Genomic DNA, 70,139 nt, shown 5'->3' on the forward strand with positions numbered 1-70,139 from the left:
TGTTCTGGCAGACTGGCCCCTGAGTAGAACACATTCACTCACACCCAGTCTTCATACTGTTTTCTGCTAGAATTCTCTTTCCTCAGACATTATGTTGATTTAGATTTCAACACTACCACCACCTTAATAAGTGTTTCCTTCCTTCTTTCCTTCCTTCCTTCCTTCCTTCCTTCCTTCCTTCCTTCCTTCCTTCCAGATTTGTTATTTTATTAACACAAGTACACTGTGGCTGTCTTCAAACACACCAGAAGAGGGCATCAGATCCCATTACAGATGGTGTGAGCCACCATGTGGTTGCTGGGATTTGAACTCAGGATCTCTGGAAGAGCAGCCAGTGCTCTTAACCTCTGAGCCATCTCTCCAGCCCTCATAAGGGCTTTTTTTTTTTTTTTTTTTTTTTTTTATTCTTTTTTTCGGAGCTGGGGATCGAACCCAGGGCCTTGCGCTTCCTAGGCAAGCGCTCTACCACTGAGCTAAATCCCCAACCCCCTCATAAGGGCTTTTTTGATCCATGTAATCCCTAGAGGCCCTGTCCCTCAAGCTGGTGTGTATCATGATTTCCTATGTCTGAGCTCTTATGGGTCAACTCACTTGTTAGTGTTTATTGAATATCCATCTTCTACCACTAGAATGAGCTCTGTGGGAGAGACCGGGTACGTGTGTGTGTGTGTGTGTGTGTGTGTGTGTGTGTGTGTGTGATGCCAATCGTGAGAGCAGAGACCGGGGGTGTGATGCCAACCGCTTTTCTGCCAGTGCCCAAAATAATCTTCAGCATGTGGAAGGTTCTTAATAAATGGTTGTTGAGTTAATCCATGGATTTCTGATCTCTCTCTCCATCTATCACTAATCTCCATCTGTCGTTAATCCAGTCAATGGTTCCTGCTTTCGGGAAAGTAAAAACCACTCGTTCAAAAGGGAATTTGATACAAGGTTCGTTGAAATTGGTGATGGGAAACTGAAAAGGCAGAAAGGGAATTGAGGTAACAAAGTCATGTCAGGGGTTCCCTCTGGGCTACAGCCCATAATAGACATGGCTTTCCAGAGTGACCTCGACCCTGCACACCACCCATGGCCCTGACCACACTAAAGTGTGTCCCCTTCTCCGTTATCCTTTTTAGCACCATTTCATCTTCCAGGCCTCAGGTCACTGTACCTTTAATTGTTTTTTTGTTTTTTTTTAAAGTACCGTCACATTAACTTTTTTTTTTTTTTTTTTTTGGTTCTTTTTTTCGGAGCTGGGGACCGAACCCAGGGCCTTGCGCTTCCTAGGTAAGCGCTCTACCACTGAGCTAAATCCTCAGCCCCACATTAACTTTTTTTTTTAAGATTTATTTATTATATATAAGTACACTGTATCTGTCTTCAGACACACCAGATCTCTTTACAGATGGTTGTGAGCCACCATGTGGTTGCTGGGAATTGAACTCATGACCTCTGGAAGAGCAGTCGGGTGCTCTTAACCGCTGAGCCATCTCTCCAGCCCCCTTTAATTGTTTTAAACCTTATTTTTTTTTTTCGGAGCCGGGGATCGAACCCAGGGCCTTGCGCTTCCTAGGCAAGCGCTCTACCACTGAGCTAAATCCCCAACCCCGCTTAAACCTTATTTTTTTTTTATTTTTTTAAAGATTTATTTTATTTATTATATATAAGTACACTGTAGCTGTCTTCAGATACAGAGGGCATCGGATCTCTTTACAGATGGTTGTGAGCCACCATGTGGTTGCTGGGAATTGAACTCATGACCTCTGGAAGAGCAGTCGGGTGCTCTTAACCGCTGAGCCATCTCTCCAGCCCTTAAACCTTATTTTTAATGATGGTTCTAAAACACTTTAACGTCCCATGTAGCTTGCCACGTACCAGAGGTAGCAGTAAAGAAAAGATACGGGTGAGGTGGGGCATGGCGGGTGGAGAGTGGACCTGTTTAGAAAGGTTCTTTGGAGCAACTCCTGTCCATGTTGCCTGGAAATCGGCAGTTCAGTTCACAGGTCAGCAACAACACCTTGATCCACTCGCAAACATTTCATGGATACACCAGCAGTCCAGTTCGGTAGAGTCGGGTTAGCAAACAGGAATGAGCTGCAGTGGCACTACCTAGCAGATACAGCCAGGCTTTAGCCTCAGCTCCAGTCAGCAGGAGGGACCCAGAGGGACACCAGGAGAAGTTCTCAGCTGTGCCTCTCTCCAGGAAGCAAGGATCAGCCAAGACTTGGGACCCACAAGCATTGCACAGCTAGCTTGTACCAGCAGGCCCAGCTCTGTCTCTGTCATCACTCCGTGGAGTCCTATTTATACCCTCCAAGCATCACGTGTCCTCCACGTGCCTTGCCTCAGCACGTGCATCCAATCAGCTCGCGTCCTTGGAAGTGGCAACGAACTGCAGCACACCACCAGAATTTTGGGGGCATTTCTCTCTGTGGAGAGAAACAGAGCTCAACAACAAACGGTCTCTGCTCTCACGATTGGCATCACACACACACACACACACACACACACACACACACACACACACACACACACACGTACCTGACAAACAGAGCTCAACAACCCATGTAAGGCGGACCAACACGTGAATGTTGTTAGCAAGGAGTCCTTCATCACATGTCCTTTCACGTGCTTGCTTTAGCAGAACGTCCTCTCGTCCTCTCTCCTGCATCTGTTCCAGCGAAATGTTCCTTCACGAGTCTGCCTTAGCCTTTCACCTGTGTCCACTTTTTTTTTTTTTTTTTTTTTTTTGTGGTTCTTTTTTTCAGAGCTGGGGACCGAACCCAGGGCCTTGTGCTTCCTAGGCAAGCGCTCTACCACTGAGCTAAATCCCCAGCCCCACCTGTGTCCACTTTAACAAAGCATTCCTTCACGTGTCTGCCACAGCAAAACGCCGTCCAACCGACTTTCCAAAGAACCCTCAAGTTTCCACTTCAGGTAACAGCCACTTTCTTGTAGTGTCTGCCCCTGCAAAGGATTCCCTAGGCAGGAACTACTCACATCTACGGTTCTCGGCTCCATCAGTACACAGACCTTATCTGGTGTGTGCACTGAGGGATAGCCAGTGTCTGCTGCAGACTTGTGCAAAGTCAACTAACACTCATTAACCTTTCTGCTCATCCATCCATCCTCATATCCACCAACCATCTAACGAGATTTTTATCTGCTCAGTGGTTCACCCATTCCCCTCATCCACCCACCCACTATCCACCCTTAAAGAGATTTACTATTTGCCTGCTCTGTCCGGCTGCCTACTTACCTGCCTCCTGCCCAGTCATATACTATTTCTCGAGTCCTTTGCACATGCCCATCAAATTGTCTATTTCTCTGTTTACCCACCTCTTGGTCAACTCATTCACTAACCCCCACACCCACTTATCTATCCCAGTATCTACCCATCTATCTCTCAACTCACCCATCCACGTAGCCATCCATCTACCTACCATCCATTCACCCATCCAGTTCCTCCACCGATCTACCTAACTGCCCACCATCCACCCATCCTTTCATTTATGTACCCATTCATCCATCCACAGACTCATAAGTAGTCCTCAGGAGACAAGCTGTACAAAACCAAAGACGAGGCCAGGTGTAGCGGTGTATGGGTGTAGCGGTGTATGGGTGTAGCGGTGTATGGGTGTAGCGGTGTATGGGTGTAGCGGTGTATGGGTGTATGGGTGTAGCGGTGTATGGGTGTAGCGGTGTATGGGTGTAGCGGTGTATGGGTGTAGCGGTGTATGGGTGTAGCGGTGTATGGGTGTAGCGGTGTATGGGTGTAGCGGTGTATGGGTGTAGCGGTGTAGGGGTGTAGCGGTGTATGGGTGTATGGGTGTATGGGTGTATGGGTGTAGCGGTGTAGGGGTGTAGCGGTGTATGGGTGTAGCGGTGTATGGGTGTAGTGGTGTATGGGTGTAGCGGTGTATGGGTGTAGCGGTGTATGGGTGTAGCGGTGTATGGGTGTAGCGGTGTATGGGTGTAGCGGTGTATGGGTGTAGCGGTGTATGGGTGTATGGGTGTAGCGGTGTATGGGTGTAGTGGTGTATGGGTGTAGCGGTGTATGGGTGTAGCGGTGTATGGGTGTAGCGGTGTATGGGTGTAGCGGTGTATGGGTGTAGTGGTGTATGGGTGTAGCGGTGTATGGGTGTAGTGGTGTATGGGTGTAGCGGTGTATGGGTGTAGCGGTGTATGGGTGTAGCGGTGTATGGGTGTAGCGGTGTATGGGTGTAGCGGTGTATGGGTGTATGGGTGTAGCGGTGTAGGGGTGTAGCGGTATATGGGTGTAGCAGTGTATGGGTGTAGCGGTGTAGGGGTGTAGCGGTGTATGGGTGTAGCGGTGTATGGGTGTAGTGGTGTATGGGTATAGTGGTGTATGGGTGTAGTGGTGTATGGCATTAGTGCTAGCATGAAGGAGGCAGACACAGGCAGATCTGTAGGAATTTGAAGCCAGCTCGGTTTACATAGCAAGGGTCAGGCTAGCCAGGGCTGCATAGTGAGACCCATCTAAAAACAACACCCAAACCTGAAACAAAGATGGCTCTGATCAGGCTGGAGAGATGGCTCAATGGTTAAGAGCACTGACTGTGCTTCCAGAGGCCCTGAGTTCAAATCCCAGCAACCACATGGTGGCTCACAACCACCTGTAATGGGATCCGATGCCCTCTTCTGGTGTGTCTGAAGACAGCTACAGTGTACTCATATATAATAAATAAATAAATCTTAAAAAAAAAAAAAAAGACTGAGGCATTGGTCTCTCTACCGGGGGTGTTTGGTGTTGCTTTCTGCTGCTCTTCCTGCAGGAGTGCCCACTGCTCTGACTACACTGACGGCCTAGGACTCTGAACAGGCCTGAAGGAACCCTATTACCCACAACGCAGTCACCCTGCCCCCATACACACCCGCTTTGCTGCAATACTCTTCATAGACTGAAGGTTTGGGTCCTTCACTCCTCTTGGTGTCAGGACCCTAATATCCCACCCTCCTCTACAAAAGCCCTCCCAGATGCTACAAATCTTCCCACAGATGACTTTTCTGGTGTGTACCATTTTACTATGGTCTTCTCAGCATCACTGAATCCCGTGCTGGAAATTCTATGTACCTGGGGCAATGGGGCCAGGAATACTCGTCTGGGCTCTAGGTGGGCATCCTCTAGCTCCTCCCAGTCTTCCAGTGGATAGGTCCACGTAACAGCCCAGCCCTCCACATAGGCTGGGAGTTTGCCACCAGCTGCATCACACTTAAGCTTGGACCAGCCAGGTCCACACCACCGTGACTGCATAGTTCTCCAGATAAGAATGTGTGAGTATCTAGTGTGGTGGAGCACGCCTTTAATCCCAGCACTTGGGAGGTAGAGACAGGCGGATCCCTTAGGCTACAGAGTGAGTGCCGGGACAGTCAGACGGTCGGACAGTCGGACAGTCGGGGTTACAGAGAAATCCCGTTTCAAACAAAACAAAAGAAAAAGGAGTTTGTGAAGCTGTGAGTGCCAGAGCTGTCTTCTTGCCCAATGGGAACGGGGAGCACCGGGGCAGGACAACCCGCGGCTCCTGCTTTGGCTGGCCTTAGGGGATGGTGTTCTCCCTGCGCGTATGTCTGTGTGAGGGTGTTGGAGCTCCTGGGACCTACAGGCAGTTATGAGCGGCCATGCAGGTGCTGGGAATTGAAACCAGGCCCTCTTCATCACCAAGCCATCTCTCCAGCTCCAATTTTGTGGCATTTTTCAAAGTTGGGGTGAGGATAGTCCTTACCCTCAAAGATGCAGTCTGAGAGTTTCCTGCACTGTAACATGGCAGCCCATTGCTAGGAAGTTGTGGTCCCCACCTCTCCATTTCCTCCTTTTTCCCTGAGGGTAGGGACAGAAACACTCACACACAGATACACTCACCACACACACACACACACCACACACACACCACACACACACACCACACACACATACACCACACACACACACATACACCACACACACACACATACACCACACACACACACACCACACACACACACACACATATACCACACATATACACACACCACACGCACACACCACACACACACCACACACACACTACACACACCCACACACACACACCACATACACACACATACACACCATACACACACCATACACACACATATAAATACACACCACACATACACACACACATACATACACACCACACACACATACACTTCACATATATACACACAACACACACATAAACACCACACACACATACACACACACCACACACATACACACCACACATACACATACACCACACACATACACACACACCACACACACTACACACCACACACACATACACATGCACCACACACACACATACCACACACACCACACACACTACACACATTACACACCACACACATACACACACACACCACACATACATACATACACCACACACACACACCACACATACATACACATACCACACACATACACACACACACACACACACACACACCACACACTCAGAGCTGTTTGAGTTCATCACTCTCTTCTGAGGGAGCCAGCCTGCAGTACATCCTGGACTTTTCATACTGAGCTATCCAGAAAGGGCCTCCAGAAGTGACTCAGAAACGGTTCTTTCCTTACAGGAACCTCTGGTGTTTAATGGGGACTGGTCAGGAGCCATAGCTGGTGGAAATCCCAGGAGATACTGTTGCAATGCAATTGCCACTGTGATTGGCAGGGTGGAAGGAAAGTCCCCTAAAGGGCCAGACTGCATCATCTGGCACCACAAATGTGCCTTCGGTCACAGGCTGGAGTAGATACAGGCCACCTTCTCTGCAGATCTGTGTAGGGAAGGGCCTCCTGGGTATTGGAGTGCTTGGGAGTCCTCCACTCAGCCCTGTCAACAGGGCTAACTCTTTCTTCCCCTCCCTCCCCAAGGCTCACTCAGTAGCCAGATGACAGCGCCAGCAAGGAGAGTCAGCTATGCAGTCCTAAGCCGATGTGTCTACCAGGAAGGGTGTCCCTGAGAGCATCACAGGAGAAAGAAGTATTGACTAAAAGCCTAGGGACAGGGCCACAAGTTTCAGCCCTGACTGGCAGGCAGTGTGGCTTTACCTCTCTTTGAGCCGGTTTCCTCACAGTGGGAGGAGTAGGAGCAGCAACACCTCTGTACCTCCTAAACAGGGAGGAATTTTTTTAAAGATTTATTTATTTATTTATTTATTTATTTATTTATTTATTTATTTATTTATTGTGTTAAGTACACTGTCGCTGTCCTCAGACACACCAGAAGAGAGCATCAGATTCCATTACAGATGGTTGTGAGCCACCATGTGGTTGCTGGGATTTGAACTCAGGAAGAGCAGCCAGTGCTCTAACCGCTGAGCCATCTCTCCAGCCTAGGGAGGAGTTGATAGCTTCCAGTCTTCTATTACTCTTTTGGGAAGAGGTTGAGTTACAGAGATGAAAATGCACTGGGTCCTGGGGCATTATGCAAAGAGCCCAACTGCAGAGACCCAGGGGCTGCATTTGAGTCCTGGCTTCAGCACTCTCAATTTCTGGGGACTTAGGCAGGACTGCTAGGCCTCAGGTGCCTCCTCTGTAATGGGGGACTAATTGTGGTGCCTACTTTGAAGGGACTTAGGGGAATCACAGTGGCAATTCCTGGCACAGGCTACTGTGACACCATTATCTGGCTTCTCTACGCTGGGAGCTGTCACAGCTTTGGGTCTCTCAGGTGGCTCACAAGCAGCGACTGTGGGACAACTATGACGTCACTGAGTATGAGGGCTTTTTGATGGAAGCCTAGAGATGGCTGAGCAGTGGCCTGGTCATGTGACATATGCTGGTCATGTGACATATGTGTGTGCCTCTCTGTGTGTGTTCATGTGTGTATGTATGTGTTTGTGTGCCTCTGTGTGTGCATGTCTGCCTGTATGTATGTATATATGTATGTATGTATGTATGTATGTATGTATGTATGTAATGTGTATGCACACGTGCCTCTATGTGTGTGTGTGTCAAGTGCACATGTGTGCAAGCCAGACACTTTCCTCCTCTCACACCTATTCTAGGGCAGCCGTCCTGACTCTGCCCATGCAGCAGCTGGGTGGAAATCTAACTGGAGGCCAACAGCCTAGAGGGCACAGGGCATCCAGATTAGGCCGATCCAGATGGAGACCTTGACCTACCTACCCTTTGGTCTTGGTGAACTGATGGAGGAAGGGAAATAGACAGTGGAGGAGGCGGAGGCTGAGATTGGGGGAGGGGCTATAGACTAGGGAACTGGTAGTGGGGTGTGGTCACATACAATTTTTTTTTTCTTGGTTCTTTTTTTTCGGAGCTGGGGACCGAACCCAGGGCCTCGCGCTTGCTAGGCAAGCGCTCTACCACTGAGCTAAATCCCCAACCCCGGTCACATACAATTTTAATCCCAGCACTCGGGTGGCAGAGGCAGGTGGATTTATGAGTTGGAGGCCAACCTGGGCATTCCAGGTCAGCCAGGGTCACATAGTGAGATCCTCTTAAAAAAAAAAAAAAAAGAAAGAAAAGAAAAAAAGAAAAGAAAGAAAGAAAAGAAAAGGAAAGGAAAGACAGGAATGGAAAATTGGGGGCTGAAGAGAAGGCTCTGAGGTTAAGAGCACTGGCTGCTCTTCCAGAGGACTCAGGTTGGATTCCCAACATCCACATGGCTGTCAGTAACCCACCGCAAACAAGCACAGCTTTTCTGTTTTTCCTTTAAAATATGGTTCATTTATTCAATATTTTCAATTTTGCTTGTGTGCTTCTTAGTAATTAAGGCATCCCACATGATGGGTAAGCATTTATACCACAACCCCGGCTATTTTTTTAAATGTATTCTTTGAGAATTTTACACAATATATTTTGATTATATTCTTTCCCCTCCCTCATTCCTCCCAGAACCTTTCCTCTCTTCCTCCCTACCCACCAAAATTCACATTCTTTCTCTCTCTTAAAAAACAGAACTAGTGGGCTGGGGATTTAGCTCAGTGGTAGAGCGCTTACCTAAGAAGCGCAAGGCCCTGGGTTCGGTTCCCAGCTCCGGAAAAAAAAGAACCAAAAAAAAAAAAAAAAAAAAAAAACCAGAACTAGTGGGTTGGGGATTAAGCTCAGTGGTAGAGCTCTTGCCTAGCAACCGCAAGGCCCTGGGTTTGGTCCCCAGCTCCAAAAAAAAGAAACAAACAAACAAACAAACAAACAAAAAACAGAACTAGCAGGCTGGAGAGATGGCTCAGTGGTAAAGAACACTGACTGTTCTACCTAGAAGTCCTGAGTTCAAATCCTGGCAACCACATGGTGGCTCACAACCATCTGCAATGGGCTCTGATGCCCTCTTCTGGTGTGTCTGAAGACAGCTACAGTATATTTATATATAATAAATAAAATAATATAAAAATTTAAGAACAAAAATGAAAATAGAACAAGCAGTTGGCCAGTTAGCTCAGCTGGTTAGAGCGTGGTGTTAATAACTCCAAGGTCGTGGGTTCTATCCCCATACGGTCCAAAGCCTGAGATTTTGAGGGCTGGAGCGATGGCTCAGCAGTTAAGAGCACTGACTGCTCTTCCAGAGGTCCTGAGTTCAATTCCCAGTAACCACATGGTGGCTCACAACCGTCGTTAATGGGATCTGATGCCCCCTCTTCTGGTGTGTCTGAAGACAGCTACAGTGTTCTCTCTCTCTCTCTCTCTCTCTCTCTCTCTCTCACACACACACACACACACACACACACACACACACACACACACATAGACACACACAACAGAGCAAGCTGAGGTAGTGGTGGAAGCGGAGGTGGCGGTGCACGCTTTTAATCCCAGCACTCAGGAGGCAGGCAGCGGCTCTGTGAGTTCCAGGCCAGCCTGGTCTACAGAGTTCCAGGCAAGCCAGCGCTACAGCTACACAGAGTCATCCTGTTTCAAAACGAACAAGACCTTGGAGTTAGATTTGTGTTGGCCAACTCTTTCTGAGCTCTTGAGTGTGGTTGACCCACCCGATGTCACTCCAATGATGAAAACCGATTTCCCCTCTCCCTCCAGTACCAGTTGCCAGTCACCTCTTGGTGAGGAGTGGGGATGTGTGCCCACTTTACCCTCTGCACGATGGGGTTTTGATCTGGCTTGAGCTTGTGCAGGTGTTATGCGTGTTGTCACAGTCATAGGTGCGTCTCCTTGTCGAGTCTGGAAACTTCAGTTTCCTTCGGATTCCTCTACCGTCTCTGGCTCTTACAGCCTCTCTACCCCACTCTCCTGGAGGGTATGAGAAACATCTCCCATTTAGGGCTGAGTGCCCCTAAGTCTCTCAGAGAGCTGTGGGGCTCCGTTAATTCCCCCCCTCCCCCGTCTACTTCTAGAAGCTTCTCTGATGAGGGTTGAACGATGCGCTGATCTATGGGGACAGCAGTATGTCGTTAGGAGTCGATGTATTGCTACGAGGAGCATATATTTACACCGGGATAGGGAATGAGATGTGTAGGATTGGTCCCTGAAGGCCGTCCCTCCAGCTGCTGGCCACGCCCCCGGTACCAGTAAGAACTCACACAGCCAGCTGAGTGGATTTGCCAGCCTCCCGCTGGTGCCTGTGCCCTTCACCTGGCTCTGATCCAGAGCAACTACACACACACACACCCTGCAGGTGGAAGACCCACTAGGCACGGAGGAGGGTGGGGAGCGACTGTAGGGACACTGTGCTAAACCTGGGTGAGACCAGACCTGCCTGGGAGAGGGCAGTGTGCTAAGTCCGGGAGGGGTGAAGCATGCCCCGGGGTGCAGAGCGTGCCTGGGAGGGCCAAGTGCTAAAGCCTAGGTAGGGCGGGGCCTGCCTTGGAAGGGTGCTGAGCCTAGAAGGCGGGGTCTGAAGGGGGCGGGGATGCTGAGTCTGGAATAGGGGGTAGGGGCTGGGTGATGAGCCTGAGAGGGGAGGAGGTGCTGAGCGTGGAAGAGGAGGAGCGTGAGCCTGGATGGGGTGAGGCTCTGTCTACAGTGGAAGAACCTAGCTGGAACCGCAGGAAGCTGAGTCTGTTTAGTACACAGCTGATCAGAGTCGGCTGGGTTGAAGCCGCAGGACCAACTTCTAAGGGAGGGAAGGGCAGGAGTGCAGAGCCCGGAGTCCACATCCGAGACCCCTAAGTCAAAGACATTTCAACTACCCTCCACTCACCCTCAACTACTGGAAAAATGCTGGCCACGCATCTGGCTTCGTCATCCCCTTGGAGGTAGGCTGAGCGTCTGTGTGGGATTTGCAAACGTCGTTGAGTTCAGACTCCGACCCGGGCCAGCCTGCGGTAGAAGGAGATTTAGAAGGTCAATGTGAATGTTCATTGTCAAGGATCCAGAGAGGCGGCTCAGCAGTTGAGAGAGCTGGCTGCTCTTGTGAGGATCTGGGTTAGGTTCCCAACACCCACATGGTGATTCACGACTCTCTCTGTCTCCAGTTTTCCACGGGACCCGAAGCCCTTCTCTGACTTTTGTAGGTACCAAGCATGCACGTGGTGACAGTAATGCATACAAGCAAACATTCGTACGATGTAAAAGAAATCGTATTTAAGTTTTTATTTTATTAATTTTTATGTGCATGAGTGTTTTGCTGCATGTTCACCACATGTGTGCCTAGTACCCACAGGGACCAAAAAAGGGGCGTCAGATTCCCTAGAACTGGAGTTATAGACAGTTGTAAGGCACCATCTGGGTGCTAGGAACATAACCCGGGTCCGCTGCACGAGTTCTCTTAACCACCGAACCATCTCTCCAAAGCCAAATAAATATTTTTCAAAAAATTTATTGCCAAGCTGCGAGCTTGTTAGCAAGCCCTCAGAAGGTAGAAACAAAGCAGTCACGGGTTCAAAGTCATCCTTGGCTATAAAACGAGCTCAAGGTCAGCCTGGACTGCACAGTAAGTTTGAAGCCAGCCTAAGCTACATATGAGACTCTGTCTGGACAAAACCAAACAAAAAGATTAATCGTTCTCTGGTCCCCTTTCCCCAGTTCCTTCTGATCTCCCTGCCTTTGGCAGCCTGGCTCCAGTGGAATGTGCCCGCTGTGGTACCTACCAAGTTCAAGGAGAGGTCCTGGCGGTCCACCAAGACGCGCTGCTTTAGGTCAGTAAGACTTCGGACTCTGGCCCCACCCACATCTGGATGACCACGCCTCCTAACCTGTCCCCACGCCCTTACTCCTCCCTTTCAAGCCTTGTCCACTGGGGTGGAGCGGGGATTGGTCAGGTTCCCTACAATAGTCCAGCCCTCGGCATTCTCCATTTTACCTCTAACTCTCAGGGGGCCAGGGAAGCATCTCTGCTCAGGAGAGCCTGCTCCACCTGACTCGGTGCGACAGAGGCAAAATCTCCTGAGCTTTTTTCTAGGGCTCCCACCTTGCTCCCGACTCCTCTGGTTTCCAGCGAGGGGTCAGGGCAGTGGCTCTTGGGAGGAATAAAACGGTTGGTGTGTTTTCCTCCACATCATCTTCTTCTTCCTGCTCTCTGTGTCATGTTGACACAACTCTGTCTCCTCCACTCACTCTGAGCAGTGTGTCTTCTCACAGCGTAATGGTCCTTAGGCGGAGTAGAGGACACCGCTTTGAACTAAAGTCATCAGTGAGAAGCTAAAGAACCCGCTCTGAGGGAGGGTTCACTGGGGTCTGGGTATGAAGCTTAGCAGGGCCTATGATATAGGAAAAGTAGGGGAGGGGTTTAGCTAGGGGCCTGGAGATTGACACTGGGATGGTAGAGTGCTCACCCACCAAACAAGAGGTTCTGAGTTCAAGCCCCAACACTGTAAACTGGGTGTGGCGGTGCTCACTGTAATCCCAGCATTCAAAAGGCAGAGACAGAGAATCCGCTCTCCAATGATTGTCCTCGCCCACAGATCAAATTTGGGGGTGTGCTGGGGGCAAAGGATGTTGACGGTACTTAGGTCAGCTGAGCATCTCCCAGCAAGACAAGCCTGGGTTTCAATACGTTTCTTTTTTTATTTTTTTCTCTCTTTTTTGCTGACTTATTCACTTTTATTTATTTATTTTTAAAGATTTATTTATTTATTATATATGAGTACACTGTAGCTGTCTTCAGACACACCAGAAGAGGGCATCAGATCTCATTACAGATGGTTGTGAGCCACCATGTGGTTGCCGGGATTTGAACTCAGGACCTCTGGAAGAGCAGTCAGTGCTCTTAACCACTGAGCCATCTCTCCAGCCCCGACTTATTCACTTTTATTTATTTTTTGTGTATGTGTATTTTGCCTGCACATCTATAAGCATATGTACCACATACCAGGAGAAGGTGTCAGATCCCCCTGACACTGGATTTACACATGGTTGTGAGCTGCCGTTTGGGTACCGGGGGACCGAGTCTGGCTCTTCTGCAAAAGCAGCAAGTGTTTCCTAACCACTGAGCCATCTCTCCAGCCCCCTGGTCATCGTTCTTGTTAATGTAAAAATGCCCCTAGAACCTTGGCTTCACCATCTGGAGGAGGTGAGGGGACCTCGCAGATGGGAGAGCGCTCGTGTCTAGGGGCACAAGCCTCATGTACTCATCTGCTAAATGGTAGACCGCACAGTGTGAGCTTCAGAGGGTGGTGATGCACAGTAGGTGGACACATGCACTCGAAGTGCTTTGCACATAGGAAATGTACGGGCTTTTAACACTGTGAGCTTCATCCTTGCACCCACCCTCCATATTCCTGGGAGCTGCATCTGCTTGCCAATTGCGAGGTGCTCCCGCGCATGGCAGGTGGCACTGGGAGGAAGCAGCTTTTCCCGACGGGCTCTGCAAAGTCGTCTGCTACCCTGATGCCCCTACAGAGGCTTCCTTGACCTCAGCTGTGCTGTTGACCTTGCTAAAACTCCCTGTGGGCTGCTCTCTACGTGAAGGTTTCCCCGGGGACCCAGCTGCTGGAGACCTAAGCGCTGGTCATTCCAGCAGGAAAGGGACATTGGTGGGGAGTGGCCACGCTGTCGCCGAGACAGATCGATAACTTTCAAGACTGACCTCTGTCCCCCCCAGAGCCATGCAGCTGAGTGCTCCTACTTTACGGATGTGGTTCACGGGGTGGTGGGGTGGGGGAGGGGAGGTCTCAAGAGCCCTGAGAAGGGGTTCTAGATTTGGAAATTCCTCTGCAAAGCTTCCAGGATGTCCTCCACTCCCACAAAGTCCCCGCCCCTACCTAGGCTTTGGGAAGCTCCAGAGAGAGGTGGCCCACCTTCCAGGAGCAGAACCCAGCTAACCCCATCTTTAGGCAGCTGTCTGGGGTCCCTCTGAGCCTCTGCAAGGCATAGGACTCCCATTGTTCCAGCCCCCTCTTGTACCTGACTGGCCAAACCGGTTCTGGGGAAGGGGGGCGGGGAGCAGGCACGTTGAGACAGCCGCCTGCCTCTGCAAGGCTCCCGCACCCTCGCCTCCCCCCTCCCTGCCCCACACAATACCCAAGAGCTTGCATTGCCCAGCATTGGAGCCATGCTGACATAGCCCTCTGAGGACTTGGCCACAACCCCATTGCCCCCAGGGTGGCCTGGAGCCCTGGACTGTACCAGCATCTTGACGGAGGAGCTCCCCGGCTGAGGTAGGGCCCTGGGTCAGCAACCGTCCTCCCTTTCCTGTGTCCCGAGGGAGTCCTTTGTGCTGCCTGCCTGCTGCTTCTGGCTCCGATCCATTCTTGCCTTCCTGGAGTTTGCTTGGCTTGGAACCCCCTTTCTGGCCGTGACCTCCAACTAGGTTTTGTCCCTTAAGAAGCAAGGGATTCTGGCAGGGCGTCTGTTACTCTGAGCAGGCAGCCAAAGGGCACTGAGCAGGGAGGGAGAGCTGGGTACCAGGGCGGAAGGTGCTGTCCCAGACAACAGCAGTGCCAAGGGGATGCTCTACCCAGCTTGCTAGGCAGGCCAATTGCCCTCCCCAACTAGGAGAGACCATTCCTTGGCCTCTGCCAATCCTTCTCACCCTGCAGAGACACCTATGACATGGGTTTCTTAGAGGAGGCTTCTGGGGGGGGGGGCTTAGGGTCACCTGACACATGAGGACACCGAAGCCCCTGGATGGGTTTATAATTCGCTGAAAGCCACATGGCTGGTCAGTGTCAACACAGGACCTCAAACCTGGTTTCCAGAGGGACCCTTGCCTCAAGAGCACTAGTCTGTCCTGGGATCACATCTAGGGTACCCAGCCACCTGAAGTCAGTAGTCCCTGAGGCTTTTCGTTTTTCTATTATCAGAGACGTGCTAACAGTATTAAACCCAGCTCGGAACCCGAAACACCAATACCAGTGCTGGGTGGTCTGCATCCCGAAAAGCTACTGCATCCCAGCTTGACCGGTCACTCCCATGTCCCCTTCCTAGGGCTCTGCTTGGCTTGGAATCCACTTCCCGCCATGACCTTACCCCCGCCTGAGCACAGTGGAGACAGAACCCCCTGATACCCGCTACCCATCCCCTGCCAAATTTCTTTATCCTGTATTCCGTATTCCAGAAAGCCCCTAGCTCCTTCAGCCTTCTCCTCTGAGGTCTTAATTGAGATGCTTCTGCCCTAAGTGCTGGTGTTTTGCTTATTTAGCCTTATAAATCATGGGGGGGGGCTTCTAGGTCAGAGTATGTACTTAGACCTAAAGGAGACCTGTGTGCTGGACTGAAGATAACTGTGCCCTCTTCTACCTGCTCCTACTAATGGCTGCTGCCCCAAGCCATCCTCCACCAAAGACTGAGGAGATAACACTCAGGGGACTACCTAGCAATGCCAAGGCTCACCATGCCCTGCACCAGGGGCATCTCCTGTGCATTGCTGTTAATGCCTGTATTAGCGTTAGGAAGTGGTGCGAGCTCTCCTACTTTATACTGGGTGACTTACCCAGATGAGCATTTATAGACTTCAGGGACAACAGCAAGGAAAGGAGTGAGGTACAGTTGTTGTTTTGGGGAGATCTCCTGAGGAAGAGCCAGCCTTTCCCTACCTCTCCACCTCAAGCTGGGAGAAAAAGCTGAGGTGCAACTGTCCTCTACCGGATCCGCCCTGATGCTGTCTCTGGTTCTGGTTCTGGTTCAGGTCCTTGAGGGCTTGAGACTTGTAACAGTGAGCTGAGACCTCCTCCAGGAAGCCTTCCTGGCATAGTGAGACTGGGCTGGGCCCAGCCCCTTTCTGTGTTAGCGCCTGTGGTTTGCTTCATGCCAACTTAGATTCTAACAGCTTTTGTTTTTCGGCTCTCCCACCAGACTGGCAACCCCACTGAGCTATTTCACCCCTCTCTGCCCCTCCGCATCAGTCTCCCTGTTTTGTTTGTTTTCTGGACTTCCCATCTGCCTGAGTATCTGGACCAGTCTAAGATTCGAGGTGTCTCAGCCTCAGCCTGTCCCCAGGTCTCAAGTGTCTCACCCTCTGTGGTTTCTCTTCTTCAGAGTCGGTTCCTAAGCTGTTGTCTCTAAGGCCGCCATTTCTTTGGGTCTCCCTCTTATTTCTGCCAGACTGGGCACTGCCCCTTTGGCCCCAGGGGCCTCTGCAGGGGTCCTCGCTGCCCAGGCTGTCCACAGCACAGCCAGGCAAGTGTGGGCCCCCGCCCAGCCCCAGCCCGCTGCCTGCTCCCTCCCTCTTGCCTCACCACAGGGTTTGATGAATCAAACTCTTTGTCTGAGTGGGATCTCCCCCAGCCAGCTGGGCAGAGACAGGGCTTCCCCTGCCGGAGCAGGCAGGCTGCAGCAGCAGCAGCTTCAACTGAAGAGGTGAGGGGCAAGAGAGAGACCACAGAGGGCCTGGGGCAGAAGCTTAAGGGTCTTGGACCTCTGGGCTCATCATCCTGCCCTGGGGTGCTGGCACACTGCCTGGGGGTGGCGTCCTGCCCGGAAACGGCCCATTCCGCCTGGCTTGAGCTAGTGTCTGGGAGCTGGAATGGGGAGAAGCCCCTCAGTCATCCCAAACTGGGGATTGGGCATCTCTCTGCTCTTTCCTGGGAGGGACTAATCTGGGTGGTGGCCTGCCTGCCAGTCTGTGACCCTCCCAGCCAGCTTGGCAAGGCTGTAGGCATCACTCAGCATGAAGGCCTCAAGTCTGGGTATGGAAGGGGGTGGATAACTAACCTCAGAACAAGACACTGGGGGCCGTGTGTATCTACATCCTGGTATGTGCCTACATGCCTGGAACCTGTGTATGTGTGTGTGTGTGTGTGTGTGTGTGTGTGTGTGTGTGTGTGTGTGTGTGTGTGACTGAGAGAAAACATCCAAGCCTGTGTAACAAAACAAAACAAAAAGTATGTGACTGTGTATCCGAGTTTGACATGTTTCAAGTTATCTATGCAACTCCGTATGTCAGAAGAAAATGTGTGTCTGTGTGCTGGAACATAAATTTGTGTGACAATGTATGTTATCTGTATGTCTGGTCACATGTCAATGCGTTAGAGAATATACAAGGCAGCTAAAAACACAGATTTGGGAGATGTGATACCTATGGGAGACTCCTGGCTCTGTCATTCAGCGCTCTCCTCACCTACAGCATTAGTTCCTTAGGTCGGTCGATGTAGATTAAATGAGATGCTATGTGGTGGCTTCCTCATGTAATCAGTGCTGATTAATATTGGCATGTACTAAGTAGGCACTCGAGTGTATCTGCGTATTGTGCATGTACAAGTGGGTCTGCGCAGGCCTCCAGGACATGGTGGCTCACTGGCCCTCCCTGTTGTACTGCATTTGGGTCTGACACCTTCTCCCCTGCAGGCCCGGGAGGGTGGCAGAGGAAAGGAGGAATGGACTGTGGACCACCTGCAACCCTCCAGCCTCACCTGGCTGGACCACCTGGCACTGCCCGTCGCCCAGTAGCCGTGTGCCAGCAAGAGAGCCTGTCCTTTGTGGAGCTGCCCACCCTGCACCCTCCAAGCCCAGTGTGTGTGGACCTCTTTCCCATTACTCCAGAGGAGCTACAAGCCCCTGGTAGCCGCTGGTCCCTGGCGACCCCTGCCCCTCTCCAAGGACTGTTATGGCCGACATCCTCAGGAGGCCCAGATACCCATATCTCCACCACTGGAGGAATGAGGCCCAGCAGGGCTGGCAGCTGGCCTCACTGTCCTGGTGCCCAGCCCCCAACTCTGGTGGGACCCTGGAGTTCTCAGCATATGCAGCCCCAACGAAGGGCCAGCCACGGTGGCTCAGAGAAGTCAGCCTGTGAGTCACCCTGGTGGGGGGGGGTGGGCCCTTTAGGGCAGCTAGGGGAGGAACTGGGTGGCTCTTTTTGAACCCTTTAAACTCCAGAATGTCCCAAAAGGCAGGGGACAAGGGCAAGATGGCTCATGGGCCCAAGTGACTTGCCAATATTACATAACTAGTCTGGCAGCCCCGATTTCCCTCAACCCTTGCCCTCTGCAATCAGGCCCTCTCTATGTGAAGCTCTTGTGGTCTCATTGCTCTGGGGACCTTATTTTGATGCCCAGGGTCATGCCGCCACAACGAGGATGGGACAGACTGCAGTGGGTGACAGGTGTTATTTTATCCCCACCCCTAGGGCGCAAGATGCAGGTGTATCATAACGAAGAGGCCACAGGCGGCACAGAGCCCCCCATGGGCCTTCTGGAGACTGGCCAGGCTGTTCAAGGGCAGGCTCTGTGTGCGCAAGAGCCCCGGCCACAGGAACTTTCTGGGAACACCAGAGGGGGCCTTGAGGCACAGGAGAGAAGACGTTTCTCGGCCTCAGAGCTGATGACTAGGCTGCATTCTTCTCTCCGTTTGGGGCGCAGCACGGCCCCTAGAGCTCTGACCTCGGGCTCAGGTGCTGGAGTCATCCGGGAAGGTACCAGCTATCCTCCGGGCTCTGAGGGTGGGCAGGGCACAGTCTACCAACCCATGTTAACATCTTCAGGTGAGCAGCGAGGTGCTCCGTGTTGTTCTCTGGATCGCCCAACCCCAGCTCTTGCTTTCTGTAGGGAAACTGCCCGGGAGGGAACCCCGAAGAGCCGAGACGAGGATGGACAGTGTGTCCCTGCCAGCACCCGTCGATCTAAATGAGGTCCAGGGTGGTCTGGTGGAGCCCAGGTACCTACCTCTCTCCTGGGGCTCGGGTTGGGAAGGGATGCAGGGAGATCCTGACGCCCTTTCCTAGGTTGGACACGAACGACAAGCCGACTCAAGATACCAACAGTGCCACTGAGCGACGCCAGTCCCGTTTCCTCCTTAACTGTACGTACGGAGATGCTAAGAGGGGATCTGGGGAGACAGGGCTGGCGAGGTTGTAAACTGGGAGTATTGGAGGGAAGAACAGTGTGCGAGGGAGAGAATTGCACTTCTAGGGACCAGCAGGTGGGATGGCGTGCAGTTGGTGCCCAATTAGTGTTCCTGGCAAGGGTAAATGAGCTCCCGCTCCCCGCCCCGCCCAGCTGTCCTCTACCAGGAGTACAGCGACGTGGCCAGCGCGCGCGAATTGCGGCGGCAGCAGCGCGAGGAGGAGGGCCCCGGGGACGGGGCGGAGGGCGCGGAGGAGGGGCCCGGGCCACCGCGCGCCAACCTCTCCCCGAGCAGCTCTTTCCGCGCGCAGCGCTCGACGCGAGGCTCCACCTTCTCGCTGTGGCAGGACATCCCCGACGTGCGCGGCAGCGGCGTCCTGGCCACGCTGAGCCTGCGCGACTGCAAACTGCAGGAGGTGAGGGGCGGGGCTAGAGGAAGTAGATGGGGGAATTCAAGAGGAATAAGGGGGCTGTCAAGGCGGAGAAGGGGTTGGAGAAGAAAAAGACTCAGGAGCCTGGAGGGGAAGCCAGTAGACAGGGCGGACGGGCGGAGCCTAGAATAGGGCGAGGCCTGAAGCAGGTGATGGGACCCGCGGGGAGGTGAGGGGCTATCAACTTGCAGGGTGGGTCAGTGGTGGGGGACAGACTTGGGAAGGAAAGGCAAGCCACAAAGCCCGGAGAACTAGACGGGAGGGTCTAAATCGGAGGGAGGAGCCTATGACAGGGGCCTAGCCAGACGTACTTGATCCAGTGGCTCAGACGGACTCAGGGACGGTCAAAGCCCAAAGGGTGGGTAAGATGTGTTGGGAAAATAAGACTCCCCCAAGCTAGTTGTGATGTCAGGTGGGGATCAAAGGAGCAGGGCCAAGCGCAGATGATTAGGGGAGATTAGTAGGAGTGAGGCTATCAAAGTGGAGAACGGGGGTGGGGGGTGGGGGGAGGACCTGGGAAAGTAAGGGTCCTGTAAGCCTTAGGGGGAAGCCAAGGGAGAGGGCGGGATCCAGGACAGGGCCAGCAACACAGGGGCGGGGCTATAGACCACACCCTCGCTGGTTGGTGGTGGGGCTAAAGACAGAGGCGGGGCGTAGCGGAGTGCCTGGATCGGAGCAGGCCCTTAGGGAAAGACCTACCGTAACGGAGTTGTCAGCAGGCAGTTTAGGGTGTGCCCGAGCCCCACCTGGCGCCAGATTATCCGAAGGCGACTTGAAATCCTGGTCCTGGGTGGCCTGACTCTGTTCTGATCACCTGGCCTCCACCCTCCCTCAGGCCAAATTTGAGCTGATTACCTCGGAGGCCTCCTACATCCATAGCCTGTCGGTGGCCGTGGGTCACTTCTTAGGTTCCGTGGAGCTGAGCGAGTGTCTGGGGACTCAGGACAAACAGTGGCTATTTTCCAAACTCCCCGAGGTCAAGAGCACCAGTGAGAGGTGAGGGGAGTGACCTGGGCTGTCTGAGCGGGGACAGAGGTCTGTGGTGGTCCTGTCCTTGACCTCGACTCTTCGGGCAGATTTCTTCACGACCTGGAACAGCGTCTGGAGGCCGACGTGCTGCGCTTCAGCGTCTGTGATGTGGTTCTGCACCACTGCCCCGCCTTCCGCCGGGTCTACCTGCCCTACGTCACCAACCAGGCCTATCAGGAGCGCACCTACCAGCGCCTGCTGTAGGAGGGGCTCTGCGGTGGGGGGGGCTTGGGCAGGTGTAGGAGCGGAGGACTGGGTGAGGCAGGATCAGTCTGCCAGACTAGGGCTTCTGGGAAGAAGTTCTACGTCTGGGATAAGGGAGACCCACCAGTGACAGCGCACCCTGCCCACTGTCCAGCCTAGAGAACCCCAAGTTCCCCGGCATCCTGGCTCGCTTAGAGGAGTCTCCTGTGTGCCAGCGGCTGCCTCTCACCTCATTCCTCATCCTACCGTTCCAGAGGGTCACCCGCCTCAAGATGCTGGTGGAGGTAGGGGTTGGTCTGGAATCTTTGGTCCGTCACGTTTCCAGCGTGTGCTTTTGTTGCTACCTCGTTTTTCTTCCTTTATTAGCATATATTAATTGCGCATAATAGGTCTCATTGTAATATTTCATACATATCCAGGTCATACTCAAACCTTCCTCTTGTCCCCCTCCCACTGGCGCCCTTCCTCTTCCCGGGCGACTCTCCTCCTCTCTTGTCTTTTCTGTGTGTGATCCAATGAGTTTCAATACGACGGCTTACGGGGACTCGAGGGAGGGGTCATTTACTCGTGGACACCCTGCAAGTGACTCCAGCATTCAAGAAAATGTCTCTTTCCTCTCCCACCAGAACATCTTGAAGCGCACGACACCGGGCTCCCAAGATGAGGACATGGCTACCAAGGCCTTCAGTGCACTAAAGGAGGTGAGCCCAGGGGCTAGCGCTGTGGGTTTCTGAGGGTCTCCTCTTCCCTTAGCGGGGACTCAAATAAGGCCCCACCTCTCTCGCAGCTGGTGCAGGAATGCAACGCAAGCGTGCAGTCCATGAAGAGGACCGAGGAGCTCATTCACCTGAGTAAGAAGATCCACTTCGAGGGCAAGGTAAGAGAAGGCAATCCTCCTGCCTCTGGGGTAGGGGGTAGTTAGTGACTGCCCCTGGCCTCCTCTCTCTGCTCTGGACTCCCCCAGCATCCCCTGCTTCATCTGCCCTCCCCATTGTCCACCCCTCTCTCCAGATCTTCCCGCTGATCTCACAGGCCCGCTGGCTGGTACGGCACGGGGAGCTGGTGGAGCTGGCCCCGCTGCCCGCCGCACCACCAGCCAAGCTGAAGCTGTCCAGCAAGGCTGTGTACCTTCACCTCTTCAATGACTGCCTGCTGCTGTCCCGGAGGAAGGAGTGAGTGGGGGCTGGAGGAGAGGACAGGGAGATGGGAGAGTCCAACTTTTGTCTCCTGGGGTGGACTCCACGTTCCTCAGAGCCTCGGCTGTTCTGAGGCTGAGCTGCAGGGTAGCCTGGGCCTTGGAGACTCTGCAACAAAAGCATTGAGAGGGGCCGATCTGTCAGGCAGAGGTGAAGGGTGCACTGTATGCCGGAGTCTCCACACTGCCTGAGTCTGGGGCACTGAGGAGACACACGGCCGGGCCGAGCTCTGCTGCTAGTTCCGTGAAAGTGAACAGCACCCCTGTGCAGACGCACTGCGTGATCTGTTCCTTTCTGTTCAGAAGATGCCCCCCGGGCAGGTAGGTTCCCTTGTCAGTCTCTAAGTCAGGAGATGGACAGACCCCAGACTCATACCCACTGTCCTGCACACCCTGGCCTCCTCAGTATGGAGAGCTCCCCACAGCTGTGATTTTACTAGTAAGCTGGGTGCAGAGCAAGAGTTAGGGAGACCGGGCTGGAGAGATGGCTCAGTGGTTAGAGCACTGACTGCTCTTCCAGAGGTCCTGAGTTCAATTCTCAGCAACCAGATGGCGGCTCACAACCATCTGTAATGGAATCTGATGCCCTCTTCTGGTGTGTCTGAAGACATCGACAGTGTATTCATGTATATAAATAATTAAATCTAAAAAAAAAAAAAAAAAAAAAGTTAAGGAGACCATAAGACTGGAGAAGGGGCAAGAGGGGAGGATATCTTTTGGAAACTGTTTTTAAATTTAGGGTTTTCTTTTTGTCGGTTTTGGTTCTGTGGGGCAGATATTTTGAAACAGGGTTTTTCTATATAGCTCTGACTGTCCTGAAACTCACTCTGGACTGGCTTCAGACTCAGAGATCTGCTTGCCTCTGCCTCTGGCGTGCCAGGATTAAAGACATGCACCATCACTGCCCAGTTCTGGTGGTTTGTTTGTTTGCTTGATTTTCTGTTTCATTCATTGGTTTTTTTCCCTCAAAGATTTATTTATATGTAGCTCTCTTAAGACTCACCAGAAGAGGGCATCGGACCCCATTACAGATGGTTGTGAGCCACCATGTGGTTGCTGGGACTTGAACTCAGGACCTCTGCAAGAGCAGTCAGTGTTCTTAACCACTGAGCCACCTCTCCAGCCCCTCTGGTGTTTTATTTTGTGTGTGTGATGTCACGATGCACATGTAGAGGTTGAAGGGCAAACAGTATGAGCCATTTCTCTTCTTCTACCATGTGGGATCGAACTCAGGTCACCAAGGTTGGTAGGAAGTGCCTTTACCCACTGAGTTTCCCTGCCAGCCAGGGAATCTTGAGCTAAAAGAGAAGTTCATTCCTGAAGGTTCAGTCAGTGAAGTGCCCTTACACTGCTGGGCTGCAGCAGGCTGTGCTGGGTGCTCAGGATGTAAAGCTGTATGAGATTTTTCTATGTCCGTGGGAACCCTAGACCTATGGGACCCTAGATCTATGGAACCCTAGACCTGTGGGACCCTAGACCTGTGGGACCCTAGATCTATGGAACCCTAGACCTGTGGGACCCTAGACCTTTGGAACCCCAGACCTGTGGAACCCTAGACCAGTGGAACCGTAGACCTGTGGGAACCTAGACCTGTGGGACTCTAGACCTGTGGGACCCTAGACCTGTGGGACTCTAGACCTGTGGGACCCTAGACCTGTGGGCATACATCTTGATAACCATGTCACTGGTCACTGGCTTTTTGTTCTTGTTTGTTGTTGAACAGTTTCGTTTTGAGACAGGGTCTTGGCTAGCCTGGAACTCACTATGTAGAACAGGCTAACCTAAGACTCACAGAGATCTGCCTGTCTCTGCCTCCCATGCACTAAGATCAAAGGTGCCCATTGCCAAGCTCCGCCTGCGTTGTTAGTTTTGTTCCTTTGCTGTTTATAAGTCAGGGTCTCGTTCTGGAGTCCACGCTGACCTGAAACTCCCTGCGTAGTCTGGGTTTGTCTCCCACTTAACCACTCTGCCTCGTGGGTGTCTGGATTACAAGCGTGAGCTACCATTTGGTTGGTTTGGGTTGTTTTAATTACACGTCTGTGGGTGGATACGTGCAGGTGCTCTCAGGGGCTAGAGGTACACGGCTGCCCTGGAGCTGAAATTATAGGCGGTTGTTTTAATGGGAAGATATGCTGAGGTAACTCATAGCACGGCCTGAAAATGAGCAAAGTCGCCAGAGGAAAAGACAGGAGCTGGAGTTTTGTTTTGTTTGTTTTGTTTTTTTTTTAAAGATTTATTTATTCATTTATTATATATAAGTACACTGTAGCTGTCTTCAGACACACCAGAAGAGGGCATCGGGTCTCCTTACAGATGGTTGTGAGCCACCATGTGGTTGCTGGGAATTGAACTCAGGACCTCTGGAAGAGCAGTCGGGTGCTCTTAACCGCTGAGCCATCTCTCCAGCCGGTTTGTTTTGTTTTTGAGGCATTGTTTCTCTGTTCTGTTCTGGCTGTACTAAAACTTGCTCTTTAGACCAGGTTGACCTTGAACCCAGATATCCACCTACCTTTGCCTCCTGAGTGCTGGGATCAAAGGCATGCGCCACCACTGCCTGGCTTTTGTTTTTCTTTGGTTAAGATTTATTTTATGTGTATAGCTGTTTTGCCTAAATGTACGTCTGCACACTCCCATGTGGGTGCAATGCCCAAAGAGTCCAAAAGAGGGCACCAAATCCCCTAGATCGAGAGTTACAGACCACTGTGAGTTGCCACATGGGTGTTGGGTTCCGAACCCAGGTCCTCTGGAATAGCGACAAGTGCTCTTAACCACTGAGCCACCTCCCCAGGCCTTGAGCTGGGTTTTGAAGAGTGAGTAAGGAGTTTTGTATAGAGAAGTGATTCGGGAAAGACAGAAGAGTTATGGCAGAACAAGGTGTGCCTGGGGCTGGTGAAGCTGTAGGAGAAAAGACCTCGTGTCAGGGTGGGGCGCATGCCATTAGTCGAGGCACTCTGGAGGCAGAGATAGACAGAGGCCAGCCTGGTCTACATAGCAAGGTCCAGGCAAGGAGGGGCTACATAGTGAGATCCTGTTGGTTGCAGACAGACAGACAGACAAGAGAGGCTGAGCTTATTCTGAGGGTAGGGGTGGGATGTGCAGAGGAACATTCTGCTCCTGGCCAGTTTGCAGGGTAGAGTGGTGGGAGAGAGCAGAAACTCTTGTCCAGGTGAGCAGAACTAGCCCAGAGGCGGCAGGCGCTTCAGGACAGACAGTTGGCAGAACAGGAAGGCAAGGGAAAGAGGGGCCTGCTCCCTTTAGTCCAGCGGTTCTCAACTTGGAGGTCACGATCCATTTCGCATCAAACCGCCCTTTCATAGGGGTCACCTAAGACCATCGGGGGAAAAACACAGATCTTTTCATTATGATTCATAGTGGTAGCAAATTAAGGTTATGAAGTAGCATCAAAATGATGTTACGCTTGTGGGTCACCGCCACACGAGGAACTGTATTAAAGGCCGAAGCATTGGGAAAGTTGAGAACCACTGTTCTAGCGTTATGGATGGGGGAGGTAGACATGACGTCGGACCTCCTGCACAGTGCAGTGTTACAGGAGAGGAGGTGGGCCCTGTTTCTGGGCTAGATTAACAAACCCAGGGCCCAGCCCCACCTCCCTGCGCAGGCCCAGCAGCACCTGGCTCTAACTTGATACAAGCCACATGGGAGTCCAGTTGGAGCCAGGAAAGGGTGTGAGAAGACATCGAGAGTGTCCTAGGCGTGGGGGTGTGGTTTCCATTCTCTCCTGCTAGCAGAAACCCAGGCCATTGAACTCATAGCAATCCTCCTGCCTTAGCCTCCTGGATGCCCTGATGGGACCCTTACTGCCAATTGGGGAAATGGTGCCGGGTGAATCCAGGCCTGGATGAGCAAACAAGCCTTCCTTCTCCCTCCATCCGTTCACAGGGTTCTGGGGGTGGCTCAGAGGGTAGCACCCGGGCTCTGTTGACCCTTCCTGCCCTGTCGTCTGTTCTCCAGGCTCGGGAAGTTTGCCGTATTTGTTCATGCCAACATGGCTGAGCTACAGGTTCGAGACCTCAGCCTGAAGCTCCAGGGCATCCCCGGCCATGTATTCCTGCTCAGGCTGCTGCATGGGCAGCGCGCCAGGCACCAGCTGCTGCTGAGGGCACGGACAGAGTAAGTGAACCCTGAGAAAGGCCTTGCTGTACCCACAGAGGCGGAGCGAGGCTGGATGGGAGGGGGCTTGAGGTGGGAGTGGCTAAAGTTGCATGCAGAAGAAGCAGTGGGGTTGGGGCAAAGACCTGGTGCCTTGCTTGTAGCCAAGGCTGTCTGGCTCTAACCCTAGCACTCCCAGCTCTGGTTCCCTACCCTGCTCTGGGCTACCGTAACTTGCCCTTTATAGTCACACCTCCCCCTCCCTAGAAGCGAGAAGCAACGGTGGATTTCGGCCTTGCGTCCATCCAGCCCCCAGGAAGACAAGGAGATCACTTGTGATGGGGAAGGTAGGACCCAGAACTCTCCGGGGTGGCTCTGAAGACTACTGAAGGCTGGGCAGGGGTGCACAGGCACAGGCATGGGCACAGGCACCCCATCTTGCAGACTTTGAGAGATTCGGAGAGGCCAAGTGCCTCCCGACTAGATAGGGCTGGGTCTGGAGCCCAAAGCTGTCTGTGTTGGCTGCGAAGCAAATAGGCCTGGTGTATTGGGGGATGGGGTGCAGCATGATGGTAGTAACAGGGTGGGGGCTCAGCTGGGATGGAGGCCTTGGGTGTGATACGAGGCTGTCAAGCAGGCCTCACCTCAGTGAAAAGGATCTTGGCAGGCAAGGGGCAGTAGGTAGCCCTGGAAGGTGTTTGAGCAGAGACACAGGTCTGAGAGGGGGGAGGCAGACACATTCCTAGCAAGCACATGCCGTGGCTCAGGCCGGGGGAGCAGACTGAAGTTTTGCTCATTTTTTTAACTCCTCATGGAGATCCAGTTAGCTAGGTTCATTGACTTTGTTTTTCCCCATCTCCGGAAACTAAGGCTGAGAAAAGTTAGGTAACTTGCCCAAGGTCACACAGCCAGTTCCTGCCAGGGCTGGGAGTCAGGCCAAGTCTGGTCCCCTCTCTCTCCCTTCCTTTCTTCTTCCCTTTTTCTTTTCTCCCCCCCGCCCCCCGGCTGAGGACCGAACCCAGGGCCTTGTGCTTGCTAGGCAAGCGCTCTACCACTGAGCTAAATCCCCAACCCCTCTTCTTCCCTTTTTCAAACAGAGTCTTGCTGTGTAGCCCAGGATGGCCTTAAATAGCAAACCTCCTACCTCAGTTTCCCTATGTACTGGGATTACAAGTCTGAGCCACCACACCCAGCTCAAACTTGTTTGCAATGTTCCTACCCATCCATCTACTCTGTCACAAAGATCTGAGGGCTGGAATAGGACAGATTCTCTGATTTTGGCGCTGAGTACCACCGAGGCTGAGGACCAGCCTCCTACTCCAGACAGGCAGTCAGCAGAAGCCACTGGGAAATGCCCCTGAGGGTGTAGAGAAGCCCTCCTGGCAGAAGGCATCAGTTGCTTGGGGAACCACAGCGGCCCTATGTGGCTGGAACAAAGCGGGCTGGGGGTGAAGTGGTGTCACGTGAGGCAGTGTGGATCTTGAGGGGTCTTGGGAACTTTAGACACCCAGAGAACTGTTGGGGCATGTGGTGGGCATTTGGGGTTTGTGGGGGAGTCTAGAGGTCAATATAAGGTGTTGCAGTGAGCTGGGGTGGTCAGCACTTTTGGTCAGAGCCTCAAGTTAGGAAAAGTCATTGCCTGGGATGGACAGAGGAGCAACTGCAGCCCCCTCCCCGATCGTCTCTTCCCCACTGCCTCCCACCTCTGATCTGGGGACTCCTGAACCCTCTCTCGGCTTGCAGACCGCCCCCAGGTCCAGTGTGTGAGGACTTACAAGGCCCTGCAGCCCGATGAACTGACCTTGGAGAAAACAGACATCCTAGCAGTGAAGACTAGGACCAGCGATGGTGAGAACCAGGTCTTCCCGAGAGCCCTTTTGAGGGACAGGATGTAGATGACCAACCTGTCACAGGGGAAGGTTATGCAAGTGGAGATCAACCGCAGCATTCGGGAATCTGATTAGACCAGGGGAGGGACTTCCTGCTTGAGAAGAAAGAGTGATGGGGAAGAGTGGGAAATATCCTCATAGAGGTGTGGCCCTTCCCCGGAGCTGACATTATGGTAATGTCACCTGGCCGCATGTTCCATCCAGGGCCTGCCCAGCAGCCCTTCATTGCTGTGTGTGTGTGTTCCTAGGCTGGCTGGAGGGTGTGCGACTGGCCGATGGTGAGAAGGGGTGGGTGCCTCAGGCCCACGTGGAGGAGATCAGCAGCCTCAGCGCTCGACTGCGTAACCTCCGGGAGTACAAGAGGGTCTCCAACGTCAGCAGCAAGCTGGGGGACCCGCCCGCCTGATGCTCCGCTGGGGCCACTCTGGTGCTGGTGGGCTTCTGTGTGTCTGAGGGCCGCAGGGTGGCAACGGTTCTGTAAATACACTCTGGCTGCCTCTGCTCAGTCTGAGCGGGGCGGGCCTTCTCATGGGCTGCCCCATCAGGAGGGCACTGGTTGTTCCTGCTGTCACTCGTCCCAAGGGCAGAGGGGCTGCCCCAACCTGCTACTTTCCCCTCCAAGTAGCAAGTGTCAGATCCAAGCAGGCTTGAATATTAAAGTGACTCCGTGAGTTTCTGTAGTTGCCTCTTGTGGCCTGTGCCAAGAAAGCACCACCAGCTGGGGGGTAGCCTTGAAACTATTAAAGCATAGCTCAGAGGCCAGGCTCTCAAATCGGCCTCCTGGGCTGGGCTCCAGGTGGAGGTGATGCTGGGCCCCATCTGGGTCTCAGGAGAAAATCGCTTGTTGCCTCTGTGTACTTGGTGGTTGCCAGTGAGCTGCACTTGCAGACAAATCCCAGTCCTACTGTGTGTCCTCTGTCTGCCCGGGACTGTGAGCCTATGGCTTCATTTGGAGTCTCCCCCACCCACCCTCAACCATCTCCCCATCACAGTCCTGGAAAAAACATCGACAAACATACTTCTTCCGTGTTTTCTTGTTTTGTTTTGCTTATTTGTTTAAAAACCTTTTTAAATGTACTTTATGTGAATGGGTGTCTGATGGCATCTGGTTATATGCACCCTGTACATGTAATACCTAGGGAGGCCAGAAGAGGGTGACAGATCCCGTGAAACTGGAGTTACAGATGGTTGTGAGCCACCATGTGAGGGCTGGGAACCAAAACCAGGTCCCAGCCAGCACACTTAATCCCGGAGCGACCTCTCCAGCCCCCAACATACACTTTGGTAGCACCTACCTTTCATCCCAGCACTCAGGAGGCAGAGGCGGGTAGATCTCTGAGTTCAAGGCCAGTCTGGTCTATAGTTTTCTAGGACAGCCAGGGTTCCACAGAAAACAAACAAAACAACCACAGAATTTAACTTTCCTAAATCCCTGGAATAAAGACATAAACATGCATTACAGATTTTTTTTTTAAGATTTATTCATTTATTATATATGAGTACACTGTAGCTGTCTTCAGATACACCAGAAGAGGGCATCGGGTCTCTTTACAGATGGTTGTGAGCCACCATGTGGTTGCTGGGAATTGAACTCAGGACCTCTGGAAGAGGAGTCAGGTGCTCTTAACCACTGAGCCAGCTCTCCAGCCCACAGATTTTTTTTTTCAGCAAATGTGTCAGAATTCCCAGGCAGAGTCCTCAAATTCTCTGTGACTGGACCCATGGGTTCCTGAACTGACCAGGATTAGTGTGTTCTGATAGGCCCTACTCAGTGTGGTAGCGCTCTGTCAAAATGCCTGAAATAATTTAAGAAGAAAAGTTTGAGTCTCCAGAGGTTTCAGTCCAGAGTCACCTGGCCCTGGTGCCCTGAGCCTATAGCTGTCCAGTAATTTATGATGGACATTCGTGACAGAGAGAGGAAGAGGTGGGGTCTCTGTATCCCCTTCCAGTGACCTAATAATACCTCTCGGGTGGATTTGACATTCCCCACCTCGGGCTGTGACCCTCTGGTACCTTGGTGTCTGGGGACACTCAGATCCAAATGGTAACAATAGACGTGTGCAGTCCCCAGAGCCAAGCTGGGCAGGGTTGACCCTGGAGTCCCATGGGCCACTGGGGGCAACCCTGCTGACCCAGAGGGTGAATTAGCTGTGAACAGTTGGGATGAGGCCTTCTTCAGAGCTTAGAGAAGGGGCCCAGGCATGGCGGTTCTCACCCTGAATCCCAGCACTAGAGAGGCAGAGGCAGGTGGATCTCTGAATTTCTTGACAGCCAGACCTGTGAGTCCCTGTCTCCCCTAAAGAGGAGAAAGTGGGGGAAGGTAGAGATCAATAGCCCTGGCCATGGGTGCCCAGGAAGGAATGCTGACCAAGACTTTAGGACGATGTGGGATAGCATCTTCCTTCTCCCGCTTGTTCTGTGTTTAAAAGGTACACTCTACCTCCCAGCCCACACACCAGTCTCTCTTTGGTTTTGTTGGGGATTTTAGACGGGATTCTAGACGGGCCCATGTAGTTCAGGCTGGCTCAAACTCACAATGTGACCAAGGATGACCCTTCCTTCTCCCTAAAGTTCTTTGCTCAAGTTGGTTTTAATTTTTTTTTTTAAAGATTTATGTATTGTATGTATAGGAGTACACTTTAGGTGCTGTCTTCAGACACATCAGTCCAGGGCATCGGATCTCATTACAGATGGTTGTGAGCCACCATGGCTCGGAATTGAACTCAGGTCCTCTCGAAGAACAGTTAGTGCTCTTAACCACTGAGCCATCTCTCCAGCCCCCGATTTTATTTTATTTTATTTTATTTTATTTTATTTTATTTTTGGAGCTGGGGACCGAACCCAGGGCCTTGCGCTTGCTAGGCAAGCGCTCTACCACTGAGCTAAATCCCCAACCCTATTTTATTTTTTTTTAAGGCAAGGTTTCCAGCACAAGACAGACTCAAACTCACTACACAGTCCAGGATGACCTTGAACTTATAAACCTCCTGCCTCTACCTCCCAGTCCCAAGCTACCACAGCAGGTTTGTGTGGTGCTGGGGATGGAACACAGCTTTGGATCCCATTTGACTCCAAGAGGCAAACCCTTCTGATCTGAGCTGCACCCTTAGCCTCATGACTCGGTTTTAGGTTTTCGTTCTTTGGATCCGCCCTGAAGTCCATGAGGTTCCCCCTCCACTGTGCCCACGTGACAGTGAGCTGCACCTCGCCCGGGTTTCATGCAGCCCACATATAACCGTGAGCTGTACCTCGCCTGGGTTTTACGCTGCCCACACGTGCCCTCTCTCCTGTCCATCCTCTAACTTCCCTGTCCGTCTGACTCAGCGCCTCCGTTTTTCCTTGTTTTTCCTGACCTGGGCAATTTTGAGGCTTTCTGGTCGGTATTTTGTACACGATCCTGCAATTTGGGTGTATCTGATGTTTTTCTCATGACGAAGCTGGAGTTACTGCGGCTTTCAGCAAGAACACCACAGAGGTAAACAGAGTCCTTGGCTCATGACGTCAGGAGGCACGTGACAGCCACATGGGTCACCACTGGGGTTGTTTTTTCTTTCCTTCCCCGCTCCCCCTCCCCCCATTTTTGAGCATTTCTCACATTGTAGACCAGGCTAGCCTCAAATACAAGGCAAATCTCGTCTTCCCTTCCCATGTGCTGGCCATGAGAGAGGTGAACCGCCAAGCCCTGGTAAGTTGTAGACAATCCGTTCGTTTGGTTGGTGGGTTGGTTTTGTTTTTTGTTTTTTGTTTTTAAAAGAAAAGCTAGACTGGAGAGATGGCTCAGCGGTTAAGAGCACTGACTGCTCTTCCAGAGGTCCTGAGTTCAAATCCTCACAACCATCTGTAATGGGATCTGGTGCCCTCTTCTGGTGACAGCTACAGTGTACTCATCATAATATATAAAATAAATAAATAAAATATTTGAAAGAAAGAAAGGCTTTAGAGAAGGTCTCAATGAAGCCCATGCTGGCCTTGACCCAAGCCTACCCCCTCCTGAGGACTAAGATACAGACCATGTTGAAAAAACATTTTGAGGGGTTGGGGATTTAGCTCAGCGGTAGAGCGCTTGCCTAGCGAGCGCAAGGCCCTGGGTTCAGTCCCCAGCTCCGGAAAAAAAGAAAAAAGAAAAAAAAAAAAGAAAAAAAAAAAAGAAAAAAAAAAAAAAGAAAAAACATTTTGGGGCTGGAGAGACGGCTCAGCGGTTAAGAGCATTGACTGCTCTTTCAGAGGTCCTGAGTTCAATTCCCAGCACCCACATGGTGGCTCACAACCATCTGTAACGGGATCGAATGCCCTCTTCTGGTGTGTCTGAAGACAGTGACAGTTTACTCACATATATTAAATACATAAGTCTTTAAAGAAAAAGAAAAAAAAACATTGCTGGTCTACTTTGACTTTTCCTTCTTCCCTCCCTCTTTCTTTTTCTTCCTTCTTTTCTTTTTTTTCATTCTTTTTCTTTCTTGGAGTGGGGATGGAACCCAGGGCCCCACACAAGCCAGGCCCCGAGACACTCATGGATCACGTGTTGTTTGTGTTTGTCCCCCATGCCGGCCCACGCCTTCACCTCATTCTGTCAGCTCGTCATGTCTGTCATGCGTGGACTCCTTATTCACTGGGTTGTGATCCGGTATCATAGTGTTTACTTTCCTTCACGTCCGCCTAGCTAGCTGGGTGTGGCGGTGCAGGCGATTTGCCTGGCACTCCCTTGAGAAGGGGGAGGGGCTGAGTCAGGAAAATGGCAGCCGAGGACACCAGCCCGCTAGTAAGACCCTTCCGTTCCAAAACGGGGAAGCAGGGTCTGGGGAGGCACATAACGTAGCGGAGTGATCGCCAGTGTTGGAGTGGCCCTGGGCTCGACTCCTGTACTGCACAAGCAGACAGGATGGTGCCTGCAACCTCAGCACTCAGAAGTGAGGGCAGGGCAGAAGAAATTCATGGTTTTATTTTGTTTTGTTTGTTTTTGGGTTTTGGCCACGTTCTGATTCATGGGCTGTGTGAGAGACCCTGACCATGTTCTCTCTTGGGTCCGTCTGGTCCTGTGTACAGCATTCCCTCAGGGTTCACACTACAGCTCCAGGCTCAAGTCCTGCCCTGGTAGACTCCGTTAAAGAGTTGGGCTCTTTCTCAAATGTGGTCGGCGGGTTTAGGAAGCAAAGAGTGTTCATTGTGGAGGTGCTACTGTCCTCAAACAGAGAGGAATGCACCTGTACGTTACACACGTACTTGTATTATATATATATATATATATATATTTTTTTTTTTCGGAGCTGGGGACCGAACCCAGGGCCTTGCGCTTCCTAGGCAAGCGCTCTACCACTGAGCTAAATCCCCAACCCCAGCTAAATCCCCAACCCCTTATATTTTTAATTTACTTATGGGGAGGTGTGGACAAGTGGAACTGTGTCACCAGACAAACTGGGAAGGTCGAGAGGATTCAGAAACCCCGGTATTCTCATAGCTGAGACCGGTAGGTATTTCATCCTAACCCGGTTCCTGTCCTGGAGCACATGACCCCACATTTAGGATCGTGACGCCCTAATCACGTAGCACAGAACATAATGTTCTCCATGCCAGTGAGGTATCTAGATGGGCCAGGCCTGAGGGTTTAGCCAGTAAGCTTCCCTTCCCAGACATTCCTTCCTGCAAAAGGTAATCTCTGATCCACCCTGAGTAAATTTCATGCACCCCTTTTCACCGTCAGTAAACAGTATGGGCTGTGGGACAGCGGACCATGTCAGGAAACATGGTAAGGCTGAGCGGGCTCACACTAAGGAGGTATCTAGATGGGCCCTGAGAGATTAGCCAATAAGCTTCCCTTCTCAGACATTCCCCCCTGCAAAAGGTATTCGATCGCTGATTCACCCTGAGAAGGTGGTGTGCACCCATTTTCCACGATGAACAATCCGTAAACAGTTTGGAACCAAGGAATGTCTCTTTCATCAAGAATCACAGTGGGGGGGCTGGGGATTTAGCTCAGTGGTAGAGCGCTTACCTAGGAAGCGCAAGGCCCTGGGTTCGGTCCCCAGCTCCAAAAAAAAAGAACCAAAAAAAAAAAAAAAAAAAAAAGAATCACAGTGGGGAGCATGGAGAAGGCCTTTGACTACTGAGCTCCACCATCTAAACCTTCCACAGAAGGACCCTCTGCACTCTCGGACTCATCACTACTGCTAATCTGGAGTTCCCCATTGCCCTGGCTCTGGGCTTGTTGTCATCCTCAGTCGGCTGGCCCCCAACTCCATTCCCAACTCCCTGTGACCCAGCATGTCCAGGAATTTGGGAGCCCCTGTTCCTCACTCAGGCTGGGGCCCCTCTCTTAGGCTATGTTCATAGCCCAACACCTCCTGTTTCACTGTGTGTGCCACAGTGTGTGTGTGTGTGTGTGTGTGTGTGTGTGTGTGTGTGTGTGTGTGTGTGTGTAGGGGTGTCAGAGGGTAACTGCAAGACGCAGGTTCTCTCCTTCCACAAGTGGGTTCTGGGGATTGAACTTCAGTCATCAGGCTTGGTGGCAAGCACCTTGATCTGCCGAGCCAAATTGCTGGCCCAAACCCATCTATGTCCCATCCGAATACCATGAATTTAAGAAGCCCTTTAGCTCCTTTAAGACTCTCTGCTTCGGCTTTCACCGAGAAGGGTAAAGATAAAGATAGAGCACCCAGGGATGAAGCTGCTATGTGGGACAGGCTGTGCTCTGGAAGAGGAGACAGGACAGGCGTTTTCTTCCGAGAACCTCTGAGCAGAGCACAGGGCTTCCCTCCCTCCAGCCCCTTAGGGCTCCAGACACTCAGAGAGGCCAAGAATGGGAGTCCCCAGTGAAGTGCAGGCTCCTGCAGTCTCTCCAGTTCTGAGTCTCACCGGACAGGGGCAGCCAAGGCTGGCGACTCACAGAGTAGAGAGAGAAGCTGTACATGGTGTTGTGGGCATCCCTGCAGCTCTTGGGAGGCGGAAGCAAGTCAGCGTAAGGGTCTGAAATTCACTGAAGGAAGACCCAGACTCAGAGAACTCACAAGGACAAAGAGCGTTTATTCTGCAGAAACAGCTAGCATGCTAGGGCCACCAAGAATTGGCAATCCCCCGCAGAGACATTAAGTTCCTCTTGTAATGACTGTTTAATTGCTTCTGAGATAACAGCAGACTTCTAAAACTTAGGGCACATTCCAAAGGGTTTCAGAAACCATTAACCGAAGGTCATAAAGAAGATAGACACCACAGGACCCCAGGTGCAAAAACAGGAGATGGGATATTGACTAAGTTTGTCTAAACAGGATTTTGAGGTTGGCTTAGTTACAATGTTAAAGTTCCCATGACTCTCCAAGCCAGTGACAAATGGTGAAAGTTAAGCCCGACAATCTCTCCTAGTGTGTCTGCATGCAGGCATTCTCTGTTATAACCTCTTATTCAGTTTATGATCTGAATGTGTAAACTTGCAGTGAGCTTTTACCATGTGAGCACAGGCTCCTGGAGTCTTACAAGTACTGAGAATGAAGGGCAGAGATGTCCCCCTCCCCTTTTCTCCCAGAGACTTCAACTTAGAGAAGCACAATTCCATGCCTGGCTTTACCTAGCCTCTCTGTGTCACTCTGAGGTGCTAACCAGAGGTTGCAGAAGCCAGCCTCAAAGTGACTCAGTCAGGCGGATCAGCTGCAGAACTGCAAGCAGAGTACCAGAATAGACAGCAAACGGTCAATGGCCTACTTTCTGAGTAGAGATAAAATGGAATATGAAAAATGGATACCTCATGGAGCTCTGTGAGTTCAAAGCCAGTCCGGTCTACACAGTGAGTGCCAGGTCAACCAGAGCCATACAGTGAGATCTTGTTTTCAAAAAACAATGGAGGAAAAAAAAAAAGAGAGGACAGAAGCACCCTGACATCTGGGTTGCCTGGCACATCTGGCCTCAGCTGGCAGAGGGTCCAGGCTACACACTGGGAGCCTGGCCTGGTCGACCACACACAGCCAGGCAGCAAACAATGTTATAAAAGATCTCCAAGGGACCATGCCTCACTCTCCCTCCTGCTCCAGGCAGAATCACGGGGTTCACCTGCCTTTGCCCAGGAGGCCCTGACCTGGCAATTGGTCTTGGCTAAGGACCCAGGGCCCTGCCTCTGCTTGTTGTAGAAGGAGATACACAGGCTGCTGTCTGCAAGACAGGAGGTGGGGAAGACATTGTGGGGGCAGAGGTCTGGCTTCGGTATTGTCTACCCAAATGGTCTCCAGCCCTTGGCTCTCAGCAGCTGACTTTGAAGGCTCCAGGAGTCATTCCTGCCTTTGCTGGGGTGCTGGGGAGATGCTTATAGGGAGAAGCCTAGAATTTTGGTTTCCTTAAAACACACACACATACACACACAAAATATTATAAGAATGTGTTTTTGTGGGACTGAAGAGATGGCTCAGTGGTTAAGAGCACTGACTGCTCTTCCAGAGGTCCTGAGTTCAAGTCCCAGCAACCACACGGTGGCTCACAACCATCTGTAATGGGATCCGATGCCCTCTTCTGGCGTGTCTAAAGACAGCAATGGTGTACTCATACATTAAATAAATAAGTAAATCTTCAAAAGGAAAAGAATGTGTTTTTGTTTTAAACCTAGGTGTGGGAGAAAGCTGTTTCAGACTGTCGCAGCAGCTGACTATGATTTGCTTCATGCTCTAGCTGGGGCGTGATTTGCCAGGTGCAGATAGTTTCTGTGGTTCTGTGATGTTTGGGATTCTGGGGACTTTTCAGAGGGTAGATAAAAGCTAGGGCCCTAAGTAGCCTGGTGAGTTGTTGGTCATAATTTGTTCAGTAGTCCTGCTCAAAAAAGGAACAAGAAGAAATTAGAAGTCCAGATAGCAAAGACCAAACTTGCCCCAAGGAACTAACACCCCTAATCAGCAGGATGTAGTTGAACTGTAATTAACTTCTGACCTCTGACTTTATTCAGAGATCTCTTTCCTTTTCTCTCTATCTTCTCTCTTACCTAATCCTAGAGGGGGTGAAAGTGTGGGAAAAAAAAAAAGAGTAGAGCAGCCGAAAGAAAGAAGAGCCCACAAACAGCCCAGCCACACCTGCTGTTCCGCCCATCAAATAGCCCAGCCACACCCCCGCCCCGCCCACCACGAAGCCCAGACACACCCCTGCCACGCCCACCACGAAGCCCAGCCTCACCTGCTGCCCCGCCCACCATGAAGCCCAGTCACACTTGCTGCCCTGCCCACCATGAAGCCCAGCCAACCTGCTGCCTTCTATTGGACTAAAAGGGGGAATGTACAGAGACTCTCTGTGCAGTGCATGGAAACATCACCTGCCAATAAAAAGCTGATGACCAATAAGCTGAGGCAGGAAATAGAAGGTGGGACATCCAGCAGAGAGGAAGGGATTTCTGGGAAAGGGGCAGGAGAGATTCGCCCCAATCTCTGAGGAGACAGATGTATGAAACTGAGGAGAGGTAACCAGCCGTGTGGCAAACATAGACTAGAATAAATAAATAGGCTATTAAGTTACAAGCTACTTGGGAAGCAAGCCCAACCTAAAGGCCCAGACATTTATTCATAAACAAGCCTCAGAGTTATTATTTGGGGCACAGGTGGACAAGCCTGTGGTTAGAAGAGGACCAGTTTGATCCCAAGCATGTCATGTAACTCAAAATCACCTGTGTGGTGGCATGATTGAGAACGTCTCCTGTAGGCTCGGAGATTGGAATCCTTGGTCCCAAGTTGGTGCCGTTAGGCTAGGCTTAGGAGGTGTGGCCTGTTTGAGGAGGCATGTCACTGGGGGTGGGCTTTGAGTTTTCAAAGCCATACACCATTCCCAGTGTGTTCTTCCTTTGTGCTTGAAGCTTACTCTCAGCACCGACTCCAGCCATCATGCCTGCTGCCCCTGTTCTGTTATCCGAATGCTAACCCTCTGGAACCATAAGCCCCAAGTAAAGCCTTCCTTCTACAAGCTGCCTTGGTCATGGTGTTTTATGTCACAGCAATAGAAAAGTAACTGAAGGGACTTGTAACTCCAGCTCCAGTGGATCTGACGCCCTCTTCTGGCCTCTGATGGTATCTGCACTCACGCGCACACACCTACACACAGGCACGTATAAATAAATGAAAATTATAAATCTCTAGGAAAAAAGGCGGGGCTAGGAGATGGCTCAGCTGGTAAAGGCACTTGCTGCCAAGTCTGACAGCAAGGTGTTTCCAGGCCTCACATGATGAGAGGAGAATCTGACACCATCATTGGTCCTGTTTTCCATACACATGCGCACACACACACAATAAGAAGGAAAGCATGAGGGGTTGGGGATTTAGCTCAGTGGTAGAGCGCTTGCCTAGGAAGCGCAAGGCCCTGGGTTCGGTCCCCAGCTCCGAAAAAAAGAACCAAAAAAAAAAAAAAAAAAGAATGAAAGCATGAATGTAATGTTAGCATAACCTTTTAATCTATTTTATTTGGGTTCTTTTATATTTCTTTTTTTTTCTTTTTTTTTTAATGTAAGATGAGACTCATTCATGTTTTTTTTCTTTAAGATTTATTTACTTACTTTATATATATGAGTACACTGTCACTGTCCTCAGACACACCAGAAGAGGGCATCAGATCCCCTTACAGATGGTTGTGAGTCACCATGGGGTTGCTGGGATTTGAACTCAGGACCTCTGGAAGAGCAGTCAGTGCTCTTAACTGCTGAGCCACCTCTCCAGCCCCTCTTTTATATTTCTGACCCTTTCAACTGTTATTTCTTCCAACACACTAGGAGAGAAAGAAGCTTAGAGAGGAATGGGGATGTAGGTCTCTTTCAACTACCTCCCGCTTATGCAGGCTGGGGCTGAAACTGGTGTTCCCTAACTCCTGGATACCCAGCTACCACTGGGAAGCTGGAGGAGTTGGGAATGGGCAGGGAGACCTCCGGCTTTGCTTAGGACCAAGTGTCCTCGAGCTCTGAGGAGCCTTCAGAGGGAGACTTAGGCAGCGCAGCTCTGTATGAGAAAGGCTTCCCCCACGGAGGTTCTTGGCGAGAGAGGCAGTCCTTGATCCCCGACTGTTTATTCATTGTTCATCGTGGAAAATGGGTGCACGCAACTTCCTCAGGGTGGACCAGAGATTAAATAACTTCTGCAGGGAGGAACGTCTAGGAAGAGACACTTACTGGCTAAACCCTCAGGGCCCATCTAGATACCTCATTATCATGGAGAACTCTGTGTTCTGTCTTACGTGACTAGTGGTCATGTTCTTTATGTTGGGGGGTCATGGTGAGAGACCAAATTTTTGGGGTTCAGACTCCATTTTACAGAACCTGACCTAAGTTTGTACTCAAGTAAACTAACGGGCCTGGTATCTAGCACCAGTTTCCTGAGTCTCCAGGTTACTACCCCCACCACCCCAACAAATCCATCGTGTAACACCAGTTTCCAGGTTATTCCCCCCAAAAATGTGCACCTCCAGTTCACAAGCCCACCCCCGCCTCACAACAACCAAGCAGGAGGAAAGCAGAAGTTAAGTTTCTGCCTTGGCTCCCGGCACCAGCCAATTATGTTAAAGGCCACAGTAGCCCTCCCCAATTAGATGCTAGCTAGGCTAGAAACACCTCGTGCTTGTCATTTCCTATAAAACCTTGTCCCGATGAGTGTTCGGGGCTTTTCTCCACCAGAACTATCCTGTGGGTCAGCAGTGAGTTAAATCCAAGCTCCAGCTTCTGAATAAAGACCCTGGTGTGACGGCATCAGATCAGCTCCTGATTGGTCCTTTGGGGTTTGTGAATGCGTCCCAATGCTACAGTGGTCATATGCTTCAGGACAGAAATCTGGTCGGGAGTAGGTGAAGCACTGACTACCCTCATGCATGATGGTGCCTAGGTTTCTGAATCCCTTGAACTTACTCAAGTTTTCTGGCATGGCCCACTGCCCCACACCTGCTGAATAGGGGTATTGAGTTCCTTGGGTTAAGTCCAATCTTCGTCTAGTCAGGATACCTCCAACTTCTTCTCCTTGTCTCTTTTCTCAAGCATTGGACAAACCAGCAACAACAGTCACAGGAGCAGGAACCGGGAAGAGGAAAAACCACCACCACCACCTCCTCCTCCTCCTCCTCCTCCTCCTCCTCCTCCTCCTCTTCCTCTTCCTCCTCCTCTTCCTCCTCTTTCTCCTCCTCCTCTTCCTCCTCCTCTTTCTCCTCCTCCTCTTCCTCCTCCTCTTCCTCCTCCTCCTCTTCCTCCTCCTCCTCCTCTTCCTCCTCTTTCTCCTCCTCCTCTTCCTCCTCTTCCTCCTCTTTCTCCTCCTCTTCCTCCTCCTCCTCCTCCTCTTCCTCCTCTTTCTCCTCCTCCTCCTCTTCCTCCTCCTCTTCCTCTTCCTCCTCCTCTTCCTCCTCCTCTTTCTCCTCCTCCTCCTCTTCCTCCTCCTCTTTCTCCTCCTCCTCCTCTTCCTCCTCCTCTTTCTCCTCCTCCTCCTCTTCCTCCTCCTCTTCCTCTTCCTCCTCCTCTTCCTCTTCCTCCTCCTCTTCCTCCTCTTCCTCCTCCTCCTCTTCCTCCTCCTCCTCCTCTTCCTCCTCTTCTTCTTTCAGAGCTCCCTCTTTCAGGGCTCTGGTATTTTTACCCTCTACAGAGTCCTCAGTATTAAACTATCTGCAGCCAGCAGTATCACACCATGGCTAGAGAACCCAGAAGTCAAATAGTCAGCTGCTGTGGACAATCTGAAGCAGCCTCATATTCCACACCTGGGATTAAAACAAAAACATGTTTACAAAACATAACTGGGTTTTTAAAGAAACCAAAGCTCTCTTGCTACAAAGTAATAATTTTTAAATAGAAAACCATGGGCTGAGGATATGTGTGTGTAACAGTTTCCTTCAAGACTGAAACATTTCATCCTGTGGGGAAACTCTTTAAACAGGAAGGTAAAAACTAGAAATAGCTTCAGGAAGTCCCTGAAATTGACCAGATTCACCTGGCCCCTCCCAGCCAGAGTAAGAAAGGAAAAAACAAACAAACAAACAAACAAACAAACAAAAAACAACCGAGGTTTCCTCTCAGAGAGAAGGAAGCTGAGAAGCAAAGAGGACTCTGAGACCAGCGGCTGGGAAGAGGCAGAAACCATCCTAGCTGCCTGGAAGTGATCTTGACTACAGTCGCCTGGAAAGGATACTCCAACCTGTTGAGCTACCTGCAGGCTGTGCAGTGGGCTACGGGTTCCTAGTTTGTGGTCTGTCAGCCGTGCTTGGGTTGGCCTTGGTGATGCAGATGTTTTTGGGTCATTTCTGCTCCTGTAAGTGACCCCTCACCCACACTCCTGTAAGTAACTCCAACGAAAGTCATTGGTTCACCAAGGAGACCTTTGGTGGTGTCCCTACTTTGGTCTGTTGTGAGCTCCCTATCTGGGGTGACTAGACCGGTGTGTTGCATCTCCCCAGGAGAAGCTCTGTCACACAACAGGATGTAGCTCAGGTGGTAGAGTGCTTCTCTAGCATGCATAAAATCCTGGGTTCAGCCCCCTGCACCTCATAAACTGGTAGTGAGGTATACCTGTAACCTAGGTACTTAAGGTAGAGGCAAGAGTGTTGCAAATTCAAGCTCATCCCTGGTAGCAAGTTGCACCCCAGCCTGGGCTAAAGATCCCGTTAAGAGGACAATTAAAGCCTAGGCAGTGGTGGCTCATGCCTTTAATCCTAGCACTTGGGAGCCAGAAGGAGGCAGATCTCTTTGAGTTTGAGGCCAGCCTGATCTACGGAGTGTGTTCCAGGACAGCTGGGGCTGTTAAAACAAAGAAACTCTGTCTTGAAAAGCCAAAATAAAAACACCGACAAAGCCCCAGCTCATTCCTATAGCACCCTGTGGCTACTCAGAATCAATGAGTTCAGTTACTAGATTTCTGAAGCTCCAGGGTATCTGGCAGCACAGGGCCCCACGAATTGTCTTCTTTGTTGGATCCCTCCTGCCTTCCCTCTCTCTCTTTTCCTTTCTCCAGCTTTCAGTCCTTCCCTCCTCTTCTTTTCTCCCTTCCCTCATCCTCCCCGCTTCTGTCCTACACCCACTTGTGTCTTCTCTGGGCAGAGAACTCTATTCTTAATCTCGGAGTTTTGTGGCTCCCCCTGCTGGGCATGCTGGGAAGTGCAGGCGATCCAGAATTGGCATCCGTGGAGTCAGTGGGGATTTTCCTGAAGAAAAGCCAGTAAGACGTTGTGAATCGGAAAGATTGCTTTGATCACAGCTCATTGCATCTACGGGGCCCAAGCCTCCCCATGAGTCAGCGTCTGCCACCCTCCTTGGCGCGCACCCAACAGAAAGGGGTCCGGATGTCCCGACAGAGAAGTTGTTCACAGGACTAACCACTGACTGTCAAAATAGGAGAAACCACCAGATGCTTGTCGTTGCTAAAGTGACAATTACAGTGTCACAGCAAAACACAGAGATAAGAATAAAATGCACAAATCCTGCCCAGGAAGAGCTGATCTCCCAGGAGTGATGTCACTCCTAAGTTCACAGGGTAACATGCTCACAGGAGGGACAAGCTGCAGTCAGAAACAGCAAAACCAACTAACACCAGAGATAATCAGATGGCAAGAGGCAAGTGCAAGAACCTAAGCAACAGAAACCAAGACTACTTGGCATCATCAGAACCCAGTTCTCCCATTGCAGCAAGTCCTGGATACCCCATTACACTGGAAAAGCAAGATTCAGATTTAAAATCACATCTCATGGTGATGATAGAGGACTTAAAGGACATAAATAACTCCCTTAAAGAAATACAGGACAGGGCTGGAGAGATGGCTCAGTGGTTAAGAGCACTGACTGTTCTTCCAGAGGTCCTGAGTTCAAATCCCATCTGTAATGAGATCAGATGCCCTCTTCCGGTGTGTCTAAAGAAGGCTACAGTGTACTCACATACATTAAATAAATAAATCTTTAAAAAAAAAATACAGGACAACACAGGTAAACAAGTAGAGGCCCTTAAAGAGGAAACACAAAAATTCCTTAAAGAATTACAGAAAACACAACCAAACAGGTTAAGGAATTGAACAAAACTGTCCAGGATCTAAAAATGGAAATAGAAACAATAAAGAAAGAACAAAGGGAGAGAATCCTGGAGATAGAAAACCTAGGAAAGAGATCGGGAGTCATAGATGCAAGCATTATCATCAGAATACAAGAGATAGAAGAGAGAATCTCAGGGGCAGAAGATACCATAGAAAACACTGACACAACCTTCAAAGAAAATGCAAAATGCAAAAATTTCCTAACCCAAAACATCCAGGAAATCCAGGACACAATGAGAAGATCAACCCTAAGGATAATAGATATGGAAGAGAGAGAAGATTCCCAAATTAAAGGGCCAGTAAATATCTTCAACAAAATTATTGAAGAAAACTTCCCTAACCTAAAGAAAGAGATGCCCATAAACATACAAGAAGCCTACAGAACTCCAAATAGATTGGACCAGAAAAGAAATTCCTCCCATCACATAATAGTCAAAACACCAAATGCAAAAAACAAATAAAGAATATTAAAAGCAGTAAGGGGAAAATGTCAAGTAACATATGAAGGTAGACCTATCAGAATAACACCAGACTTCTCACCAGAGACTAAAAGTCAGAAGATCCTGGGCAGATGTCATACAGACCCTAAGAGAACACAAATGCCAGCCTAGGCAAAACTCTCAATTACCATAGACGGAGAAGCCAGGATATTCCATGACAAAACCAAATTTCCACAATATCTTTATACAAATTCAGCCCTACCAAGGATAATAGACGGAAAACTCCAACACAAGGAGGGAAACCTCACCCTAGAAAAAGCAAGAAAGTAATCTTCTTTCAACAAACCCAAAAGAAGATAGCCACACAAACATAATTCCACCTCTAACAACAAAAATAACAGGAAACAATAATCATTGGTCCCTAATATCTTTCAACATCAATAGACTCAATTTCCCAGTAAAAAAAGACATAGACAAACAGACTGGATACGAAAACAGGACCCAGCATTTTGATGAATAGAGGAAACACACCTCAGTGACAAAGACAGACACTACCTCAGAGTAAAAGGCTGGAAAAAAAATTTCCAAGCAAATGGACCCAAGAAACAAGCGGGAGTAGCCATTCTAATATCGAATAAAATCGACTTTCAACCAAAGGTTATCAAAAAAGACAAGAAAGGACACTTCATACACATCAAAGGGAACATCTACCAAGAGGAACTCTCAATTCTGAACATCTGTGCTCCAAATGCAAGGGCACCCACATTCATAAAGGAAACTTCACTAAAGCTTAAAGCACACATTGCACCTCACACAGTAATAGTGGGAAACTTCAGCACCCCACTCTCATCAATGGACAGATCATGGAAACAGAAACGTAGCAGACACACAGTGAAACTAACAGAAGTTACGAACCAAATGGATTTAACAGATATCTACAGAACATCTCATCCTAAACCAACAACAACAACAAAAAGAATATACCTTCTTCTCAGTACCTCATGGTACCTTCTCCAAAACTGAAACCATAATGGGTCAGAAGATGCATCCTATTAGATCACCACAGACTAAGGCTGGTCTTCAATTACAACAAAAACAACAGAAAGCCCACATATACATATACAAAGTTGAACAATGCTCTACTCAATGATAACTTGGTCATGGAAGAAATAAAGAAAGAAATTAGGGCTGGAGAGATGGCTCAGCCGTTAAAGGCTAGGCTCACAACCAAAAATATAAGAAAGAAATTAAAGACTTATTAGAATTTAATGGAAATGAAGGCACAACCCAAACTTCTTGAAAACCAAATCCAAGAAGACATCAAAATGATCATCCATCATGATCAAGTAGGCTTCATCCCAGGCATGCAGGGATGGTTCAATATCCAGAACTCCACCAACGTAATCCACTATGTAAACAAACTCAAAGAAAAAGACCACATGATCATTTCTTTAGATGCTGAGAAAGCATTTGACAAAATTCAACACCCCTTCATGATAAAAGTCCTGGAAAGAATAAGAATTCAAGGCCCATACCTAAACATAGTAAAAGCCATATACAGCAAACCAGTATCTAACATTAAACTAAATGGAGAGAAACTTGAAGCAATCCCACTAAAATCAGGGACTAGACAAGGCTGCCCACTCTCTCCCTACTTATTCAATATAGTACTCGAAGTCCTAGCCAGAGCAATCAGAACATGAAAGGAAGTCAAAGGAATACAAATTGGGAAGGAAGAAGTCAAAATATCTCTATTTGCAGATGATGTGATAGTATATTTTAAGTGATCCCAAAATTCCACCAGAGAACTACTAAACCTGATAAACACCTTCAGCAAAGTGACTTGGTATAAAATTAACTCAAACAAATCAGTAGCCTTCCTCTACTCAAAGGATAAACAGGATGAGAAAAAAAAAAGTAGGGAAACAACACCTTTCACAATAGTTACAAATAATATAAAGTACCCCGGTGTGACTCTAACCAAGCAAGTGAAAGATCTGTATGACAAGAGCTTCAAGTCCCTGAAGAAAGAAATAAAGAAGATCTCAGAAGATGGAAAGATCTCCCATCCTCATGGATTGGCAGGATTAATATAGTAAAAATGGCCATCTTGCTGAAAGCAATCTACAGATTCAGTGCGATCCCCATCAAAATTCCAACTCAATTCTTTATAGAGTTAGAAAGAGCAATTTGCAAATTCATTTGGAATAACAAAAACCCAAAATAAGGAAAACTATCCTCAACAACAAAAGGACTTCAGGGGAATCACCATCCCTGATCTCAAGCAGTATTACAGAGCAATAGTGATAAAAACTGCATGGTATTGGTACAGAGACAGACAGATAGACCAATGGAATAGAATTGAAGACCCAGAAATGAACCCACACACCTATGGTCACTTGATCTTTGACAAAGGAGCTAAAAGCATCCAGTGGGAAAAAAGCATTTTCAGCAAATGGTGCTGGTTCAACTGGAGGTCAGCATGTAGAAGAATGCAGATCGATCCATGCTTATCACCCTATACAAAGCTCAAGTCCAAGTGGATCAAGGACCTCCGCATCAAACCAGATACACTCAAACTAATAGAAGAAAAAGTGTGGAAGCATCTCGAACACATGGGCACTGAAGAAAATTTCCTGAACAGAACACCAATGGCTTATGCTCTGAGATCAAGAAGGGACCTCATAAAATTCCAAAGCTTTTGTAAGGCGAAGGACACTGTTGTTAGGACAAAACAGCAAACAACTGATTGGGAAAAGATCTTTACCAATCCTACATCAGATAGAGGGCTAATATCTAATATATACAAAGAACTCAAGAAGTTAGACTCCAAGGGGTTGGGGATTTAGCTCAGTGGTAGAGCGCTTGACTAGCAAGCGCAAGGCCCTGGGTTCAGTCCCCAGCTCCGAAAAAAAGAAAAGAAAAAAAAAAAAAAGAAGTTAGACTCCAGAGAGTCAAACAACTCTATTAAAAAATGGGGTGCCGGCCTAGCGAGCGCAAGGCCCTGGGTTCGGTCCCCAGCTCCGAAAAAAAGAAAAAAGAAAAAAAATGGGGTGCCAGGGTTGGGGATTTAGCTCAGTGGTAGAGCGCTTGCCTAGCAAGCGCAAGGCCCTGGGTTCAGTCCCCAGCTCCAAAAAAAAAAAAAAAAAAAAAAAAAAAAAAAGAAAGAAAAAAGAAAAAAAGAAAAAGAAAAAAATGGGTGCAGAGCTAAACAAAGAATTCTCAACTGAGGAATATCGAATGGCTGAAAAGCACCTAAAGAAATGTTCAACATCCTTAGTCATCAGGGAAATGCAAATCAAAACAACCCTAAGATTCCACCTCCCATCAGTCAGAATGGCTAAGATCAAAAACTCAGATGACAGCAGATGCTGGCAAGGATGTGGAGAAAGATGAACACTCCTCCAGTGTTGGTGGGATTGCAAACTGGTACAACCACTTTGGAAATCAGTCTGGAGTTTCCTCAGAAAATTGAACATTGCACTACCTGAGGACCCAGTTATACCACTCCTGGGCATATACCCAAAAGATGCTCCAACATACAACAAGGACACATGCTTCACTATGTTCAAAGCAGCCTTATTTATAATAGCCAGAAGCTGGAAAGAACCCAGATGTCCTTCAACAGAGGAATGGATACAGAAAATGTGGTACACTTACACAATGGAGTACTACACAGCTATTAAAAATGACTTCTTAGGCAAATGAAATTCTTAGGCAAATGGATGGAACTAGAAAATATCATCCTGAGTGAGGTAACCCAGTCACAAAAGAACACACATGGTATGCACTCACTGATAAGTGGATATTAGCCCAAAAGCTCAGAATACCCAAGGTACAATTCACAGACCACATGAAGCTCAAGGAAGAGGAAGACCAAAGTGTGGATGCTTCAGTCCTTCTTAGAAGGGGGAACAAGGGGCTGGGGATTTAGCTCAGTGGTAGAGCGCTTACCTAGGAAGCGCAAGGCCCTGGGTTCGGTCCCCAGCTCCGGAAAAAAAAAGAACCAAAAAAAAAAAAAAAAAAAAAAAAGAAGGGGGAACAAAATACTCAAGGGAGGAAATACAGAGAAAACGTGTGGAGCAGAGACTGAAGGAAAGGCCATCCAGGGACTGCCCCACTTGGGGATCCATCCCATATACAGTCACCAAACCCAGACACTATTGTGGATGCCAAGAAGTGCTTGCTGACAGGAGCCTGATATAGCTGTCTCCTGAGAGGTTCTGCCAGAGCCTGACAAATATAGAAGCAGATGCTCATGGCCAACCATTGGACTAAGCATAGAATCCCCAATGGAGGAGTTAGAGAAAGGACTGAAGGAGCTGAAGGGGTTTGCAACCCCATAGGAAGAACAACAATATCAACCAACCAGACACCCCCAGAGCTCCCAGGGACCAAACCACCAACCAAAGAGTACACATGGATAGACTCATGGTTCCAGCCGCATATGTAGCAGAGGATGGCTTTGTCAGGCACAGATGGGAAGAGAAGCCCTTGTTCCTGGGAAGGCTCGATGCCCCAGTGTAGGGGAATTCGAGGGCAGGAAGGCAGGAGTGGGTGAGAGGGAGGAGGAGCACCCTTATAGAAGCAGGGGGAAGGAGGATGGGATAGGGGGATTGTGGAAGGGAAATGGGGAAAGGAGATAACATTTGAAATGTAAATAAAATATCTGAAAAAAAAAGAAATCATCCCCAAAGAACAGACACAGCAATGCGTAAGGACGTGGAGGGGACCCAAGAGAACTCAGATAGCTGAGCAACACGCAAGACCCTATCTCAAAAAGAGGGCCGGAGAGATGGCTCAGTGGTTAAGAGCACTGACTGCTCTTCCAGAGGTCCTGAGTTCAAATCCCAGCAACCACATGGTGGCTCACAACCATCTGTAATGGAATCTGATGCCCTCTTCTGGTGTGTCTGAAGACAGCTACAGTACACTCACATACATGAAATAAATAAATATACCTTTAAAAAAGAATTAATTAATTAATTAATTAATTAATTAAAGAAGATAAATAGGACCTGAGAGGCCTCTGCAAGGCCCAGGTTCAATTCCCAGCATCCCACATGGCATCCCAGAACTGTGTAATTCCAGTTCTAGGAGATCTGACACCCTTTACTGGCTGCCTGGGGCACTGCATGTACACGGCACACATACGCACATGCAGGCAAACAAAAATCGCTTTGAAAATGAAGCAGGGGTTGGGGATTTAGCTCAGCGGTAGAGCGCTTGCCTAGCGAGCGCAAGGCCCTGGGTTCGGTCCCCAGCTCCGAAAAAAAGAAAAAAGAAAAGAAAAAAAAAATGAAGCAAAGTAAAACCAATTCCTGATTGTTAGGATTTGGAGGAAATGTCTTCTAAAAGCCACGGGCTGAAGGCTTTGTACAAACCGGTGGCATGACGGGGGGGGGGGGGGGGGGGGGGGTGGAGGCAGCTGGGAGGAAGTTAACGGCTACTAATTCATTGGTGGCGTCTCCTAAAGGAGATAATGGTGACTCTGGTTCCTTCTCTCTTGTGCTTGCCTGATGCCATGAGGCAAGCCACTAAGAGGCCAGTTCTCGGGCTGGAGAGATGGCTCAGCGGTTAAGAGCACTGACTGCTCTTCCAGAGGTCCTGAGTAAATCCCAGCAACCACATGGTGGCTCACAACCATCTGTAATGGGATCTGATGCCCTCTTCTGGTGTGTCTGAAGACAGCTACAGTGTACTTATATATAGTAAATAAATAAATTAAAAAAAAAAAAAGGCCAGTTCTCTCTTTCTCAAGTTCGCTTTTGCTTTGGATTGTTTGTTTGATAAAGACAGGGTTTCTCTGTGTAGCCCTGGCTGTCCAGGAACTCACTGTGGACCAGGCTGGCCTCAGCCTCAGAGATCCACCTACCTCTGCCTCCTGAGTGCTGGGATTAAAGGCGTGTGTCTCTCCTGCCCAACTCCATTTTTTTTTTTTTTTGCTTTTATTTATGAACTTCTGTATGCAGGTGACACAGACGGGACATCCATCGTATCTCCCGGTGCCAAAGTTACAGGGAGTCGTGGGCCACCTGGTGTGAGGGCTGGGAACTGACTTACTTAGAGTCCTCTAAAGGAATGCAAGTCCTTGGAGCTGGTGAGCTGCCTCTCCAATCCTTCTCTTTTTTTCATTATTACCATTTTTTTTTCTTTTTCTTTTTTTCAGAGCTGGGGACCGAACCCAGGGCCTTGCGCTTGCTAGGCAAGCGCTTTACCACTGAGCTAAATCCCCAACCCCTCATTATTACCATTTTTAACGTGTATTTATTCCCGTGTGTGTTTTGGTGCACACATGCTCATGTCTCCAGATGACAGGATAACTTGTGGGAACTGGTTCTCTCCTTCTACCACAGGGAGACCGGGGATTGGATTCAAGTCATCTGGCTTGGAAGTGGGTACCGCCATTACCTGTTGAGCCATCTTGTCCAATGGGGGTGTGTGGTTGGGGATGGTGGCACCCTCCTTTAATCCCAGTGCTTGGGAGACAGAGGTAGGTGGAGCTCTGTGAGTTCACGGCCAACCTGGTCTTCTCAGTGAGACCCTGCCTCAATAAACAAACAAAAATAAATACAATCCCTAATTAAGAAATAAGGAGAAGGTTCTGGTGGAGGGGTCTGATGCCCATGGAGCTGATGACAACTCTTTCAGCTCTGTCTTTTTTTTTTTTAAAGATTTTTTTAATGTATATGAGTACACTGTAGCTGTCTTCAGACACACCAGAAGAGGGCATCAGATCTCACTACAGATGGCTGTGAGCCACCATGTGGTTGCTGGGATTTGAACTCAGGACCTCTGGAAGAGCAGTCGGTGCTCTTAACCGCTGAGCCCTCTCTCCAGCCCTGACAACTCTCATAGTAGAGCCACGACTTCTTATACAGGAAGACGCCTACAAGGACTCTCTGCCAGACAACTGTCTCATTTTGGACGGACATTACCTGTCAATCCTTGCAGACAAGAATCGCTCTTTTAAAATGCTTTCTTGGGAGCTGGAGAGATGGCTCCATCGTTAAGTACCGGCTGCTCTTATAGAGGGCCTGGCTTTACTTCCCAGCACCTCCATGGAAGCTCACAACTGTCCATATCTCCAGTTCCAGGGGATCTGACATCCTGCCCCAGACATAAGTGCAAGATACATGCCAATGCACATAAAACAACAACAACAACAACAATAACAACAACAACAACACCCAACACTTCTGCAGAGGCAGGCAGATCCCTGAGTTCCAGACCTGGTCTACAGAGAGAGCTCCAGGACAGCTGGGACTGTTACCCAGAGAGACCCTGTCTCATAAAACAAAACCTGTTTTCTGTAAACCTCCCCGACGTGGAAACTTATAGATTTTTTTTTTTTTGAAAATTAGTTACGTCAAAGGCTGCCTTCCTGAAGCAGACATAGGTGTAAAGATGTTTTTGATGTAGCAAACATGCAAAAGGATCCATCATGAAGGAGTACAAATGTAACCCCACAGTCGGTGGGAGATGAGCACTGAGCATTGGTTTGGTTTGCTCTGCCTCACTGTTCTTTGAAAAACACGCATGTATTGGTTCGCCTTACATAGCGCTGTTGAGCTCAACTGGTGATCACGCCGCCATTGAGAGACGCTCACCCAAGAACTGCTCGTGAGGGTCCTGCAGCGCCAGCTTGCTACTCCCACGGCCTCACCTCAGGCCAGTTGGCGAGCCTGGCCGTTTCTTCAGGATTGAACTACAGTTGCTGGTTCATGCCTGGTGTCTGCCTGCCGTGAGGACTACCAGCAGCTGCTGAGTCATATTTGGTGTTTGCTATGGGACTGAACTGCCGAGAAAGAAGATCGGGCTCACCCCTAAAAGAACTATTACTGAGCAGGTCCACTTCTGCCACATCCTAATAACTTCTTTCCCACAACCTCTGCTGGGTAGTGGGCTAGAAGAGAGATTGAACCCTTATTAAAAGTAGGCTGCGGACTGGAGAGATGGCTCAGTGGTTAAGAGCACTTACCGTTCTTCCAGAGGTCCTGAGTTCAAATCCAAGCAACCACATGGTGGCTCGCAACCATCTGTAATGGGATCTGATGCCCTCTTCTGGTGTGTCTGAAGACAGCTACAGTGTCCTTATATATGATACATAATGAAATCCTTTTTATTTATTTATTTTTTTTGGTTCTTTTTTTCGGAGCTGGGGACCGAACCCAGGGCCTTGCGCTTCCTAGGTAAGTGCTCTACCACTGAGCTAAATCCCCAGCCCCGAAATCCTTTTTAAAAAAAAAAAAAGTATGGGCTGGAGAGATGGCTCAGTGGTTAAGAGCACTGACTGCTCTTCCAGAGGTCCTGAGTTCAAATCCCAGCAACCACATGGTGGCTCATAACCATCTGTAATGAGATCTGATGCCTCCTTCTGGTGTGTCTGAAGACAGCTACAGTGTACTTATATATAATAAATAAATCTTTAAAAGAAATGTATGCCTATACCTCCCTTCAGACCTTCATAGGTTTCTCCTCACAGTTCAGGCATCAAGTGTCACCCACTCACCTGATGGCTGCTGCACACATGCTCCCCCCTGCCCCTCAGCACCATGGATTCCCTGTTGGCTCATATGTAGGTTCATTTACTGTGTGTCATTCTTCCTGTTGGGCTGTGAAGTCCATGAGGGCAGAGACCTCAGCCATCCCCCAGTGCTGTGGCCCCGCATGGAGAAGAAAACATGGACCCAGGCTGTGGAGCCAGGAGTCGCATTCAAGCCTGCACAGCCCTAAGTCGGAGCCACTCTGCTCCCCATCTCTCCACAGCAGCAGCCTCTGCTCCCCAAGGGACACCATGGTGTCCTCAGGCTGTGGAGGAGGCTGTCCTACCCGGGCTGAGCAGTCCTGGGCACTGAGAGACCGGCTTGGCTACTCTTGCCACTTTGACCTGGGTTTGAACTTGGGCTGAGCTCTTACTTCCTGTTCCTAAGGGACTCTTTCCTGTTCCAAGGTACCCTTCTCAAGTGTCCTCTCCAGGTCCTGTTTCATGACTCTTGAGAGAGGGAACAAAAGAAACGGGTGACAATGCTAGCAGGAGGAACCCTAGTCTGTCACCCGCAGGGTTTACCTCCTGTGGGGACTGTCACAAACAGCCGGGTGGGTGGAGGAAGTGGAACTGTGGAACTCTCCTCACCACTGAACATCGAGAAGAACAGGAAATACGGGCACCTGCTGGGCGGGGAGCCAGGGGATGAATAGGACGGCCATTGCAGGACCTTGGCTGGTGTTGGCCCCTGAGCTGGTGGTCCAGTGCTGGTATGGGAGGCAAGGTCAGGGCTCTTGAGGGGCAGGAGGCTCCAGTCTGGGTTAGGAAACAGAGGCTGTCACATCCCTGTCTCTCCTCAGTATCCTTACATGGTAACAATGTAGATTGAAGGTGACAATACTGGCAAGGATTGTGATGGTGCACGCCTGTAATCCCAGCACCTACAAGCCAGAGCAGGAGGATGGAGAGGTTGGGTCCAGCCTGGGCTATACATCCAGACCCTGTCTCTAAAACAAAGCCAGGTGTGGTGGTACATGCCTGCAGCACTTGGTCTGTTAAGAAGATCTGGAGTCCAAAGTCACCCTGGCTATCTCAAAAAAAAAGAGGCTAGAGAGATGGCTCAGCAGTTGAGGGAACATGCTGCTCTCCAGAGGACCTGAGTTCAGTTCCCAGCACCCACATCAGGCATCTGATTTTCCTGTCCTATCCTTTGTGGGTGCCTGAGCACACATGTTTTTACACATATACATATAACACTTTTTAAAAGCCACACAAAATAATAAATTAATAAACAAATGGTGCTGTTCAGACGGCTCAGCAGGTTAAAATGCTCGAATGGGCCTCAGGACCTGAGTTCAGTCTTTAGAACACACATGACGGGAGAGGAGAGAACAGACTCCTGAAAGTTACTCTCTAACCTTCACGGGCACCCCAGTGACCGCACGCATGCACACACACACACACACACACACACACACACACACACACACACACACCATACACACAAGCCAATACGACTTTGAGGAAATGTTGTACAAAGGGGAGGAGACTCGTGGTCTCGAAGCAGTGGTTCTTAGAAACTGCGGCCAGCCTTCCTGTTGTCAGCAGCTCAACCTCGGCGCCAGGCTCAGGACTCTTAATCCTTCCCACACCCCGATTTCATCATCCCTTCTAGCCGAGGCTCGGAAAGGTGACTTGCCAAGCAAGGTCCCATTCCTCTCTGATTAAATCCTATCTGAGGGCTGAGGAGATGGCCCAGCAGTTAGGAGCTCTGGCTGCCAAGCCTAACCAACTAAGTTTAATCCACGGGACCCACACAGAAGGAGACTCCCAGAGCTGTCATCCACCTCCACAGTGAGCCACAAGGCACAAAGATATGAAAACGGTCCCGTCTGGTTTCATCGGAATCCTGCCCTCTGCCTAAGTGCATCCTAAAACTGACGGAGGATGTCTTCCACACACTGAAATGCCACGACCTTCTCAGGAGCGGCAGTTCTCCTAGGCAACCACCAGGGGGCAGCAGAGGCTGGGGCTGGGCTGGAGGACGGCGTGCCACACCCTGTGGTCTCACTGGACTGGTTGGTGGTTGGAGTCGGTTGCTGAATTGTGTCCTGGGGTAGAATACAGGCAGTTGCAGCAGGCTGGACAGGGGCTAAGGGAAGGCACAGCCTCTGGGATCAGGGGCCTATTCTCAGCACTAGTCTCCGCTCCAAGCCTGGACTACGCTTTTCCCAGAGGCTCGTGACCTGTGGCCTGGGGCTGCCCCAGCAGCTTGCCCAAGTTCTTGGCAGTACAGTTGCCAACATGGACTGTGGTTTACCAGAGAATCAGGCTGTTTACCGAAGCGCCTCCTTCAGCAGAAGCCCCAGGAGCCCTTTCTATGTGTATCGTCCAAACTGGACCACGCAGGAAACCAAATCTCAGAAAGGGGCTAGGACTAGCCTGAGCTCACACAGCCAAGTGTCTCCCGGGAACCCAGGCCTACCTGACATACTGTCTCCCCATGAAGCCCTTTGTGTGAGTGTGTGGTGTGATCTGTGTTCTGTATCGACGGTGTGTGTGTTGTGTATGTGAGACTGTGTGTAGTGTGTATGTGTGTGTGGTGTGTATGTGTGTGGTGTGTATATGTGTGTATGTGGTGTGTACATGTGTGTGGTGTATATATAGGTGTGTATGTGTGTAGTGTGTATGTGTGTGTGGTGTGTATGTGTGTGGTGTGTATATGTGTGTGGTGTATATATAGGTGTGTGTGTGGTGTGTATATGTGTGTGGTGTGTATATAGGTCTGTGTGTGTGGTGTATATATAGGTGTGTGTGGTATATATGTAGGTGTGCTTTGTGTGTAGTGTGTATGTGTGTGTGGGATGCATATGTGCTGTGTCTGTTTGCTATGTATGCTTGTGGTATGTATGATGTGTGTATATATGGTGTGTGTGTGTTGTGTGTACATGTATGGTCTCTGTGTGTTGTGTATGGTGTGTGTGCATCTATGCGTGCCTGTGCGTGGTGTCCAGGTAGGTGAATGTGTGGAGACCATTAACGTTCTGCCCTACCTTTCACTTTATTCCCTTGAAACAGGGCCTCTCACTGAGCCTGGAGTTCCCATCTCAGCTAGACTACCTTGCCAGAAACATCAGTGTCTGCCCCTCATATATGTGCGGTTACAGGGACACGCTCAGCCACACCCAGCCTTTTACACAGGCCCTGGGCACCCAAACTCAGGCCTCATGCTTGCATAGCGAACATTCTTACCCACTGAGCCATCTCTCAGCCAAAGCCTTCCCCTACAATGAGCTCACCCCTGTCTCCCCTCTTCCCTAGCTCTCTCTTGTCTGCTGTTCTCACAGCGGCCGGCCTCATAAGGCTGGCTGGTGGCTGGAGATGAGGAGGACCTGCTAGTGCTGAGCTGAGGCCCCCCTCGGATGGGTTTTCCAGAGTAGTTCGCCTCAGTATCCCTCGCTGGGGAGTGATGCTCCAGATTGGCATTCCTCGGTGAGATATTATACCAGGGAAATCAGTTTCCCATGCCTGCCAGTCAACTTCTCCGTGCCTGTCAATCATCAGCTTGTCCACGCCCACCAGTCAGCCTCCCGTGTCCCCCCAGCCCTGCACCAGAGATGGTTTCCACATTCTCCAGCACAGTACCCTGTGAACAGCAACCCGCTGAGTCTGAGAGCCACAGGCGATGAATCTGGGGAAGCCCAGACCCCACTCCTGGCTTCGATCCCTCTGCCAGTCCCATGAATGTTTCTGTCCGAGACTCTGCCCATGCCCCCACTGGGTGTGAGGGCCAACACGATTTGCAGCAGGCCACAGTCCCTGATCCAATTATCCCCTCTGGGGTGTGACAAATGACTGTGACTGGCCCCGCCAGGTGCCTGAGGACTGGGGTGCTCTTGAACTCCATCTCTCTTCTTGGGTCCAGCTGGGCGGTGAGAAGTCTTGGGGGGGAGGGCGAAACCCATTGAGGCCTTTGAGTCCCTGAAGTTGGTCTGCACTGCAGAATGTAGCCGTGAAGTCCCTAAGGAGATGGTGACATAGGAGACCGGCGTCCTGACGCCTCCTATACTGCCCCTTAGGGTGGGGCCAGATGAGTCTCTGCAGAAAGCAAGCGGGGACAGGCCCCCAAAGCTGTGCTGTGTGTCTAAGGTGGGCACTTGTGCCCAACTGGCATCTTCATGTGTCCGAGGTGGTCCTGGATCTGCAGAGGAGATGCCGAGACACTTGGAGTGTGTGGGAAAGCGTAGAGGATTGAACTCAGGACTCTGTATGCAAAGCAGGAGGGGTGTCTTCACCTCCTTCTCCCGGAACTCCTCACCTGCATCATGGCTGCCGTTTTCCAGGAAAAAGCCAACGCAGCCACTGAGTCAGCACGCACTGTTGGTATCGCCCAGGCAGCCCCACAGGACAAGCCTGCTGCGTTCAGGGCCCTGGCCTGGCCAGGTTCCCGTTACCCGCCCTGTACTATGGCTCCTCACTCTCCTTGTCTCTGGTCCCCACCCTGTGGCCCCAACATCACCTCATGCCCAACCCGGCTTTTCTCCAATTCCAGATACCAAGCCTGCTGTCTCTGGGTAGACTGAGGTGTCAAACTTGGATTTGAATGCAGGACCATGCTTCCTTGCTGTGCAGTCTTGGGTAAGTCCCTCGACTTCTCTGAGGCACAGTTGCGTTGTGGGTGAGATGTTAGCCACCAAGTGGTGAGTGATGCTATGCAAAGTGTCTAAAGTGTCCAGTGTGGTTCTGGGCATGAGGACAGTACTCAGGAAATGGCTCTTTCAGAATCACGGCAGGTTCCTCCCCAGGCCAACCTGTTCTCCAAGGCCCTATGGAAGGAGGAAGGAAATCGTGGGACTTTCTGCTCAGTGCTGCGAGCTGTCAGTCAGCTCCCTTGGAAGCTCAGCTGGGTACTGAGTTCTCCCACAGCTCCAGATGAGGCATAGTTAGCTTGAATCTGGGGTGTTAGCAGGAGCTGAAGTCAGGAGGATCAATCAAGACTTCAATGTCAGCTGGGCGATGGTGGCACACCCCCTTTGATCCCAGCATTCAGGAGGCAAAGGCAGGTAGAGTCTGAATCTAGTCTACAGAGCGAGCTTACAGGACAGCCTGGGCTACACAGAGAAACTCTGTCTTGAAAAACCAAAACCAACAGTGACAAAAACCAAAAACGAAAACAAAAAAACAAACCCAAAACTAAATGTCATCTCAGCTACAGAATTTGAGGCTAGCCTGGTCTACATACAGAGTTCAAGGCCAGCCTGGGCTACATGAGACCCTGTTGAAGAATAATGAAAAAGATGATGGGGGTGGAGTTGGGGGGGATGGGCCTGATGAAACCTGCTGGGCATGGCAAATATTCAGGGCTAGCCTGGACAACTTAGTGAGGCCCTGCCCCAAACTAAAAGTGAAAAGATGAGGTGGGGAGGGGAGGTGTATGATCATGTGGGAGCCCTGGGTTCAGCCATCTCTCACAGCTCCTGTGCTGACTCTGGCCAAGGAGCTGGGGGCTTAGGGCCCACACCCAGTTCTGGTCTCAGCACGTTGTCCGGACCTAGGCAGCCCTTTTACTGTTTGAGGTTTGTGGGGAATTAGAGAACAGTAGGAGTCATTAGCAGCTCAGTGGCACAGTTGGGAATGGGAGAAAGACCTGGGAGGCAGGAATGGCTGCTGCTTACCTGGGGATTGCCCAACCTGTGACTGACTGTTGGGGAGGGAGGAGTGTGGGCGTGGTGGGCTGAGGGAGGAAGTGAATCAGTGAAGGGTGAATGAATGAATGAAGGTGAATGTGTGAGCTAGCGCTTAAATGGTGACATCAGCGAAGGCGTGTATGGTTCTTACACCCGGGGATTGTCCCAAGCTCTTTGACTTGTGTGAATTTACTGAGGTGTCACAAAAGCCGGTGAAGACTGAACTGTTACTGTCATCATTTCGGGGATGGGAGCACACAGAGAGGTTAAGTAATTGGCCCGCAGCCACACAGTTTGGAAGTGATTGAGGACTGGACCCCGGAAGGCTGGCTTCAAAGTCTCCAAGTGGTACCAAGAGGAATGACCACACACACACACACACACACACACATACTCACACACACACACACACACACACACACACACACACACACACACACACACGGGATGGGATGATGTCAAGACGTCAATCATTCGCTCCTCTATCCATCTCATCCACTCACTGGGCTGTGGGACTGTAGAGGGTAAGCCTTCAGGGCTCATCTCAGATGCTGCTCTCTGGGAAACGAGACTGTGCAGAGAGCTTCCAAGCTTGGCTCCCTAACACTCTCCCCTCGGGGTTCCCCAGCCCTGTATAGTATAGTAAGTCCATCTGGAGCCTTTGGGACACAGTAGGTGACCAACAAGTGCTTAATGGGCATCCCTCTTGGTATTGGGCCTCCTCCCAGCTCTCTCTTTGAGTCCTCTGGCCCTTTCTCCTCCCTCACACCAGCCAGGAGGTAACGGGGTTTGGTGGAGGAAGGGAGTCAGCCTCTACTGCCCCTTGCCCCCACCTCCCAACGCCATGATCTGTGAAGTGGAAACTCTCCAGACACAAACGCCAGCCTTGGGCCATAGTCAGCATGGCTAGAATTCACCACTGCCCCGGAGAAGGGCTGGCCTCACTAGCTCTGGCTCAGCAGCCAGGGGCAGCCTCTTCCTTCCCTGTCCTAATGTTTGTTTTCAAATTCCTGAGGCCTGTGTCAGCCCTACCAGGAGTGGAGTCCGCTGGCCCGGTCCCTCTACTTCCTTCCTTTACTTGCTTGACCAGGCTAGTCTGTAGGGTGGGGCACCTGGCCAAGCCTCTCCCTCTCACCCTCCGTCCTGCAGTTAGGGCCAAAGAGCCTCCAGTTGGAGAGCTGGGGAAGTGGGAGGCTCTGGGACATGGGAGAGGGACCCCCCGGGGGCCCTTCAGACCCTCTAGAGACAGCATGGTACTGCCAACTTACTTGTTTGTTTTGTGGGAACAGTGTAAGCTTGCAGGGAGTCCATGGGCTGCTGGGCAGAATCCGTTTTCTTGAAACCTGTGTGTTCCTGACTGGGGAAGCCCTGTTTGGAGGGGGGAGACTGTCATGACACCTCTAAGCATGACCTGGTCAGGACTGGGAGCCCCGGGGTACAGAAGAAAGACCTCCCACAATTTCTTCCCAGCAGGGAATATGGAAGCAGCTCGATCCTGAGTCTCAGAACTTACCTCTCGTGTCAGAATCACTGGGGAAGTTGGATAAACACAGAGTCCAGGCCCCTGTGTCCCAGAGGCAGACTCTAGGGGTCTAAGCCAGGCCTGGGGGTCTGCATTTCACTGGGAGACTCTGATGTAGGATGTCCAAGGAGCCAAAGAGAGATAACTGGGGGCTTGGAAAGGCAAATGCAGCCGAGTGGGCAGTAGTAGCACACACCCTTAACCCAGCACAAAGGCAGGAGGATTGATGTGAGTTGGAGGCCAGCCTGGTCTATAGAGTGAGTTCTAGGGCAGGCCGAGCTACATAGAGAAACCCTGGGGAAAACAAAACAAAACAAAACAGAAGGAAGGAGAGAGAGAGAGAGAGAGAGAGAGAGACAGAGAGAGAGAGAGAGACAGAGAGAGAGAGAGACAGAGAGAGAGAGAGACAGAGAGAGAGAGAGAGACAGAGAGAGAGAGAGAGAGAGAGAGAGAGAGAGAGAGAGAGAGAGAGAGAGAGAGAGAGAGAGCTGGAATTTCTGATCCCCCTGCCTCAATGTCCTGAGTGCTGGGATAGAAGGTGTATGGCACGACGTCCAGTTTATGCACCACTGGGCATAGACTCCATAGTTTGCGTCTCCTAGGCAGGAACTCTACCAATAGAGCTTCACCTCGGTGCCTTAACTTTTAGTTTTTTTTATTTTTTAGGACAAGGTCTTGCTATGTAGCTCTGGCCAACCCCTCGTGGTAATCCTCCTGCTTCTGCCTCCTGAGCCTTGGGATTCCAGGCCGGTACCAACACATCCAGCTTCTCTTTGAGTCCATGAAAGCGAGCAAGACTGAAGGCAGTTTCTCTTTGTTTGCGGTTGGAATGCTTAACGGCCGGTGGAAGTGAGTGGCCAATGAGTTGTGCAAAGCCCACACAGAACACGCCCATCCACCTGGCATTCCAGCCAGAGAGTTTTCCGGACAACACCGTTGTTCCAGAGTGCGCTTCGCAAAGCCAGGGATGTTTGCCTGGTTTGATCATTGCTGGGTTGAAGCATCCAGTGAAGCACTCAAAACGAAATTAGAAATCAGCAATCGGCCTGCCTCCCTCCCTCTGTCTGTCTGTCTGTCTGTCTCTCTCCATCTCTCTCTCTCTGTCTCTCTCTCTGTCTCTGCCCCCTTCCCCCCCCCCCACCTGTCTCTCTGGAGGGTGTGGGATCTTACTATGTAACTCTGGTTGGCTTGGAGACCAGGCTGATCTTGAACTCACAGAGATCTCCCTGACTCTGTCTCCCAAGTTCTGTAATTGAAGATGTGCACTACATTTCTTAATTAAAAAAAAAAATCTTTGTATTACAGTGTGTGTGTGTGTGTGTCTGTGTGTAAGTCTGTGTCTGCATGTCTATTTGTGTCTGTGTCTATGTGTCTGTGTGTATATATATCTCTGTATCTGCGTGTGTCTGTGTATCTGTGTGTCTGTCTGTGTGTGTATGTCTGTGTGTATGTATCTATGTGGGTGTATCTGTGCGTGTGTGTGTGTATGAGTCTGTGTGTATATATGTCTCTGAATCTGCGTGTGTCTGTTTGTGTCTGTGTGTCTGTATCTGTATGTGTGTGTGTGTCTATGTGTAGGTCTCTGTTTTTGCATGTGTCTGTGTGTCTGTAACTGTGTGTCTCTATATGTGTGTGTATCTATGTGTATGTCTGTATGTATATGTCTCTGTATCTGCCTGTGTCTGTTTGCGTGTATCTGTCTGTGCGTCTATATGTGTGTCTCTGTATGTGGCATGTGTCCAGATCGGAGGACAACCTTCAGATGTCTGTTTTCTCCTCCTGCCATGTAGGTCCTACAGACCCTGCTCAGTCAGGCTTGGCAGCTACATTAGTCACTGAACCATGCACCATTCCATTCTGGTTTGGTCTCTACTGCGGTAAAGCAAACACTCTACAACTGACCTATTGTAAGTCTTTGTTTTAGTTTTCAACCTTTTGAGACAGGGTCTTGCTATATAGCCCAGGATGGTCTTGAACTTGCCATCCTCCTGCCTCAGCCCCCCAAGAGCTAAAGTTACGGGCAGGAGCTTTGTTCCCAAGGTGTGAGTTGCTGACCTTTTGAGTTCTGTCTGGATTCGTCACCATTATGACCAATGACTCTGCTGGAACCTTGTTACACCAAGTAGATATGGAGAGAAAACTCCCTTGCATGATGCCACTAAACAGGCAGAAAGGCCGTGGGTCCGGAAACATAAGAGGGTGGGGCGGAGCCAGGACTGAGCCAGGACTCAAGGCATAAATACCCTACACACCTGTTGCTATCCTACACACCACCTGACAGTTAGGAGCTACCCAGAGAATGAATGTAGGATGAATGAATGAGTGAATGAATGAATGAGTGAATGAATGAAGAGTGAATGACTGAATGAGTGAATGAATGAATGAGTGAATGAATGAATGTAGGGTGAATGAATGAATGAGCGAATGAATTAATGAATGAAGAGTGAATGAATGAATATCGAATGCAGTCAGACCAGCCCAGTCTAGCTGAAGAAACAGACCCCAGGGGTTAAGTGAGGTACTTGGCAAATATTTATTCAGTTGATGACATAGTGTCACAGGGCAGGGCTTGCTGTCCTGTCCAGGGGCTCTGAACCTGTAAACCCTTCAATCCTTACCCCAAAGGGACAGTCAGGACTGTCCCTTGCCCTGCACAGGAAATTATCATGAAGGCGTCAATAGAGTAGCTAACTGTTAGTGACAGGAACCCGGCTTTTCCCCTTGGGTTTTTCGTGCCACAGGCTCAGGTCTGTCACCTGGCCTGAGACCAGGGTTCAGGGTGTCTGAGCTCGGACTTTCTAAGGCAGAGATCCCTTGGGGACACTGGCGGTGGCCTCCAGCCAGGGGCTGGTAAATGTTTAACACCGGGCTCTCAGGAAGAGAAGCAGGGAGGGAGGGGAGGAAGAGACAGATGAGGGAGAGAGGAAGACTCCAGATTCATGCTAGCCAGCAGAGGGGTCCCTATAGCCACCTCACTTTCCCTCCCTGCCATATTCAGAAGCCAAGCAAGCACAGGCCGCCCTGATTGTACCCATACCAACTGGCCCTTACCTTGGCTTGGGAGAGAAGTCCCCTCTACAACCAGGCACCCCTCCCATCCCTTTCTAGGCCCTGGCACGACTCCAGGGCTTCCAGGGAGTTCAACATTCTCCCTCTGCCTCTGCCTCTGCCTCTCTGCCTCTGCCTCTCTCTCCTCCCTCCCCACCCCACACGCATGCACACACACACACTGTGCCCCTCTCCTCTCAATGATGGCATCCAAGGTTCTTGCATGCCCCTGGGTGCCCGAGTGCCTCAGGTCTGGAGGAGTTGAGGTCAGGTTAAGGGGGTGCCTCTTCATTTTGGGAGGGCAGGCTACATTCCTGCCTGGGTGTTTCGGAATTCCCTTCCACAGAAGGAGATGGGAGCCTGAAGTATTACCACAGGAAGGTGGTATTCCACACAGAGGCAGGCCTTACTTACATAGATGGGGAAGCTGAGGTCAGGGAGGACAAAGGTCACTGGAGAACCTGTGACTCAGTCCTTGAATTGCCCAGCACTCTTTCCGGTGCCTTGTATAAGAAGCAGGGGAGGAGAGAGAAGAGTACAGTGTGGTTGTCCTGGGGGAAGGGGTGACCAGCCAAGGGCTTGGCACTTCTTTGGAGTCCCTTGTGCCAGGTAAACACCTCAGGAAGTGGGGGGTGAGGTGGGGAGGCTCACCCTCTTAGGAGGAGCAGCTTCCTTTTGGAAGATCCAGGGACCCAAGAAGCACAGAAACTAATGTAGCCCTGTGTTGCAGTAAATCTCCAATCCCAATAAGCCCGTGCAGAAAGAACACACAACCCAGTTACAATAGTTATGAGCTGCATGCCTTGTTTGGGCAGATTCCCTGCTAAGATACTCTGTTCCCCAGCTATGAGATCCCTGCTACTTGTGGCTTCTCGGAGCCACGTGGTCCCGCTACATCTTCCTTCCACCCCCTCTTCCTCCCTCTCGGTTTGCCTCTCCTCCTTCCTCTTTTCTCCCTCTCTAAAACTTCCAGCCCCACCTTTCCCCTTCCAATGCTCAGTCAAAGGCTCTGGCCTGGTTTTGACCAGTTAAAAAGGGGAGCCAGTTCACTTGAAATCACTTGAGTACAAGCTCCATTCCTCTCCAGAGCAGCCCCTCTTAAGGAAGAGGCAGAATTAGCATCAAAATACAAACAGCGCCAGGGCAATCCATCCATTCCTTCCTCTTCGGCCTGATTCTTTGTCCCTCCCATGAATCCTTAGGCAGCCCAGGCCCCTTGGTAGCCTTCCCGGATTGCTGAACGAGAACCGTGTACCACACCGGTCTCTGTGTTTGCTTAGTGCCAAGGACGATACTCAAGGCCTCCCTTCCTCTGTGATAGACAAGCACTCCATTTTGTTTTAAAGCTTATTTCCAACTTCAGAACTACATTCTAGATGCTCAGTATAGACAAGAGCGAGGAGTAGATTTGACTGGGAGCAGGGGCCGGGGTTCTCGGCTTCTCAGACAGCCCTTCTAGTGGGGGTTAGGACACTCTCCTGGGGCTGAGGCCTGAGCCATGCCAGAGTCACCCAAGCTAGAGAGGTTGTTGCATCCTAGAAGCAAGGAAGAAAGATAGTGAGAGAGACGAGACAGACCAAGAAAGGGAGACCCAGAAGGCAGGTAAAGAAAAATTGTGAAAGAGAGAACACCAGGGACTGGGGGAAGGGAGGGAGAACCTCACTAGGCCTCCACACTCTTTTGTTAAACTAATCCTAAAGTCTCTGTCCTTGATGGCTGGCGGTAGCCGGGGAGTGTGACCTTGGGGCTCCAGTCCCCTTGCCTGGAAATGAAGTCATGACTGTCTGCCTTACCCTCCTCCACTTGGGAACCTTATCCCCTGACCCTGGCTCAGGTTTGAGTGCTCCTGAAGAGACAGACACGTGAGCACATACACACACCTCCCCACGAAAACCCCGATGTTCTCAGATGTTCCCGGGGGGGGGGGGTGTCTTTAGCTGAGCCTGTTGGTCACTCTTGACTGGGAGAATCCAGTCCCCAGGAACCCTGGGGCTCAAGCCAGGCAAAAGCAGTACCCTTTTGAGAGGCACAGGCTCTGACCCTCAGCTTTAATTTGCAGTCTGATCCCTAGTGTCTGGACAGCCCCAGCAGGCAAGGTCTCCGTTTCTCCCTAGGGACACAGTCCCCAGCCCTGTAATATAGGGCTCTCGGCTGGAAGTGAGGTGCGGGGTCCCAGGCTGTGAAGGTGTTCACAGGGGCGCGTGGGGGGGCAGTTAGCACTAAGCACTCACTCTGAGCCCCCAGCACACTTGCACACCTGCACACAAGGGCATGCATGCGTACCCTGCATTCAGAACCTGCCTTTGCTAAGATTTAAGTTACACACATTATTCCTCAATCTGCTGGTGGTACCCATTACCTTAAATCCTCTTTTAGTACACAATGAGGCAGAGACTTCTCATTAAAACCATCCCGGCAGAAATGACGATTTTCTAAAGAGATGCCCTTGTCTTTCAACGTGACTATCAAGCTATTGAAACAGTGCAGCTCAAATAAATAGCAACTTCATAAATTGGAATTTCCCCAGGAATCTCAAAATGGGAGAAGGGAAAGGCTCCACCCCTGTGGGGGAGGGAATTTATCTCCTGGAGGGAGACTCCACACTGCTTGTCGGACCACCTTACCGAGGAGGCTGAAGCCCAGACAACAATGGATTGGAGGTGGGTGGGACCGCACCTTGACCCAGACAGCTAAGACGTACATATCCTTGGCCCTCCATTTAACCTCTAGTCTCACTTCAGAGCCCCAAGACAGGAGTGAGGAGTTTGTGAGCTCTCTGTCCCTATTCCCAAAGTGACCACACTCAAGAAATCTTTTTTCTGCGGTCCATTTTGTTGTTGTTGTTTGTTTTTGCTTCTTGAGACAGGTTTTCTCCACGTGTCCTGGACTCGCTTTGTAGACCAGGCTGGCCTTGAACTCACAGAGCTCTGTTTGCCTCTGCCTGCCAGCTGCTGGGATTAAAGGGGTGTGCCACCAGGCCCAGCCTGCTTCCCATTTTAAATTGTCTTTCTCAGCATGATGGTAGGACCTGACTTGGGATACGGTGTGTGAGCCTCAAATTTGATAATAGGATCAAGCCACACCCCACGTCTTCGGAGGATGAAACTGGAGTCTAGTTTACCGGCCTGCCCCCCCACAACCGCACACCCAGCGGAGTGGGGGAGCATCCAGAGTATGACTTTCTATTGCAGGGCCCAGAAGGGAGCACAACAAACCTCTCAGGCTTCCGGGAGGAGGCCTCTCAGATAACAGCCGATCCTCTGGTTTTGTTTCTGGCACAAAGGCCCCCCGGATCCAGGCTTAGCTGTGAATGGAGGCTCTGGGCCCCTCCCTCGGCTGGCCTGGCAGCCCTGAACCAGCAGCTCCTCTAGGGGCTGGGGAGTCTAGCTTGCTTCACAGAATGGGGGCTCCATACCCAAAGGGGAAGCAAAAGCAAGCAGACCTGGGGCGCTAAAGTTGGCAGCGGAGGTCTGGGGTGCACACCTGGACACACCGATTTTCCGAGGACAAGCAGCTGGGTGTGTCCTGTCTTCAGGGCAGTTTTGGTGTCTGTGAATGACATGAGATGGCCCACGGAGTTCACATTTCAGATTTTCAGAAGGGTGCTCAGCCTTGATAAAGTCTAGACAAATGCTCTAAAATCTGAAGTAGTTCTGGTCCAGAGAATACAGGAGATCTACCCAATAGCACACAGCAAGACAGAAACCGGATCACTGAGCAGGTCCAGTCCAGGCAAGAGGTGTGTTCTTGAAAGAGCTGTTTCCCCTGCTCCAGAGAAACACAGAAAAAAGACAAAGGCAGTCAGAGAAAGAGAAAATAAAGAGGAAGAGGTCTTGCCCAGATGAAAGGAAGGTTTTCCTGGTGGAAGGAGAAGGGTCCCCACCAGGACCCAGCTCCTGGAAGAGGGGAGAAGAAAACTAGGGCTTCTTTCCCTAAAGCCCCCAACAGCCCCCGTGAGAAGGATCTGGGGTCACTATGACCTGCGGCTCAGATTTGCCTAAATCAGCGATTGTTGGTGTGCGGGTTCTGGTAGATATAAAAGGTGAAGAAAGACTGTCTTGGGCAACCTATCCTGGAATCTAGCCATGCTGTGCTGCCTGAGGGAGGTATACATCCCTCCCTGGTCCAAAGCAGGTCTCTGTATAGGAGTTCAGGGTCTCCCTGTATCCTAACACGGGGGTATGGAATCCATAACTGAAGGTCCCCTCGCTAAGCGGATTCTCAGGAAAAGCAGGTTTTCATGCTAGGTCTGTTTTTCAGACAAACTCCTAGGATCAGGCACGTAGACTATAAATCTCAGAGTCTCTGGACCTCCGCTTTGACCCCCCTCCCCTGAGGCCTGCTAGTGGTCCGTTGCTGCGTCTGGGACCCAGAGCCAAGGCTGCGGCAGAGCCTAGGGCCCTAGTGCGAGGCACCCTCTTGCCCAGTGGAAAAGGAAGGAAGGGGAGGCTGCTTACCTGCTCGCCCACCCCCGAGGTCCCACCCCTGCTGCTGTGGCAGCCCCCAGGAATGCTACTGCATTCCTGTGGCGGGGTGTGGCTGCCCACAACTCTGTTTGCCCAAGGCCTGGCCGGGTTGCTAAGTAAGCCTAAACTCCGGGTGCTGAGTCAGCATGCTCGGTGCCCATCATCCTCTGGAAACCCAGTCACCAGTACGGTAGTGGCAGGAGGCAGGGAAGACTCTCTGTCTCTTCCCTTGGAAGCTCAAATGTGGTGACGTCAGCAGCAGGGAGGGATGGTGGAAGCTGGGCCCAGCGGAGAACTTGGGGGGAGGGGGGCGCTCCGTGTGTTTCAGGATCGAAGTTATTAAGGATTTTGGACCCTTCGAGCGAGGGGGCACTGCTTTGCGGCGCGCATGCAGATGACCGTGACCGGCGCCGAGCTGGCTGCTGTGTCCCAGTCCCTTATCTCATGTAATAAAACTGACTCAAGTCTCTCTTACCCTCCATTTTGCATGTGGGGAAACAGATGCATCCCAGGACTGGCAATGAGACCCTGAACTAGCCCCCCTCCTTCTGGTCCCCGGTTTCCTATGCTGGCTGAAGTTCACAGAAGTCTCTATGTCCTGGAAGGAAGGAAAGAGTATGCCTGAGGGATCCGGAGGACAGGTGACAGCCCTCACCGGCCTCTCCCCTGGGGCCGCCTTTGATCGGCCAGCAATGCCGCCGCCACAGCCGGCAACCTCAGATCCCCCCTTATCTTTATAGGTAGCACCCTTGGCCTGCGGGCTCCCCACCCCAGCCTGGCATCCTGAAGGTAAGACTCAGCTCCCTCCCAAGAAACCAGAGTGAAGCAGAAGGCCAGAGCCACACAGGGCAAGGAACATCGGAAGTCTGGGATGTTGACTTTCCAGGCTGGATCATTTCCCTCTGGGGCTGCTGACCGTGGACTGGCTGGGTGTGGGCACTGGCTGCCAGGGTGGGGCAGACGAGGTGAGGTGTAGGGGTCGAGAGGTCAGGAGTTTCGATGGCTGGTTTTGGTGGTTTTTGATAAGAGGAGAATGGCAGTCACTGGGACATGGAGTAAGTGGGGCTAACTCTAAGGTGGCCAAGCACTTTTTACTCCATTGTCCATCCCAGTTCTGAGGCCCCTCGGCCCCTGCTTGCTCCCTCAAATCAGATGACAGTGACTTGAGTCAAGGCCGCCGCAGGTGACAGCATCTTCCATCACTGGAAGTGCCTGCTCTCTGCTGAAGGGGACACAGCACTGCCCTCCCCTTGGGGAATTCACAACCAGAGGGTAGAGGCAGGCCAGTCTGGACATGGAGGAAGTCAGGGTGAGGCCTCGGGACCCTGAGGTGAGGCCTGGAGGAAGACAGTTTCACAGGAGGGGAGTCTCCCTCAGGTGAGCCTGAGGCACACGTGGGGTCATAACACAGGCAGATGTGGTGTGCAAAACAGTTATTAGCGTTGTTCCCTGGGGAGAGGGGACCAAGACAGAGAGAGTGTCTATTACTGGGGCAGCAGCAGGTCTCCTTCCCCATGCCCAGCTCCACACCACACACCCTCCTGCACAGACATATTGCCTGCACGTGCACCCACAGGAAGACACACTACTTGTGTCATTGTGTGTGCGCGCATGCATGCACAGGTGTGTTTATGTGTTTATGTCTGTGCAGACGCTTATGTACAGAGGCCAGAGGACAGCCTGGAATGTCTCTCAGGCTTGCACCCTTTTGTTTGAGGTAGGGTCTCTCCCTGGCCTGGAACTTAGCAAGTAGTGGAGAACAGCCCCTGCTGCTTCTCCCCAGGACCGGATGGAAAATGCATTCCACCACACCTGGCTTTTATGTGGGTTCTGAGTATTGAATTCTGGTCCTCCAGTTTGCAAGGCAAATGTCTCTTCAGCTGAACTCTTTCTCCAGTCTCCACCTCCCGCCCCCAATGATTACTTTTTAAGACAGGATCTCAGGGCTGAAGAGCCGTCACTGGAATTAAGAGCACTGGCTGCTCTTCCAGAGGACCCAGGTTCTGTTCCCAGCATCCATAACTCCAGCTCCAGAGGAATCCACCCCATCCTCCTTTTTTAAGCCTGTGATGGCATCGGGCACACACACGATACGCATAAATACATGGAGGCTAAACACCATACACATAATTATAAAACAAATAAATCTAAAGAAAAGACAGGTTCTCACATAGCCAAGGATGGCTTCCAGCTCCTGGTCCTCTTTTCTCTACCTCCCAAGTAAGCAGGGTTACAAGAGCATGTCCATTACATCTGACTTTCTTCCTTGTGGTTTATCAAGAAAGGGTCTCACTCTGTAGCCTAGGCTGGCCTGGAACTCCCTATGTAGCTCAGGCTAACATGAGATTCACAGCAATTCTTTTGCCCTCACCTTCTGAGTGCTGGCGTTATGGGAACACATCACCACGCATGCCCAGTTTGGGGAGCAAACCCAGGGCTTCCTGCACGCACCTGACAGACCACCCGAGCCACGTCCCCAGCCTTAGTTGTCTGACTGAGCAAACCTTTCACCTATCAGCGCTTGTTCGCCTATGGAGGCCGCTGACAGACTCTGTCCCATTGCCTCAGAAACTCAGATGTAGATGCCTGTGCGGGCCCCATACTTTCACCTGACCCAACCCTGCCCTCAGGGATCGCGCGTCATGTGCCTTCCCACAGGGCCCACTCAAGTATCTACAACACGGAAGAACTATGACCTGCGCCCCAAGGGAAGATTTTGCCCCTCCACCAGCAGCTGCTATCTCCGGGGCAGATCCCAAGTCAGCCGGACCCCACAGGCTTTTAAGTTCTTTTGTGAGTTACACAGAACTGGCTTCAAATCCGGACTGTCCCCTTCGTTCAGTCTCTGCCCCCTGCTACAGGAGGTAAACAGTCATGGGGTGAACTCTGTGAGAGGGTCCATCCATATTCAGTGTTTTGGGGTCAGAGACATATGCTCAACGGGAAGTGTGGCCACCGGAAGGCAGGGCCACACTTGTGGAGTTGCTACCAGACTGAGTGGCCAAGTAACTTCAAACCGGTTATGTTCTAGGCACCGAGCTGCGCATTGGAGCTTCAGACTGACAGCAAAGTAAAACCAGTCTCAGTTCCTGAAGGTGCTCACCCTGCACCCTGCATCTGTAGCCAGTCGTGAGTCAGCGCAAGGCACACTGGGAAATGTAGGGTGCGGGGGGGGGGGGGGAATGGAGCTGCTACATGACAGGGGGTAATGTTTGTCAAGTGATTTTTTTTCCCTCCTTGATTCAATTTTTCCATCCATAAAATGGGCATGAAATGACCACCTGGCTGAGTTGCTGTCCATATTCGAGATGTATGGGGACACAGTCAGACTTATTAGCAGGGGGAATGGTGGTCGTGGGTGGCTGCCGTCCTGGAGGAGTGTCATCTCTGAGCCCCTTTCTTTCCTCCTCAGCCTGTGTTTCGAAGAGTATGGTCAAAGCTATTTATCCCCACGGCCTAGGCTCGTGTCCTCCATCCAGCCCTGGAG

The 70,139-nt window shown here is 50.7% G+C and overlaps 1 protein-coding gene and 1 long non-coding RNA gene across 7 annotated transcripts; one reads left to right on the plus strand and one right to left on the minus strand.

The window, feature by feature from the left end:
• Positions 1-1,621: 1,621 nt before the first annotated feature.
• Positions 1,622-12,122, minus strand: LOC108351054 (uncharacterized). Of its 3 annotated transcripts, none has more exons than XR_015621287.1 (4): positions 12,028-12,122; positions 11,139-11,257; positions 10,036-10,228; positions 1,622-2,411 (listed from the first exon to the last, which is right to left on the minus strand). It is a non-coding gene; the product is annotated as an uncharacterized LOC108351054 (long non-coding RNA). The 3 variants fall into 3 exon arrangements; XR_015621289.1 differs by having other exon boundaries at positions 10,072-10,228; positions 12,028-12,102; XR_015621288.1 differs by lacking the exon at positions 1,622-2,411 and adding an exon at positions 9,506-9,892 and having other exon boundaries at positions 12,028-12,116.
• Positions 10,913-29,469, plus strand: Arhgef19 (Rho guanine nucleotide exchange factor 19). Of its 4 annotated transcripts, XM_087550135.1 has the most exons (17): positions 10,913-11,193; positions 11,963-12,075; positions 17,663-18,106; positions 18,444-18,728; positions 18,862-18,970; positions 19,038-19,114; positions 19,312-19,574; positions 20,425-20,585; positions 20,666-20,818; positions 20,977-21,106; positions 21,449-21,523; positions 21,610-21,699; positions 21,834-21,994; positions 25,990-26,148; positions 26,395-26,474; positions 27,871-27,975; positions 28,265-29,046. In XM_087550135.1, the coding sequence occupies exons 2-17, from the start codon at positions 12,006-12,008 to the stop codon at positions 28,420-28,422; spliced, it is 2,520 nt and encodes an 839-aa protein (XP_087406261.1). In that variant the 5' UTR covers positions 10,913-11,193; positions 11,963-12,005; the 3' UTR covers positions 28,423-29,046. The 4 variants fall into 4 exon arrangements, with proteins under 4 accessions (XP_087406261.1, XP_087406262.1, NP_001424092.1 ...); XM_087550136.1 differs by lacking the exons at positions 10,913-11,193; positions 11,963-12,075 and adding an exon at positions 14,308-14,535; NM_001437163.1 differs by lacking the exons at positions 10,913-11,193; positions 11,963-12,075 and adding an exon at positions 16,614-16,675 and having other exon boundaries at positions 28,265-29,469.
• The last annotated feature ends 40,670 nt before the right edge of the window (positions 29,470-70,139 follow it).

Source organism: Rattus norvegicus, chromosome 5, assembly GCF_021556685.1.
Source record: "Rattus norvegicus strain SHRSP/BbbUtx chromosome 5, alternate assembly SHRSP_T2T, whole genome shotgun sequence".
Classification (NCBI taxonomy): Eukaryota; Metazoa; Chordata; class Mammalia; order Rodentia; family Muridae; genus Rattus; species Rattus norvegicus.

Bases quoted from the DNA above. Each gene is read 5' to 3' on its own strand.
- Arhgef19 (XM_087550135.1), top strand. From the start codon at position 12,006: ATGTGCCCGCTGTGGTACCTACCAAGTTCAAGGAGAGGTCCTGGCGGT. The intron at 19,575-20,424 runs GTGAGGGGCGGG...ACCCTCCCTCAG, and splicing joins GCGACTGCAAACTGCAGGAG to GCCAAATTTGAGCTGATTAC. The intron at 20,819-20,976 runs GTAGGAGGGGCT...CCCACTGTCCAG, and splicing joins CGCACCTACCAGCGCCTGCT to CCTAGAGAACCCCAAGTTCC.